At 43.0% G+C, this 72,089-nt stretch overlaps 2 protein-coding genes across 4 annotated transcripts in view; both read right to left on the minus strand.

The window, feature by feature from the left end:
* Positions 1-13,097: 13,097 nt before the first annotated feature.
* Positions 13,098-40,853, minus strand: Rab21 (RAB21, member RAS oncogene family). The gene is made up of 7 exons (XM_032912492.1): positions 40,439-40,853; positions 28,969-29,028; positions 27,833-27,940; positions 25,064-25,127; positions 21,142-21,196; positions 20,584-20,672; positions 13,098-16,817 (listed from the first exon to the last, which is right to left on the minus strand). Exons 1-7 carry the CDS (start codon positions 40,589-40,591, stop codon positions 16,675-16,677), a joined length of 672 nt encoding a protein of 223 aa, XP_032768383.1. The 5' UTR covers positions 40,592-40,853; the 3' UTR covers positions 13,098-16,674.
* A 29,246-nt stretch (positions 40,854-70,099) lies between these two features.
* The window catches only part of Tmem19 (transmembrane protein 19), a 26,122-nt gene continuing 24,132 nt past the window's right edge, over positions 70,100-72,089 (minus strand). For all 3 annotated transcript variants that reach the window (XM_032912512.1, XM_032912519.1, XM_032912504.1), the window contains one exon: positions 70,100-70,785. In XM_032912512.1, the coding sequence (XP_032768403.1) occupies positions 70,622-70,785 (164 nt within the window). In that variant the 3' untranslated portion in view covers positions 70,100-70,621. The remainder of the gene's footprint in view (positions 70,786-72,089) is intronic.

A 72,089-nucleotide genomic window follows, 5' to 3' on the forward strand; every position in this document is an offset into this window, starting at 1 on the left:
TGCCCAAGAAGCAGTAGCAGCCAGCAGAAAGGGAGGCGGGGCAGCATCGGCAGCTGAGAGGGTGAAAGCAGTCCCTCCTCCCTGACCAAGTTCTCTCCCCTTCGTCTGAACCGGAGCACCTAGCCAGACCAGAGATCTCCGTGGAAAGCCTCCAACACACAGGTCCACAGAGAGGTAGCCTTGCTATATTGCCTATGGTTTTACAAATGATAAGTCTTGTGTCATTGTTTGGTGGCTGGTGGGCCCAAGAAAGTCTGACAATAACATGTACTTCCATTTGCCTCGAATATCCTATTTAAAGTGTCAAATTATAATGTCCCATTTAGACCTGAGCACCCTGGTTTGTTATTCACTGCAATTTACCAGTTGTGCATTTTGCATCCATCGTCATCTACTGCAAAAAGAAGCTCCCCCTAATGTGAGCTGAGAGATGGTCTAATCTGTGTGTATAAAAAACATGGGGAGGCTAGACATGACGACACACACCTTTGACGTCAGCACTTGGGAGGCAAAGTCAGGAAGATCTCTGTGAGCTCAAGGTTAGAGTGAGTTCCAGGCCAGCCAGGGCTACAAAGTGGCAGATCCTATATCAAAAAAGGAAACAACGACTATGACATAGGACAGTTTATTAATGTCTACTTGGCAGAATATTAGCATAGGTTTTTCCCTAGGACCTCTGACATAGCCAGTCAACAAGTACAAAGCATCAGTGCCTCTCATGCAGCCTTAAATCTAACCAGAAGGTAACTGCTTACTCCCTTGTCGTTCTTGCCACAGTTGCACACTGGGAACATCTAGCCAGGGCACTCATTACTACGGTAATGAGTTTGCAGGGCTCACAATTGGCTAAGGCTGTGGACTGTTCTTCTCACCTGGCAGCATGCACAGAACATTCCAGCACTATGAAACTAGCAAGTAGGGTTGGGGATTTAGCTCAGTGGTAGAGCGCTTGCCTAGGAAGCGCAAGGCCCTGGGTTCGGTCCCCAGCTCCGGGGGAAAAAAAAAAAAAAGAACAACAAAAAAAAGAAACTAGCAAGTAAAGATGGTGTTTCCAGGTCCATAACCACTTTTCCATGCTCTATCACACATGTGTGTGGTCTTTACCAATAGTGACTTACCATCAAGTTCTGGAGCGTAACCAAACACAGTAACCGTAGTCTGTAATGTTTGGGTTTGGGGTCTGTGACCTCACTGACTGACAACTTGGGAAGACGTAGCTCACACCTGGCACTGGCCTTGAACATGCTATCCACCAAGGCCCAATCTAAGCAGCAGTGAGCCCCAGGCCACGTACAAAAAACAAGCAATCTAGGCTTTTGCTAGCCTAGCACCTGCAGCTAAAGCCTGTCCCAGTCCTTGAACAATCCTCTGACAGCTTTCAGCGAAGTTCCTTAAATGTCACGCCTTTACTACTGGACGCAGTCGTCTGATGAAGAATTATCACACCAGTTTTCCAGCTGAGGAACATACTGAGGTTGTAAAAGGGCAACCTGATTCAACAGAGGTGCAGTGCTGCTTTTTCCAAGATGAGACATTTCTCTGCCCGGGAGGTTGCTGAGGCCTTCTTCCTACCACTTTCCCCCTTAGAAGACTTACACATTTTGAAGGATTTAATTTAATGAGATTATTAGAAATAATTTACCGTTTTTCAATCATATGAATGAAAATGAGCGAGTTCTCAACAACTAGCTCCTAGAAGTCATTAAAAAAAACAAAATGAAATGAAATACATGGTTGCTACTGCGTTTCCTCCCCCAAAGAACAGACACTTGCATTTTTACTTGGCAAGTATTTTGCGCACTGAGCCATCTCCTCAGCCCTTAAGGGTATTTTTTTCTTTTAATATTACAGTATAATGAAGTTAAACCACAAGGTGCTGAATTGGTAAGTTATGGGTAATCAATATGTGTAAAGTGAGGAGTCATCATGGAAGAAACCCAGTATCAACCTGAGACCTCCACTGGACCCACCCATGTGTGTCAACACACATGTAAACATGCATATACACAAAATCACTTTAAGAAATGAACAGAAGAAGTCCCACACCCGCGGATCCCGGCCCGCAGCAGCTCTCTGCTCCCAGAACCCGTGGGAGAGATACCTTACCGCCTGGTCAGGTGGGCACTCCTGAGGCTGCAGAGCAGAAGAGACCACCAACACTGCCCACCCCTGCCCACATCCCTGGCCCAAGAGGAAACTGTATAAGGCCTCTGGGCTCCCGTGGGAGAGGGCCCAGGTGAGGCAGGAGCCCTGCCTGAGACACCGCCGGAACCTGAAGGAAACAGACCGGATAAACAGTTCTCTGCACCCAAATCCCGTGGGAAGGAGAGCTAAACCTTCAGAGAGGCAGACACGCCTGCGAAACCAGAAGAGACTGCTCTCTACACACATTGCTGATTCCAGAGGAAAACACCTGAGGCCATCTGGAACCCTGGTGCACGGAGGCTCCCGGAAGAGGCAGCGCAGATCTTCCGGGGTTGCTGCACCTCAGAGAGCCCGTGGGCAGCACTTTTGAACGAACAGAGCCTCGGGACCACAGGTAAGACCAACTTTTCTGCTGCAAGTGACCTGCCTGGTGAACTCAAGACACAGGCCCACAGGAACAGCTGAAGACCTGTAGAGGGACAAAACTACACACACGAAAGCAGAACACTCTGTCCCCATAACTGGCTGAAAGAAAACAGTAAAACAGGTCTACAGCACTCCTGACACACAGGCTTATAGGACAGTCTAGCCACTGTCAGAATTAGCAGAACAAAGTAACACTAGAGATAATCTGATGGTGAGAGGCAAGCGCAGGAACACAAGCAACAGAAACCAAGACTACATGGCATCATCGGAGCCCAATTCTCCCACCAAAACAAACATGGAATATCCAAACACACCAGAAAAGCAAGATCTAGTTTCAAAATCAGATTTGATCATGATGCTGGAGGACTTCAAGAAAGACGTGAAGAACTCCCTTAGAGAACAAGTAGAAGCCTACAGAGAGGAATCGCAAAAATCCCTGAAAGAATTCCAGGAAAACACAAACAAACAGTTGAAGGAATTAAAAATGGAAATAGAAGCAATCAAGAAAGAACACATGGAAATAACCCTGGATATAGAAAACCAAAAGAAGAGACAAGGAGCTGTAGATACAAGCTTCACCAACAGAATACAAGAGATGGAAAAGAGAATCTCAGGAGCAGAAGATTCCATAGAAATCATTGACTCAACTGTCAAAGATAATGTAAAGTAGAAAAAGCTACTGGTCCAAAACATACAGGAAATCCAGGACTCAATGAGAAGATCAAACCTAAGGATAATAGGTATAGAAGAGAGTGAAGACTCCCAGCTCAAAGGACCAGTAAATATCTTCAACAAAATCATAGAAGAAAACTTCCCTAACCTAAAAAAAGAGATACCCATAGGCATACAAGAAGCCTACAGAACTCCAAATAGATTGGACCAGAAAAGAAACACCTCCCGTCACATAATAGTCAAAACACTAAACGCTCAAAATAAAGAAAGAATATTAAAAGCAGTAAGGGAAAAAGGTCAAGTAACATATAAAGGCAGACCTATCAGAATCACACCAGACTTCTCTCGCCAGAAACTATGAAGGCCAGAAGATCCTGGACTGATGTCATACAGACCCTAAGAGAACACAAATGCCAGCCCAGGCTACTGTATCCTGCAAAACTCTCAATTAACATAGATGGAGAAACCAAGATATTCCATGACAAAACCAAATTTACACAATATCTTTCTACAAATCCAGCACTACAAAGGATAATAAATGGTAAAGCCCAACATAAGGAGGCAAGCTATACCCAAGAAGAGGCAAGAAACTAATCATCTTGGCAACAAAACAAAGAGAAGAAAAGCACACAAACACAACCTCACATCCAAATATGAATATAACAGGAAGCAATAATCACTATTCCTTAATATCTCTCAACATCAATGGCCTTAACTCCCTAATAAAAAGACATAGATTAACAAACTGGATACATAGCGAGGACCCTGCATTCTGCTGCCTACAGGAAACACACCTCAGAGACAAAGACAGACACTACCTCAGAGTGAAAGGCTGGGAAACAACTTTCCAAGCAAATGGTCAGAAGAAGCAAGCTGGAGTAGCCATTCTAATATCAAATAAAATCAATTTCAACTAAAAGTCATCAAAAGATAAGGAAGGACACTTTATATTCATCAAAGGAAAAATCCACCAAGATGAACTCTCAATCCTAAATATCTATGCCCCAAATACAAGGGCACCTACATACGTAAAGAAACCTTACTAAAGCTCAAAACACACATTGCACCTCACACAATAATAGTAGGAGACTTCAACACCCCACTCTCATCAATGGACAGATCATGGAAACAGAAATTAAACAGAGACGTAGACAGACTAAGAGAAGTCATGAGCCAAATGGACTTAACGGATATTTATAGAACGTTCTACCCTAAAGCAAAAGGATATACCTTCTTCTCAGCTCCTCATGGTACTTTCTCCAAAATTGACCATATAATTGGTCAAAAAACAGGCCTCAACAGGTACAGAAAGACAGAAATAATCCCATGCGTGCTATCGGACCACCACGGCCTAAAGCTGGTCTTCAATAACAATAAGGGAAGAATGCCCACATATACGTGGAAATTGAACAATGCTCTACTCAATGATAACCTGGTCAAGGAAGAAATAGAAAGAAATTAAAAACTTTTTTAGAATTTAATGAAAATGAAGGTACAACATACCCAAACTTATGGGACACAATGAAAGCTGTGCTAAGAGGAAAACTCATAGCGCTTGAGTGCCTGCAGAAAGAAACAGGAAAGAGCATATGTCAGCAGCTTGACAGCACACCTAAAAGCTCTAGAACAAAAAGAAGCAAATACACCCAGGAGGAGTAGAAGGCAGGAAATAATCAAACTCAGAGCTGAAATCAACCAAGTAGAAACAAAAGGACCATAGAAAGAATCAACAGAACCAAAAGTTGGTTCTTTGAGAAAATCAACAAGATAGATAAACCCTAGCCAGACTAACGAGAGGACAGAGAGTGTGTCCAAATTAACAAAATCAGAAATGAAAAGGGAGACATAACTACAGATTCAGAGGAAATTCAAAAAATCATCAGATCTTACTATAAAAGCCTATATTCAACAAAACTTGAAAATCTACAGGAAATGGACAATTTCCTAGACAGATACCAGGTACCGAAGTTAAATCAGGAACAGATAAACCAGTTAAACAACCCCATAACTCCTAAGGAAATAGAAGCAGTCATTAAAGGTCTCCCAACCAAAAAGAGCCCAGGTCCAGACGGGTTTAGTGCAGAATTCTATCAGACCTTCATAGAAGACCTCATACCAATATTATCCAAACTATTCCACAAAATTGAAACAGATGGAGCACTACGAATTCCTTCTATGAAGCCACAATTACTCTTATACCTAAACCACACAAAGACCCAACAAAGAAAGAGAACTTCAGACCAATTTCCCTTATGAACATTGACATGTAAAAATACTCAACAAAATTCTGGCAAACCGAATCAAGAGCACATCAAAACAATCATCCACCATGATCAAGTAGGCTTCATCCAGGCATGCAGGGATGGTTTAATATACGGAAAACCATCAACGTGATCCATTATATAAACAAACTGAAAGAACAAAACCACATGATCATTTCATTAGATGCTGAGAAAGCATTTGACAAAATTCAACACCCCTTCATGATAAAAGTCCTGGAAAGAATAGGAATACAAGGCCCATACCTAAACATAGTAAAAGCCATATACAGCAAACCAGTTGCTAACATTAAACTAAATGGAGAGAAACTTGAAGCAATCCCACTAAAATCAGGGACTAGACAAGGCTGCCCACTCTCTCCCTACTTATTCAATATAGTTCTTGAAGTTCTAGCCAGAGCAATCAGACAACAAAAGGAGATCAAGGGGATACAGATCGGAAAAGAAGAAGTCAAAATATCACTATTTGCAGATGATATGATAGTATATTTAAAGTGATGCCAAAAAAAGTTCCACCAGAGAACTACTAAAGCTGATAAACAACTTCAGCAAAGTGGCTGGTATAAATTAACTCAAATAAATCAGTAGCCTTCCTCTACACAAAAGAGAAACAAGCGAGAAAGAAATTAGGGAAACGACACCCTTCATAATAGACCCAAATAATATAAAATACCTCGGTGTGACTTTAACCAAGCAAGTAAAAGATCTGTACAATAAGAACTTCAAGACACTGAAGAAAGAAATTGAAGAAGACCTCAGAAGGTGGAAAGATCTCCCATGCTCATGGATTGGCAGGATTAATATAGTAAAATGGCCATTTTACCAAGCGATCTACAGATTCAATGCAATCCCCATCAAAATACCAATCCAATTCTTCAAAGAGTTAGACAGAACAATTTGCAAATTCATCTGGAATAACAAAAAACCCAGGATAGCTAAAACTATCCTCAACAATAAAAGGACTTCAGGGGAATCACTATCCCTGAACTCAAGCAGTATTACAGAGCAATAGTGATAAAACTGCATGGTATTGGTACAGAGACAGACAGATAGACCAATGGAACAGAATTGAAGACCCAGAAATGAATCCACACACCTATGGTCACTTGATTTTTGACAAAGGAGCCAAATCCATCCAATGGAAAAAAGATAGCATTTTCAGCAAATGGTGCTGGTTCAACTGGAGGTCAACATGTAGAAGAATGCAGATCGATCCATGCTTATCACCCTGTACAAAGCTTAAGTCCAAGTGGATCAAGGACCTCCACATCAAACCAGACACACTCAAACTAATAGAAGAAAAACTAGGGAAGCATCTGGAACACATGGGCACTGGAAAAATTTCCTGAACAAAACACCAATGGCTTATGCTCTAAGATCAGAATGGAAACAAATGGGATCTCATAAAACTGCAAAGCTTCTGTAAGGCAAAGGACACTGTGGTTAGGACAAAACGGCAACCAACAGATTGGGAAAAGATCTTTACCAATCCTACAACAGATAGAGGGCTTATATCCAAAATATACAAAGAACTGAAGAAGTTAGACAGCAAGGAGACAAATAACCCTATTAAAAATGGGGTTCAGAGCTAAACAGAGAATTCACAGCTGAGGAATGCCGAATGGCTGAGAAACACCTAAAGAAATGTTCAACATCGTTAGTCATAAGGGAAATGCAAATCAAAACAACCCTGAGATTTCACCTCACACCAGTGAGAATGGCTAAGATCAAAAACTCAGGTGACAGCAAATGCTGGCGAGGATGTGGAGAAAGAGGAACACTCCTCCATTGTTGGTGGGGTTGCAGACTGCTACAACCATTCTGGAAATCAGTCTGGAGGTTCCTCAGAAAATTGGACATTGAACTGCCTGAGGATCCAGCTATACCTCTCCTGGGCATATACCCAAAAGATGCCCCAACATATAAAAAAGACACGTGCTCCACTATGTTCATCGCAGCCTTATTTATAATAGCCAGAAGCTGGAAAGAACCCAGATGCCCTTCAACAGAGGAATGGATACAGAAAATGGTACATCTACACAATGGAATATTACTCAGCTATCAACAAAAATGACATAGTGAAATTCGTAGGCAAATGGTTGGACATGAAAAATATCAGCCTGAGTGAGCTAACCCAATCACAGAAAGACATACATGGTATGTACTCATTGATAAGTGGCTATTAGCCCAAATGCTTGAGTTACCCTAGATGCCTAGAACAAATGAAACTCAAGACGGATGATCAAAATGTGAGTGCAGATCGCTCATGAGAGACACAGCCAGAATACAGCAAATACAGAGGTGTATGCCAGCAGGAAACCACTGAACTGAGAACAGGACCCCTGTTGAAGGAATCAGAGAAAGAACTGGAAGAGCTTGAAGGAGCTCGTGACCCCCATATGTACAGCAATGCCAACCAACCAGAGCTTCCAGGGACTAAGCCACTACCCAAAGACTATACATGGACTGACCCTGGACTCTGACCTCGAGGTTGCAATGAATATCCTAGTAAGAGCACCAGTGGAGGGGAAGCCCTGGGTCCTGCTAAGACTGAACCCCTAGTGAACTAGACTGTTGGGGAGAGGGCAGCAAGGGGGGAGGGTTGGAGGGGAACACCCATAAGGAAGGGGGGGGAGGGGATGTTTGCCGGAAGCAGGAAAGGGAATAACATTGAAATGTATATAAAAATACTCAAGTTTAATAAAAAAAAAAAAAAAAAACCTTTAAATTAAAAAATCAAATTCTAATTAAAAAATAAAAAAAAAAAAAAAAGAAATGAACAGAAAAATCCAAGGATTTGTTATTTCTGAGCTATACCTTCAAGGTCAGGTAGGAAAGAGATATCCACATTTTAAATTAGAGAATAAATTTGGAAATACACAAACTCTTCTGTGTTACAATCTTCAGAAGGGCCTGCTAGACTCAAGAGTGGATTGTGCTCTGGGTTACAGTGTGGCAATAAACTCTGTATTAAAGGGTTTATATTACACACACACACACACACACACACACAGAGTTATAGACAGTTGTAAGCTGCCATATGTGTGCTGGGATTTGAACTCAGGACCTCTGAAAGAGCAGCCAGTGCTCTTACCCGCTGAGCCATCTCTCCAGCCCAAGAAACATCTCTTTTTTTTTTTTTTTTCTTTTTGGTTCTTTTTTCGAGCTGAGGACCGAACCCAGGACCTTGCGCTTCCTAGGCAAGCGCTCTACCACTGAGCTAAATCCCCAACCCCGAAACATCTCTTAAAACAGAAAAACCAAATCAAAGAAACAACCTGCCCCCTATGGCTGTTTTTGTCCTTGATCTGGGGTCTCATGCAGTTCTAGGTGATCTTGAACACTACAGAGCCAAGAGTGGCTTTGAAATTCTGCCTGGCTGGCAAGATGGCTGGGGGTGGGGGTGAGAGGGAGTGGTGATGACACAGGCTGCCAAGCCTGATGACCTGAGTTCAGTCCCCAATACTCACATGATGAAAGGCAAAGACTTGTGTAGGTCATTCTCTGACCTCCACATGGGCATTCATGTGGGTGTGCATGCACACGAATGTGTGGACACTTGTACATAATACAAAAATTCTGATCTTCTTCCTCTACCTTAAGTGTGCTGGGATTACAGACGTGTGCTACCATGCCCACTTTAAATGATACTGGGGCTCAAACCCAGGACATTGTGTGTGCTAAGCAAGCCCTTTACCACCTGGCCCACATTTTTCTCAGTCTGTATAATAGCTTCTTCTGTCTTTTGAGACAGGCTGGTCTCGGACTCAGAGCAGTCTCCTACCCTCCTGCTATGATTAGTGTACTGTTATGCCTGGCTGGACTTTTTAAGTTGTTTCTTCTAGGTTTAAAAAGAATCCACGAACTTAAAATAAAAATATTTAAACAAGCAAGATAATTGTTTCCTTACTGTAACCGCAAAATTTGGAAAAGCCATTGGAACTGAGTAGGACTACCCTCTTGAATTTAGAAAACCACTTTATTCTAATGTTTCAAAGAGTATATCTGCAGGGTTTCAAAATCCGTTTTTCCCAGAGCTGAATGCTGGGCTGTATACCCATGATCCCGGTACTCAGGCAGAGGACACAGAGACCATAATCAAAAAAAAAAAAAAAAAAAAAAATCTATCTTCTATCTATACCTCAGATTTGTGATCAGTTTTGTAGGGAGCGGCTAAAGATGGCGCCGACATCCGGTGGTCGTTGGTGATAAACACCTGCAATGCGCATGTGTTGGCATTTCTCCGGCAGTTATCAGACTGGAGTGATATTCATGCTAATAAGGTATTTCATGCTCCACCAATCCCCAGAGGACAAATTTACAGCCACAGTCTGTCTTGTTTATAAGGCAAGTGCCTTTGTTCCCCGGGGTCCCCGTATCAATAATTAGGTGTTCCTGCAATAAAGGCTGTTGAGAAGAATCTGACAGTGTTGCGTCTTCCTTGCTGGCTAAGGTGGGCGCTACACAGTTTTACTATCATTTTATTTATTTCTGTCCCCAAAACTTTGTTACATTTTTTTCACATAGAATGTGAATACAGGTGCATGGATGATCTCATATCCACAATGTGTATCTCAGACCATGAATAATGGTTTTTAATTCCTATCTAAAACAAGGAGAAAGAAAAGGAATTTGGCGGAGTCCCTTGTTGTATGTACACTACACACAGGGCGGCATTCAGGTAAAAGGGACAGGAGTTGAAAGACCCACCCCATGAGTCTTAACTCAGAGTTGCAACAGGCTTGAATGAGCCCAGGCACGCCCAGATACCTAGGGCCGAGTCACTGTTAAAACTAACAGACCATAGAAGGAAAGGAATACAGAACAGACTAGGAGTACCAGATCTGGCAGGAAGGATAAGTCCCTAGCCCCCGACATTCAGGACGCCCCAGCCCGCACGTACTCTTTTACCATATTACAACCTCATTCGAATATGATTCAAACCTGCCAATGTGTGTAGCAATACCTTATTACCTCATCTTGTGAAATAACCAATCATATGTGAACATGTAAATATGACTCGTTTAAATGCACCAATGCCCGTAACTATGCATCTGCTTAAGTACGACCGCTTCTGCATCCCCAAACACTATAAAAGACCAATGATGGAGCTGCTGGGCGCGCAAGTCCTCCGAAGAGACTGTGTGCCCCAGGTACCTGTGTTTTCAATAAACCCTCTTGCTGATTGCATCCAGTGGACTGGTTCGGTCATTAGGCACTTGGGGGTCTCCTCCTGAGAAAGGTCCTCTCCGGGGTCTTTTCAGAGTCAGGTAGTTGGGTCTTTAAACATCTTTAGCAGGATACAAGGAAAGAGCCATTGTCACACACCTGCTCTCGGAGTTTCCACTAAACAATACATTTGCTTATTCTCGAGCACATGCATTGTGTCTAACGCTCACGTACATGGCGTACGTGACCCACGTGACCCACGGCCTTGTCAACTGCGGTGCTCCAGAGGAAGGAAAGGCAAGCCTAGCCCAGGCTGACGCAGGTTGACAGTTCACAGGTACACTCTTCTTATCCTACAGTTTCCACGGGGAATGACGCCAACTCTGATTTTGTTTTCCCAGAATACTTCTTTTAAAACTTGGCTTACATCAAACATCCTGAGAGTCAGGTAAATAAATCTTGAATTCCTGAGGTACCACTGATATCTTTTACAAAAGCAAAGATCCCGTTTGCTCTCAGGAAGCTGGTAGGGTGACAGTGAACTGGACATAGAGTAGAAACCACACTCAGGAAACCAACTTTATAAAGGTTAAGTAAAGAAGACTAAATGCAGGGCAAACCAACCTAACCGTCCTTTACTTCTTGGAGGTAAGGTGGTGGGAAAGAGAAGTCTTCCGAGGTGGCTTTAGCCTTTTACTTTGTATTAAAGGCATGGTTCAAACAGAAGTAGAAAAGGGGGTAGGGGGTGGGAGGTAGCATAAAGCCCTATTTCAGGAGCACTAAGAGTCATACACTTGTCCTTGCTTATCCTCTACTCTTCCCCCATCAAGTATACTTTCCCTTGAAATAAAACCATATTCCAAGGAAACCCTAGCCCACAGTCATGAGCTAGAATTGAATGGTAGGCTGTTTCCTGATTCACACACTTAGAGGAAACACTGGAGTAGTCACTTGCATTCAAATTCTATGTTAATGAGATTCCTTTGGGGAGGGTTTCCTGGAGTCAGAAGCTATTGAAAAACAAACAAGAGATGTGGGAGAAAATGAGGGTTGGAGAGAAGGCTCAGAGGTTAAAGGAATGCCCAGCCAAGGGTCTAGGTTCAGTTCCCAGCACCCACATAGTGGTTCATAAGCACCTGTAACTCCAGTACCGGGGAATTCAAAGCCCTCCTCTGGCATCTGCAGACCCAGTGCAAGCAAAATACCCATACACACAAAAATAAGTCTAAAAAATGAAAACACTACTTACTGAAGATTACTGGGGGCATACTGGTAAGAGGAAAAACGAATTGCAAAATAAATGTATAATAAATAAATATGTATGTAAACGCGTAGCTAAATGGTATCTGAGTGTATACTAACCCATGGCAGTTACATTTGGGAGCGGGCATCAGCAGCACGTCCACATTAGTTTGTCTGTTTTTTCCTTAAAATGTACCACTTACATAACTACCAAACAAGGAATTCTTTATATATATAAAATCAATTTTGTAGTTCCATCCCGCTCTTTACTATTCATTGCCTTTCCCCATTGAAATGGAAGCAGGCGCATGAGCTTGAGTATTTCATAATGAAGAGAACACACAGTTGCCAGAAATATCAAAATTAAAAGAACTGGTACACTAGAAATAAAGGCCATTTAAAGTCAACCACCATCATGTAGCATCCAGGGAATGGAGGTCTGAGGAAGGTCATCACGCAGCCCAGGTTAGCCGCTCTAGTGAAGGACCCCGGTCCGATTCCCAGCACCCACACGGTGGCTCATACCATCTGTAACTCAAGTTGCAGATCTGACATTCTCTTTTGACCTGCATGGGCACCAGGCATGCATGTGGTACATGGACATACATGCAGGCAAAACACTCATACAAGTTTGAAAACGAACTTCAAAAGAGAGTGAGTCATGTGCTAAGACTGCTCACCAAGTGAGGCCTGGCTGCATGGGTTTGTTCTCCAGACCCCTGTGTGGAAGGAGACAACTGACTCCTACATACGTGCTTTGGCACACAGGTGCCCACAAAACTGTAAACTAAGCAAATAAATGCCAAAATACTGAGAGAAGAGCTGTACAGGTGGATCACATGGCTTTGCCACGAAGATGGTGCACACGCACTGGCTATGCACAAGTAGTGTTCTGGGTCTGTCAAACTCAAAACCTATCTCTTTGATAAGCATTTCTGCTTGACAGGGAACTCTTGAAAGAAATCATAATTTGGGGTTTAGGGATGCTCAGTTGAAGTGTTGGTGTAGCATGTAAAAAAACAAACAAACAAACAAGCAAAAACAAAAACCCTCCATGTTTGATTCCTTAGTGCCACACTAACTAAGTGTGTGGTGCATAACATTCCAGAGGTTCAGGCAGGAAGATCCAGAGGAATTCAAGGTCATCCTCAGCTACACAGAAAGTTTAGGGCAATTTTTTTTACTTTAATATTATAATGCTAAAATGCAATCAGAAAGATTATGCTCAAAATTGTAAGTAACCGGCTTTCTTAAAAAGAGAAAGGCCATCAAATCCAAGACATAAATGTAGCATGTGTGGCCCATAACACCAAGTGTGTTACTCTATTACAGGTGTTAATGAACAATAGCAACATTGTAGCATATGCTGAAACCAAGAACAAGAAACTCAGTGAATTATCGCTTTAATTATGGAAACCTGGGGCAATGCATTTTGTAACTTAGCAAAATCTGTAAAGATCTATTCAGGCAGTCTCTTTAGTCTCTTTGTGAGTCTCTCTGCAATCTTCCTATTGCTCACTACTATCTACAGCCTTTCCTTGACAACCTCTAGATTCCAAATGGCCACAAAGAAGTCAAAAGAAAAGAACAAATCAAACTACATCAAGTGATAATTTACCTTTGCAAATGCCACCTACATTGTCTACAAATAAATATTGAAGACTCGTGCTGTAGATGCCCACAGCATTTATGAAACAGAAAATGATAAACGATATACTAAAAGAAACAGTATCACATCTACTTTTTAAATGCTCTAATTATTTGGCACATAATATTTGTCAATGTGATTATAAACATTGTTGGGTTATAGAGTTCTGCTTCCTCAACTTTATCTTTTATTACTGGAAACCAAAGTAGAAAGAGTAGTGAGAGGAGGAGGAGGGGAGAGGGAGGGAAGGAAGGAGAGAGGAAGGGAGAGACACATGCATAGAGAGAGAGAGAGAGAGAGAGAGAGAGAGAGATAGAGAGAGAGAGAGAGAGATGAAACACTATTGTTCTCTAACACCAAAAAAGAAAATTAAACCAAAAAAAAAAAAAAAAAAGATAACAATACAGTAACAATCATAATTTTAGGGTATTCTTAGGAGATACTACAAACACAAGCATGTATTTCATATAACATGATACCTTTTCTTTTCAGATCAGTTTAACCTGAAACTGTTGAATACATTTTCAAAAGCATTCTTCTTCTTCCATATTCATACAGCAAACCGAGCAGCAGGCTACTCAGTACAGAACTGCGTACTGTAACACAACAGTGACGGCGATGACTGTCCTAAGCCAGCTTTAGGTTACGGGACAGATATGTACACTTGTGCAGAGTCTCCCCAGCACGTCCTGTGCCTTTTCCCAGGAGCGAGGCTGTTAGGAACAGAGAGCTGTATCAGAAGGAAGACAGTACCGGGGAAAACCCTGCCACTCAATCTGCCATGACTCCCTTAGACCTGCTGGCAGCGAACTGGTCCTGGCCAGTTTCCTTCCGCCTCATTGGACTTAAAATCTTCCATGCTTCATAGCACAGCAGGTACACTGCATTACTTATCTTTGTTACTGAATTAGCATGGATCACAGAATTGAGAGAGAGGGTGAGGGAGAGGAGTGTGAGGGGACAGAGGACAACATGGAAGATAGTTTCTACCTCAGCAGTGACTACCTGCGACCGCACAGCAGAGGCTCCTATGAGAAACGGATACAACTGAGTATGAAAAACTCCAGTCCGGCTCTCCAATGATCAAGTTTAACTTATTTTAATTTCATTTCTAGATTAAAAATAGCATTCTATTCCAATGAGGAAAGTATGTTTCCTATCTACAGCAGTAGGGCTGGCAGCAGTCTTCACTCCTGAAAAGGACAGAGGGTAGGAACAAAGTTTCTAGTGACTCATGCTTTCTGCTGCCCCTTATGGCCCTGCATGGACACTGCCTTCACAAGAAACCCAGCACAGTCATCTCGTAATGGAAACAACTGTAGCTCATTCCCTGACTCCTTCCGCTCTGACCGTCATTAGGCGCACAGCAAAGAGGTCAGTCTTTTGAATTTGGCAAGGTCAGTCAGTCAGTAAACAAGTAAATCTAAAGGGAGGGCTCAGGGAACACAGGGCATAGTCGGATTGCCATTATTTAGATAGTAAGGTGGGAGCCGTTCACCCGTCAGCCTATTTGGAAGCTACTCCTAAGAATCCGGTAGCATTGGCTCAGTGACGTCACCTCCTCGCATCTTCAGAAATGCTTACTACTGCACTACTAAATCTATTCCTAGAAGAAGGAAATCCAGGGACCATTCCATCTTACCTTATACACAACATTTACTAGTTTTCCAAGCATGACAGAAATGGGGGGAAAATATATATAGATAAATATTAGAACAAGAACAATTTATGTTAATTATTTCCACAATCTGTTTTTTCTGTGAGCAGTGCCTGATTCTTTTCTAAATGAACAAATTTCAGTTCAATGCTAAGGAAAAAAAAAATCTAATGTGGGACTAAATACAAAATAAACAAGATTATGATTCCAGTGTTTGCTGTAACTGCATTACAAAATCCTTCTTCCCATAGAAACTCAGGAAAACTCCTATAAAATTAAATACAATTTTCTATGTTCATTCCTGACAAGCAATAACCAATAAAATGTCCTCACAAGGGACCCAGGAATGCTGCCTCGGGAGCACATTACCATTCACGGTCTGTCTCCATAAGCCTTGGCTACTACGGGAGTGCTCTTCTCAGGCCAGCGGACCCGTCTCCTGAAAGCCCTACATAAAACCTGAGTTGTTGCAGAAGTGAAACTTGCCAAGCGCCACTCAAATTCTTCTAAGGTAACCATTCTAAAACAACATTGGCAGAAGGAATCTTGTTTAATAATAATAAGGCAGCAAATGTTGCTTTTGCATCACTGGGACAGAGGCACAGAAAAAAAAAAGAAAGAAAGAAACAGAAGAAGAAGAAGAAAAAAAGAAAAAGAAACAAGAAAAGGGGAAAGTGACACCAGCGACAAGTCAGGTAAAGTACGTGGACATTTAAACAGGCCACTTTCACAGGACACAAGGGAAGGGCATGAGCAGCGCTGTAACAGAGTCAGGAAGCTTAGGTGTCACCACCAACGCTCAATTCACCTTACAGTCATCAATAAGACAATTGTATATATTTTTGCACCTTGCGCTTGTAAAAGCAGATAAAATATTTAATATGTAATTTACAATGTATTTTATCAGCTCAGCATACAGGATGTTTATAGATTATATCAAAGTAGTAGACAGTTAGGGGCCTGTGCAAACCCTGCAAAAATAGAACTTCACGTATCTGCTAATCAAAAAACAAAAACAAAAACAGTATGCTGTTTAGAAGTGATACAATTCAAACTACCACAAAATACAAAGGACTGCAAAAATGTATACCATTCCAACATCATATATAAGTTATTAAATAAAGATCTGATTTAAAAGAATAGAAATGAAGCCTTTAAGTAGGTCTTTTCTACATGCATATTATTCCTCATTAAAGAAAAAATATGTAAAAAGGCCATTGGTAATTGCTTTGTTAACATTTGTAGAAAATGCCAATCCTCTGGTCACAAACTCCACTAAGTTTAGCACTTAAGGTCTCTGCAGTGTTATAAACGTAATTGAAAATACTGTTAATTCTCTAACTCCATTGGTAAAATGACGTGACTTGGAATATGGCAGTCTTCATGTTGAGGGATGATCCACAGTTCCGTTTTGTTTAGTTCGCAGGCGTGAGCCGTTACCCAGAAGAACAGCACCCTCCACTGCCGCTCTGGGCTTGAGGTTCGTCGTCGATGATCTGCACGCCGCGCCTCGCAGCCCCTGCTTGACTCGAGCCATTGCCCTTCGCCCTCTCATCCACCTGGGCCGTTTCTATCATCCCTGAAACAGAAAGCCACGGTGAGCAGACCCGCCCCGGGGTCTCTGCACTTCAACGTTTGCCTGGACAGCCGCCCTCCCATCAACAGTCTTTCACGCGCACACACTCAATGGTGTGACAACTGAGAAAGCAGCTTTAAAAACTAGAACATACAAAGTATGACACACAGCGGTTTAAGAGCCACAAAGAGAGTAACACAGGAGTCGTTTATGTTTGAATAAACACACTGTGTACACTAATATAATCCTTGATATTTTCCAAAACTATCAGAAATAGGTAAATTCAACTTATTCCTGGTGCAAGGAGATTAAATTTAGGGCACAGACATACTTAAGAAAGTGGTGTTTGGGGACTAGAGAGATGGCTCAGTGGTTAAAACCACAGACTATTCTTTCAGATATCCCGGGTTCAACCACACGGTGGCTCACAACCATCTGTAATGGGATCGGATGTTCTCTCTGGTGTGTCTGAGGACAGCTACCATGTACTCATATACAATCAACCAATCAATCAATTGGAAAATATGGTATTTGAGGGGCTGGAGAGATGGTTCAGGGTTCACAGTATATATTGCTGCACCCACATCTGAAAGCTAACTGCCTTGGCTTCCTCCAACATGTACAGTCAACATGTAACTCATGAGCACATTCCCACGCAGACGCGCACACAAACGTGTAATTAAAGTAATGTGTGTATTATTTTATAAAGCCAATGGTATCTGAAAGAGTAAAAAGAGCTTAAGGGGCGGAGAAACAGTTCAGCAGTGACAGTGCAGGACTGGAGTTTGGACCCCATGTGAAGAGGTAGTGTCCCAACAGAGGTCCTACTGGCTTCAAAGAGGACGGAGGCAGGAGGATGACTCAGGCTTGCTGGTGTGTAGCCTAGCCAAGAAAATGCAGCTTCAGACTCAGAGACTCCAGACTCTGAAGAAAGGGTGGAAAATGACAGGAGAGTTCACCACTGGCCTCCTTTGGCTGCCTTGTACACACTCATGCTCACACACGCAAATCTTAAAAAAAAAAAAAAACATAAAAAGGAGAGAACTATCCATGTGTGGTACATAGTATCAAATTAAATGAATTGGGTAGAGTGGTCTAAGCACTCAGGAATCAAAGGCAGGAGGATTTCTGTGAGTCCCGGGCTGGCCAGAAAACCAAACAAAATGAAACAACACATGAAGCCCACGTGAATCACGACAGTGGGAAGCTGGGTGCTGGTGGCAGGCGCCTGTAATCCCACTGCCTCGGGAGGTGGAAGCAGTAGGATGGAGTTCAAAGACAGCCTCTGCTACATAGGCTTCAAGGCTAATCTCGACTAAAGTAAGATTCTATCTCACATAACTGGGACAGAGGAAGATGGGGAGCAAATTTTGTAATTTTGGCTTAAAGATTTTTTTTTTTCTGTCGCTATCTCTTTGGTTTTTCCAGACAGAGCTGTCCTGGACTTCACTCTGTAGACCAGACTAGCGTGGAACTCACAGCCATTGGCGTCTGCCTTCTAAATACTGGGATTAAAGGTTTGTGCCACCACCACCAGGCAAGAGTTCTTATATAAGATAAAAGTCACAGATTCATTAATAAATAAATGTATAAAAAATAAAAACAGAAAACCTGCCAGGTAGTCCTATGGCCTTTGATCCCAGCACACAGGAGGCATAGGCAGGCAGATCTCTGAGTTCCAGACTACTAGACCAGCTTGGTCTACAGTGTGAGTTCCAAGATAGCCAAGGCTATTGTTATACAGAGAAACTCTGTCTCAAAAAACAAAACAAAAACCCAACCAACCAATTAAACAAAAACAACACCCCCCCCAATCATATTGAAATGTAAAACATCTCTTTTTTTGAGAAACAATTTACAACAATGAAAATTCAAGAAAAGACTGGGAGAAAACTTTTGCACACTAGTCAGTCAACAAGACCGAGGAAGAAGGAGAGGGGACCTTTAAACCAGTAAGAGTTCTGCAGTCTGCGTCCGGTCTGTAGCTCAGGGAGACCAGTTTTCCAGCTGGGGCGTGCCAGGCAGCACAGTGAGATGAGATAAGGAGCCTTACAGAATCGTTTCGTCTTACTTATTACGCCTTCTCAAGTTTTCCATTTCTGGGTATGTTTTAGTATATATGAAATGGATTTATATTAGTATTTGTATGTTACAGGACTTTTAAATGAATATATGGAGAATACTGTAAATATTCTTAGGGCATGAGACTTAGCACACTGGTTAGTAGTCGATCTACCGTCTTCGATTTGAAGCATGTCTGAGAACTGGAAACCTGACACTTGGGTACTTGGAGAAATTCCAACTTCAGGACATAACACACCTACATCCGAGTGTGTGCACCTAGATCCTCAGGCGGTTGGCACAGCACTGGTTCTCAGCTCCCACACATCGACATCACTCGATGGCTTCCACAGAACCTGCCCTCCCCAGACCTCCTGATTCAGTAGGGTTGGGACCGGCCCAAGAAGCTGCATCTCTGATAACCTCGAGTAATGGTAATGCTGACTAGCAGAAGACCTCGTTTTCCTAAAGGAATTATGAATAACTTTGGAGTCTTACAGTAAAATTTACCTCAATTTAGTGTACACATATTTTTTTCCTAGAAGCAGAGCCAGTTCCAAGGAACGAGGTCCTTAAGTTTAAAGGCTACAGTTTGACAACCACTCACTCTTACTCCACGGACTAGCACTCTCCTAAGTATAAAAATTGTATTGGCAACATGAGAAATGCACTTCTTAGTAAGACCATACTTATTAAGAAACTTGCTTTTCTTTCTCCTAGAAAACCTTTTATCATGAAACTTCAAACTTGTAGAGAAAAAGAGCCTAATAAAACCAACCCCTCATTTTACCCACATGTGTCCTACAATTATTTGGAATCAAGTACTAGACACATTTTATTCATGGAGTACTTTAATGTGCATCTGTGAAAGCCATGCCTTTTAAAGCTTAAGCACATCATCCTGACGCTGGAAAGACTTAGTGACCAAGCCTTCTGTGCTTTCAGGCACTGATTGTTTGCACAGTGTTTTCTTCACTAATCTGTCAATCAAGATGAAATTAGATCAACTCATTGCAACACACTGCTATGGCTGTTAAATATGTGTTCTTCTTTCATTTAAACAGTGTATGTGTGGGCCCGGTCACCCTCGGATGCCACCCACCTTATTCTTTGAAAAGGGTTTTTCACTAGGATTGAGATTTCACCTATTGAGTTAGGTTAGGCTAGCCCCAGGGATCCAACGCCACAGCCTGGGGGTGGGGGAGGGGCATATGAACTTGCGTCACCATGTCAGTGGGTTTTGGGAGTCAGGCTTATGTCCATACATAGCACTTTACCAATGCAACATCAGCCCCCTGCATGTAGTTTAATTCACAAAATTTTCTTGTTTTTTTTACAGATGGCTGTGAGCTACCATGTGGTTGCTGGGAATTGAACTCAGGACCTCTGAAAGAGCAGTCAGTGCTCTTAACCACTAAGCCATCTCTCCAGTCTCCTTGCAGAGACATTTTAAATACATCAGTACATATGAAACAAGTGACTTCCAAACCATCAGTTATTGCTTATGAAAGGCAAAAGTCCCAAGACATTAAAACAATACTTTCTTTTGAGGCAGGGTCTGGATCTCACTATGTAGGCCAGGCTAACCTCAAACTCTGAGATCCTCCTGCCTCTGCCTTCTGATTGCTGGGATAAAGGTATGTGCTAGAAACATTAATAACAGTTTTTTAAAAGCCATTTTTAAATGTACTGATGTGGGTATACGTACTTTTACAAAGGTCAAGAAAGAGTTCCTCAATGCCTTTGTTTTGTTTAGCAGAAGTATGGTAATGCTTTGCTCCCACAGACTCTGCATACCTTAACAAAGGGAAAACAAAAGTTATTGACATAAAGCTTTCTACAATAACAATCTTATGGCTAAATTTACCTTTACTGACTTACTAACTTATCCAATTTTAGTTACACTAAGGTTATTTAGCTCTTTAATTTCTCTCTATAATAAATCAAATTTAGAAAGGAAAAAAACATAACAGCATAGAACTTTTTATACACTAATTTGGAAAGCAAATACCTTAAAAGTCTTTGTGGTCCCTAGCATTTAATCTTGACAGCTCTCCTCCACATACTTCTCTCGTTTTTAGAGAAATCAAGAAAAATTGCAAGAGAAATACCTTACTTTCTTGCAGCTACCCACCACTGTGCAGTGCAAACACGCTTCCTGAGAACAAGTGTCCGGACCTCCCTGAGGTCTGTGTAAACTAACCATCAGAGTGCACAGCAAGTGCTCCCACTGTGGAGCACTACCACTGGGGAGCGTGACACTTACGATTCTGCTTCTTGAATGGAGACGTGCCTCTCCTTTTCCAAGTCTATTTTATTACCTAGTGTGAAAATAGAAGAAACACTATCCTTAATATTGATTTATTTTAAATAAAATTAGACAATCCTAAATATATTGTGACTAATTATTTTAAAAAATAACAGTACTCCCCATCAGCCTTCTAAGTGTCACATCACTAAGATGTGAGAGCGGTTCATAATCTCACCTCCTGAACACCGATCAGTGTAGCTACTACTTCAACTTTCAGCCTGTCAGAGGCAAACAATCTCTCTTCCAAAGAGACCACACGGCCCAGCAAGGGCTAAGAGTCACTAGAAAGTATAGTTTGTCTTTTAATTAAAGTATATACACATGGTTTTAAAAAACAAAAAAAAATTCTTTATTTCCCAATCAACTTAAAGCTAATCAATAATTAAATATAATTATTGGTTTACTAAAATACAGCACAATTGCATCTTGGACTGTAAATTGGAACTCTTTTATTTGATAATATGAACTAGTTAAAGTAAAAATTTTAATGTGTGAATTTTTAAGTACTCTTCCACCATGGAAAGGCTTTAAGTATATTGTTTATAAAATAATTTTAGTGATCTTTTACAAGGAAATATATACATGCTATGTAGATTTAAAATTACTGAGAGTATATTTAGTTTTCATGAAACAATGGATCTAAACCAAACAAACAAAAACCCACAAAAACCAAGTAGAACCAAAATTAAGATACTGAAAAAGAAAACAATACAAAACCAAAAACAGTCTTACTACAGAGTAGTGGACAGAAGCTGAACAGAAGGTAAAGGTCAGAGAAACCACAGACAGGTAAGAATGGGAGAGAAGTAACCTAAGGAAGCGCACTGAAACAGTTTCCTTCCTTCCATGTTAACTTTCAGACAGATACACAGAATAAAGGCAGCACCCACTGAGATGAAATGTTTGCCACTGAGAAGTCCCAGTGCAGAGGTCTGTACTGAAGACCTCAGACAATCTGAGCACTTAACTCCCAGGAGCTGCACAAATGGAGAAAGAATGAAGTGTGTGCGTGGGAGATGCTAAAGTCAGTGTGCGCCAATCACGCCGGCAGAGAACGCTATTCTCTGAACCACACGCTACAAGAACCACATTAATGTCACGTTCTACACTACAGTGTGTCAGTAAAAATTCAATCTAATAAATATTATAGCCAGTATACTGGACAATAATCGGGGAGAGAGCAAGCTGTTTAATTCTATAAATATAAGGAGTACCACCTGGTGTAGATCTACAAAACTTCAGTACAGAGCTGGGGCGACGGCTCAGTGGTTAGGAGAGCATTACTGTGCTTCCAGAGGACGAGAATGCCGTTCTTGAGCCATGCTGGTCATCTCACAACTAACTGTAACTCCAGCTCCAAGAGGAAAGGGCCTTGGGCTCTTGTGGGCACTTGAACTCACATGTACATATCCCTCCATACACATATAACTAAAAATAATAAAAATAAATCTAGCCAGATGAGGTGGCACATGCCTTTTATCCCAGAACTTGGAAGGCAGAGGCAGGCTGATCTCTGGGAGTTCCAGGCTAGGCAGAGCTCATAATGACCATCTTTGCTTCTCTGTCTCTCTCTACATATGTGCTTATGCGTATATACGCATACATATATGTGCATGTATTATGTGTTGTATATGTATAATATATGTATTTAAATGATGTCATTATATTAGAACTTCTGACCAATCAACATGACTGACCAATCAAAAGGAGATAAGCTTTTGTTAACTATAATCTATATAAAAGCAATGAGCTGACACGGCTGTTATGTAACTATGTAAGCCTTGAGCTGGGCACATGAGGACAATAATCCCAAGGAGTCCAGCACTCCTGGAAGTCCAGCATTGCTCCTCATGATGACACCTCCCACAGCTGTAGATTCTGGTGAGCCAGTGATTCCTCTGAGAAGGTGGACAGCATGGAGAAGTATCTTGTTTATCACGGTGCATTACTCAGAGGGCAAGAGCTAGGCACCATTTTGAGAGAATCTGTCTGGAGATGAGCTACCCAGAGAACTTAATAATGGGGAACAACCCCAGAAGAGGGAAGCTCAATTTAATCTGCAGTAGCCCAGTGGCCAGGGAGCGCTGAAGGCAGTGCAGAAGGACCAGATGCTGACGAGTGCTCAGTGCAGGAGGAGCCATTTCCAGGAAAGAGCGACCCCACCGTCAGCTGTCAGACAGACAGAGCTCACGTTCTGAGACTAAGCTGGCAGACCCGCAGACCCCAGCCTGAGGCTGGTGCGGAAACCAACCTCTCCAGTCATCTATCTGTTCACAATGGCTGCAGAGTCTGAAAACTGGAGCTCCACTGGGTACCCGACCCCCACAGCTGCATCCTTCCGGCAGAGCAGTGGTACTTAAGTCATACTGAACAGATGAAGGTCCCCAGACTTGGCAGATCTCAGTGTTGTAGCTGCTTTCTATGATCTCTATGCACTCAGGGGACAACCCCTTCAGCTAAGACAGCCATGCTGGAAACTCCATGCTGGAGAGCCGAGAGACCTTGACCGAACTGTAGAATGCAAAGCTAAGTGTTGTTAGCTCCTGTGAGCATCAGACACTTGTCCCCTGCAGGCTCGATGCGAGCATAAACAGTAGAACAAGGAGAGAGCTTGCATGTTCAACTGAAGTCCCTCCCCTATATAAGTAGGAGTCTATAATTATTGAGAACCAAGAAAGAAGCTGTACCAACAATTTTTTTTGGCCTTTCATATCTTTTTTTCCTTTTCATTACATCTTTGGGGGAGGATTTAATTATTTACTATGTGTATATATGTATGCCTGTTATTTATGTGCACCATGTATGGAGCTGGCAGGGCAGAGGCCACTGGATTCTCTGGAACTGGAGTTACCAGTGATTTTGAGCCTCCTGACATGGGTTCTGGGAACCAAGCCTGTAACATCTGCAAAAGCAGCCAAGTGCTCTTAACTGAGCCATCTCTCCAGTTCCTCTTTTATTACACCATAAACACTATTTTCTCCTGTCATATTTCTAAAAGCTTTTCCTGTTTACTCCTTTATATGTGTTACCTATTTTGGTTCACACATTTATCGTTATTTCCTACCCCTTTCTGCTCCAACACACACAGAAGACTATTACAATTCTAGCTTCATCTGACTGGAGGTTTTATTTTGGTGTTGGGTTTTGCATTATAGAAAAACTAATGCTTTTACCTAAATAAAAAATTTGGGCTGGAGAGATGGCTCATGTTAAGAAACTGCTCTTCAAGAAAGTTCAATTCCCTCACAACCATCTGTAAAGGATATGCCCTCTTCTGGTGTATCTGAAGACAGCTACATGTACTCAATATATAATAAATAAATAAATCTTTAAAAAAAAAATTACTATCTTATATGCATGATGCATGTGTGTAAGGAGAACATGCTCTAGCAGCCATGTGGAGGCCAGAGAACAGAGTTGGGTCTCTCAAAACTTACAAGGATCCCAGGAACTGCACTTCGGTTGTGAGGACTTGTGCCCACTGATGGGTTCACTTTGGATTCCCTTCTTATGGTCACTTACATTTGTTTTCACACTTTTCACTATTGGGAACTTTTTTATGGTTTCAACTTTCCCTCATCTTTTGCTCTCTTCTCTTCCCTGACATTACATTTTTTTCTCCTTTCCTTTTGTTTACACTAGCATGCTCTTATATTAATTTTCTTATTTTCTGGTCTATGGTCACTGCTGAAATAATAGTGGAATTTTTATATACATTTTTATATCTTGCACAGTATGATGCTGCAGTTATAACTGTCTGTTTTGTCAAACAGTCATTTTGGGGACTGAACCCTTACATATAAGCTACCCAGAAAGATCTCAAAATATAACCACAAGAAACAAAGGACTTTAAAAATAAACCAGTACTAATACTTACCAACTATACACAAACAGATTTCATTTCCCAACATTTTCCGTAATTCTTTGACCCAGTTTTTTACCTGTGTACAAAACAGAGCAAACATGACAACAGATCTTATTGGAATTAGTTCCAGAACACCTAAACCCCATGAGTGTATAAAAACACACCTCTAATTACAAATTTTTATACATTTTTTCATACATTCAAGCAAAGCTATTTGCCAGAACAAAACATTGTGAAGCCCAGTATCTGGTATTAAGACATTTATAGCAGTCACTTTGGACTCAGGAGGGTCTGACCAACATCTTTTTGATCAAGCCTTAATTGATTCTTAATAGAGACTATTGTGTTATAGTCTTTAGAAGGAAAAAAGTGTGCATGGCAAAATAAGATTTCATTACTTAGTATCTGACAAGAGTTTTCCATTGGCACTACTGATACTGGGGCTTATACAACCCTCTGTGGTGATGGCGTGGGTTAGCAGAATCCCTCTACCAACTGAAGCCAGCATCACTCTCCCATGATGTCAGCTAAAGATGTCTCCAGGTTTTTGTCATCCTCTGGTGGGAACCTCTGATAGAGGACAATTACAGTAACAATGACTGTCCACTAAGGAAGCAGCTCAGCTATGGACCAGTTGGACATAAACTGGAATTAACAATATTAATCTTAAATATTACAATAATGAAATCATAATCAAACAGCCTGATAAAGAACAAACCAGGACATCTGCTCTCAGTTCTTACAGTAAAATTTAATCTATATGAAATCAAGTCTCAAAAAACATAAAAAACACACATCTGTGAGTTGGAAAAATTCCAGTACTATGTGGTAAACATTCACTGTGCATCTATACCTATGATATGGATGTTCTACGCAGTACTTTCTACAAAAATGCAGAGGAAGCGTCGTTATAAATCCTTATAAAAGCAGAGATCATTAGTTACCATCCTATAACAACACACAGTTGATTCCACATGAGAAATATCTGAGAATGGTAAGTGTACATCTTCACCACAACTCCATTTCTCCCACAGAGAGAATGCAACCGTCCACCAATCCACGTCTTAAAGAATTCACCATCACGGATCAGATCTCTCCGTGGATATCCTAATCTGTGCATTCATGCATTTCGTGATGAGGTAAAGCTGGGCCTGTACTCTTCCTTTACCAGGTGAAGTTCTGGCTGGCCCTCTAACTCATTTGATCGAGCGTATGTGACAGAGGGAACACTATGCCCGCTCCAGACCCAAGGTTAACCAGGCCTGGTGGGTTCTACTTTCATAGGAATCTAACAGTCCTAAAAAAGCTTAGACTACAGTGCAAAACGAAGCAGAAACATACGGACAGCGGGCCATATGAAGAAGAACCAGGCCTGTTGGGTATTTCAGCCTCCATCAAATTCCCACCTCAGTACAGCTCTGGGGACTCTAATGCATGACAGGAGCTGGCCAACCCACAGGACCATGAGAAGTAGTGCTCCTGTGCTTACCCAGCTTGCTTTAGGGGTTCTGCTCAGTATCAGTAACTGGCTCTTAATCAATGAGATGCGCAAGCCTCTGCTCTTTATGCAAAAAGCCAAGGAACGGTAGCAGGCAGCATGGAGCAGCAGCCTCAAAATAACTAAAAAGCAAACAAACCTTAGATCAGCATTTGTTTCATGTTTATTCCCCAGGCTGTTTTCCTGCACCATTAATAATCTAACAGAGAAACTGTATATTTGTGTTTGCCTCATTAAAATCGACAGGTATGGGGTTGGGGATTTAGCTCAGTGGTAGAGCGCTTGCCTAGGAAGCGCAAGGCCCTGGGTTCGGTCCCCAGCTCCGGGAAAAAAAAAAAAAAAAAAAAAGAACTAAAATTGACAGGTATGGGGGATGAAGAGGTAAATAGAAAAAAAAAGAAACAAAACTAAATTAGAAGCCATTTCACTAAGCATTAGCTTGTAACTCGGCACAAGAAAAGCTTCTGACTTGCAAATTACCCCTTTCCTCACACAAGCCCACACACTACTGACCAGAGGAAGGTCACATGAGAACTATCATGACTGTGGGGAAAGTTCACAGGTGACTTATTTTTGGTCCCAAATCAGCTTAAAAATTCTACATTTGGCAAAGGGCTTGCTCCTTTAATCCCAGTTCTTGGGAGGCAGAGGCAGGGGTTCTCTGTGAGAGCCTAGCCTGGTCTACATAGTAAGTTCCAGGTCAGCCAGGCCTAGATAGTGAGATCCTGTCTTGAGGAGAAATATTCTACATTTACAGTATAAATCTGAAAGGGGTTAAACAAATTATTAAAGAATTTTAAAAACCAACACTATCTTTCTAAAGTTCATTCCTCCAGGGTGTTTACTTGGGGGCTGGGGGAGGGGCACCGACTTCAGTCTGCTCTTCCTATCCCCTTTATGAGGAGGCGGTCCGTGCAGGCACTCCAAGCTTTAGGTGCCCACTATGTATGGAATCAAATGCAAGTAGTTTTTATTTAAAGGTAAATATAAAGTCTCTACATTTTTCCTAAGCTTAACTTCAATGATTTCCCTTTTTCTAATATTTGAGAAAATCATAATAAACCATTAATACTCCAATATGAACTAATTGTTTTGATAAATAATGGTCACCATGTATGCTCAAACTGTGTGCTTTACTGTTTAGAAACTAGTCATTGGCGAATGCAGACACGAAAACGAGAGATCAATCGACCGACCGACCGACCAACCAACCAACCAACCAACCAACCAACCAATCAGCATGGTCCTTCCAATTAAGTCATCTACGGAAATAAACAGAATACCTTCTGAAAAGAATCTTCATCTGTTACATCATAAACTAAAATAGCTCCATTCGAATCTCGGTAGTAAATTGGACCCAATGCATGGAATCTCTCTTGACCGGCTGTATCCTAAGGAAGAAAAAATGCTTAGCAGATCAAAAGGAAAAAGCATATGGCTACGAAACCGAGAACCCAAAAGACAGTGAAAAGAAACACAAGGCACAGAAGAGCCAGTGTGCAAGCGTCAGGTGACACTTTACTGTTCCACAGGATTATCCTTCCTCCCAGCTGTGCTCCTTGGCAACCTCCTACCCACACTAACAGACCAGACCAGGAGCTACATGGTCACTGTTAGAACACTCTCTGCCCTAAACTGAGGATCTTCAGAATGCAGAAGAGGGTGCATCAGGACCACGTGCTAAGACTTCGTGATCTCCGCTAGCTGCTTCAGGTGCATGGAGGAGAGTGAGCGCAAGCAAGGCAATGCCATCAACCCTGGCCCTTCTGCCACTGAGAAATTATAACGGCAATATTGAAGTGGTACTCCAAATAGATCTCTCTCTCTCTTTTTTTTTAAGGTTTACTATTTTATGTGTATGAATATATTGTAGCTGTCTTCAGACACACCAGAAGAGGGCATCAGATCCCATTACAGGTGGTTGTGAGCCACCATGTGGTTGCTGGGAATTGAACTCAGGACCTCTGGAAGAGCAGTCAGTGCTCTTAACCACTGAGCCATCTCTCCAGGTCCCCCCCCCCCAATAGATTTCTTAATTAGATTTTTAATTAAGGAATGGTTTTACTTAATTTATACTTTAAAAAATAAGTATGGGGTTGGGGATTTAGCTCAGTGGTGGGGGGCTTGCCGAGGAAGCGAAAGGCCCTGGGTTCGGCCCCCACCCCCAAAAAAAAAAAAAAAAAAAAAAGTATGAAATCCAAATTCCTATTCCTCAAATGAGTTAGTTATTAGAATATTGCTGAAGCCAGGCATTGTGGCCATATATCTTTAAGCCCAGCACTAGTGGGGCAGAGGCAGATTGGATCTCTGAGTTCAAGATCAGCCTGTTTTACAGAGTGAGTTCAGGACCCCAGAGCCACACAGTGAGTGAGACCCTGTCTCAAATAAACAAGCAGAAAAAAGATTTCTGAATACTTACCCATATAGCAAGGTTTACTCTCTTCCCACCAATATTTAACTTCTTTGTTAAGAAAGATGCCTAAAAAAATAAAAAGGAAAGAAATACTTGTTAAGCAATGTTTCCTATAAAATAATGAAATAATGTCCTTTCCTCTGACCATACATGAATGAACGAATCAACTCCATATCAAATTTAGATTGTCTGAAAGAGAAAAGGCAATCACTGAGTTTTTAATTTATTGCCAACTATTCACTAAAAACAAAATATTATTCATAATCTAAGAAAATCTTGTTCTATGAATACAAGTTATCAAGACTCTAAGAGAATGTGAGAAGTGCTCAGGGTTTAGTTTGGCGGTTAATGGAGGAACAGTAAAAACACTGGAGACGGCTCAGTGGGTGAAGCGCTTCTCATGTGGTGTGAGGACATGGCATGATGACCCGAATGCTTGACCTAGAACAACCCAAGTCAAGGATGACATCCAAAGTTGTCCTCTGAATCCCACACAGGCCTCGTGCAACACACACACACACACACACACACACACACACACACACACACACACACACACACACACACGACATGCATTCTAAAGAAAGAATTTGAGACCGAATCTCACTGTGTAGCCTAGTTCACTTAGAACTCACCATGTGGACCAGGCTAGCATTTAACTCATGGAGAACCTCCTGCCTCTCTCTGCCTTCCAAATGCTGAAATTTAAAGCATGTGCCACCATGCCTAGACATGTGTGTGCATGCACACACTTAAAAATTAATAAAATACCCATAAAAACACATTAAGAAAATGGTTCCTCTCCCTTTGCATATATGAAACATTTTTTTCCTAGAGCATTTAATCTAGTGAAATCTTCCTTACTTCTTATTAAAACGAATATCTAGAAGATCCCTAAGATACCCAGCATTGCTCAAAATGGTTCTGTGCCTACAATTCAGATGTTTAACATGTAACTCTGTCACAGAAATGAAAGGCCATGCACCAATCTTTCAAGGATACTAGAGACTGAGGAACAGAGAAGAATGTTCTGTGACACTGACTAAAACAGAGGATCTTGTCAAGGGAGTCACTATAAGGGGACTTGAGAAAGGAAGTTCAACGCTTGTGGCGTTGGAAGGAAGGTGATAAATGATCCCTCTGTTAGGAGTAGGTTGAGTTTCTCCTACCCACTCAACAAAGTCACTGAAGCCTACAACTCATGAAGCCACCACCACCACCACCACCACCACCCCCGCCCCCCGGGAACTCCAGTCGGCACGGTCAGTGCCAAAGTGAGACCACATAAGGAAGCTAAGGCTAAATCAGAAGGTCCTAGGATTGTGACTCAGAAAGACAGCTCAGCTAACAGTGCTCACCATTGAGTCTGCCAGCCTGATGTCAGTCCCCAAGACCCACAAGTCATTCTTTTTTAAGATCCTATGAAGGGACTGGAAAGATGGCTTAGTGGTTAAGAGCAGTTTGTTCTGACAGAGGACCTGGGTCCTATTCCCAGCACCCACATGGCACAGTATTCCAGACCTCAAGTTCACCATGTAGACACGGATGACCTTGACCTCCTGGTCATCCTGCCTCTACCTCCCACGTGCTGAGATTACACGTGTGCAACAATCAGCCTGGCTTAGACAGTGCTGATGATTAACCTCTGGCTTCAAGCACACTAGGCGGGCACTCTAACAAATGAACCACATCCTAGCCCCGCCCACCTCGTAGGTCTTAATGAAACCTGTTCCAAAAATGCCAGACCAGCAGACCAGCCCCCACACACACACACACACACACACACACACACACACACACACACACACACACACACACACACACAGAGGGAAGGTACATTTGGAAAATTGTACATACTGCTTCCTACATTTCCATAATACCCATGAACATACTACAGTCTGTCAAAGAGGAGCTGGCTAGATGCATCTACACAAGCACTCCCCTAACTCATTTACCTTCTCTCACTCTGGGGTTTCTTCTCTACAGAACTAAGCAACTTCTTCCCTGGGGAAATGTCTACATCCTAAGAAGCACCTGTCAAGACAACTTATCAAACAGAAAAGACACCCAGGGTCCAGAATCAGTTGGTATGTTTCTAAAAGAGAAGACCAGAGTTCAGAGCTGTGTCAAAGGAGTCATGGGAGAGGAAACGCAGAGGAGGCAAAAAAAGGAGAGCACAGCTAACTTCTGGTGAGGATAAGAATCATGGATCCCAAGAGCCGTGGCACACTGAGGGAAATGGAGTCGAGAACAGCCTTTGTCTGCGGTGTCCACAGATGGGATAAATGGCAGTGCTGAGACAAGCAGGGATAGCTACCTCCAAGGGACACTAAAACTAATGCAGATGGCTAAGGGAAACATAGATTGTCTTGAAAAACGACAAAAAAAAAATCTTCAATGGCAAAAAGCAAAACTTGGACAATGAGACGGCCGTAAGTTAAAACAATAAATAAACAACTTAATAAAGGATTTCTCCTACTTTGCAACACAGAAGCCAAAAATGTGATTTTCAATCTGAATGTCAGCTTTGCTCCTTACTACCTATACAATTTACTTGAATTCAATCCTTCCCAATATGGTTTAAATATCAACGTCTTGTAGAAGAAATGCAAATTCTGTGATTCTTTTTCAAATATATCTAAAACTAAATTAATTGCTCTTCCCTGGAAACCTTGCTTTCCAACTTTAGTATTTTGATCACATTCTCCAAGTCACTAAGGTTTAATCCCCCCAACCTGGTGTGTGCGGTCATGTGCTCATGTTTAAGGATAAGGCCTTACCTTAGTCTCCTCAGAGGCCAAGACACCACTATGTCTAGCTTTCTCGAAGGTTTAGAGTCTTAGAATTATCTCCCTGCCAGCCAATATTCATCCCCAAAAAACTCCCTAAGTCTTCATATTTTCTATAGGATTCTATGATAGCCTTGCCTCAGAGTCAGCCCTTGGTCTCCCTTTACAACCTGACATTGCCCTGAATGTACTGTGTATCTTCCCCATGTCTCCCTATATGATGCACACATTCTATACTGAATTTCTCTATTCTATACTTTCTGAAAACCTCACTTGCAACATATGAAATATACTGTCTTCCACTATAACATATCTTTTCAGGATATAAGAATTCTATACGCTAGATTACATTTTTTATTATTCAATCTTTTTAGACTAACATAAAATAGGCAATATTTAATAGCTTTCAAAATATTATTATTCCAAATAAATTCTCAGAACACTCTGTGAGTCGGAGATAATTATCACCCAAATAACTTAGTCATGGAAACTGAGACTCAAGGAAAGTGTCTTGACCAAGGTCACACAACACGTTCCAAAGAAACAAAACAAGGGTTTTTAAATTAATCTTTACTTGTATATCCATGTGTGTGTAGGCACACATGCTATGGCTTGAGTACCTTTATATGGTCCTCATTCAAAGTTTCCTACCTTTACTTGGGTTCTTGAGACCAAATTCAGGGTGGAGGGCTTGTGTAGTGAGAGCTTTTAGCTGCTGGGTTACTCACTGACCCATGGACTAAATTATCTGAATTCAAATAAGAGATGCACTTCTAAAGCATGTACCAAAGAGACCTGTTTTCCTTTCAGTCAGCCCTCATGAGTGGAAAGATCCTCTCTGTAATGTAAGTCATTTCACTTCACCACACTGTTTTCAATAACTGGGTTTTTTTTTTTTAAAGATTTATTTATTATATATGAGTACCCTGTCGCTCTCTTCAGACACACCAGAAGAGGACATCAGATCTCATTACAGATGGTTGTGAGCTACCATGTGGTTGCTGGGATTTAAACTCAGGACCTCTGGAAGAGCAGTTAGTGCTCTTAACCACTGAGCCATTTCTCCAGCCCTGTTATAAATATTTTTATGAGCAAACACTGCTTTTAAAATATAATTTTGGTTTAATATACATCAGAATAGTAGCAAATAATCATAATCCTGATATTTTTCTGCTTAAATCAGCTCTATAAAACTATGCCCCTAAATTGGCCAGATTAAATTACCCTTTGTGGTTGTAAAATACCAGGCGAGTGTATTTCTTAATTCTGTTATATGGTAGCAAAGGTAAGAGGAAATAATCACAGATTTAAGAACCATAATTTCAGCATTTGCAGGGAATTATACACTGCTGGTAACTCCTAAATAAACCACCAGTACCATCTGTCAGGAGGAGGAGAAGTGACATATTCAACAGTAGTAATCTGGAAGGTTCTAGGCCTGGGAGTGGGGCTTATAGACTCTGTCAAGCTCTGTGCTCTCCAGTTCTCACTTAATGCTTGTATCAACCTGGTGAGGTAGATAATGAACCCTATTTTACAGCTATAAATTTGAGATTTACAGAAATACAGTGACTCAACCAAGGTCAGATAATTAGGGTAGGTGTGGTGGGCAGAATCCTGTCTGACTCCATAACACCTTTCCCATTGCACAGAGCTGTCTAGCCAAGAAAGCACACGTTTCTTAACTTGGCAATTCTCCATTTAGACAGTAAGTGTTCCTTGACACCAAGTCACCTCCCTAAATCTTCTCACGGTAGGAAGAACACAGCAAAGATCAAAGTAATGGCGTTTTTTCTACCCTCTTCCTCCACACGCCATGAAATCCCAAGTATTTCATCTTCCAAACTTCAGATATATTAAAAACTAGAGATCTCTAGCTGGGTGGTGGTGACATACAACTTTAATCCCAGCACTTGGGAGGCAGAGGCAGGCGGATCTGAGTTTAAGGCCAGCTTGGTGTACAGAGGGAGTTTCAGGACAGCCCGGGCTACACAGAGGAACCCTGTCTCAACAAACAAACAAACAAACAAACAAACAAACAAACAAACAAAAAACAAAACCAAGTGATCTCATTCTTAGTTCAGGTTGTTACTTTTTCCTGGTGCCTATTACCCCACATCTTACCCGAAACCTAGTGGATGAAGGGTAAAAACATGAACTGTGGGCAGGAAGACACAGGATCTTTCCATATCTTGTCACTCACTGATCAGTTCTTTATTGTCTGCTAACTTCTGGAGGTGTTTCCAATAAGCATGAATAGGTTTCCGAAAGCATGGTACTGAATTAAGAACAAATATGATTCTGTTTCTATTTGCTGACTATGCTATACACAGAACTAATCACATTATTTTGCTATCCCTAATATTGTTGTAGACCTCAGTGTGATCATTCCCAATCAGAACTCAAACAAGTAAATTATATAATTACCTTTCTGTAGCAAGAGAATAAAAATGACCAGAAAAGAGACCTGGGTTCTTCGGTATTTGTACATTCTTTATTTTCTTTCTTAAAAAGGAAGGACAGGAAGGTAGCTAGATAGGAGAGATAGGTAATAGATATTGGTACCTATTAGGTCTCAGACACCCAGGACAAATCACATATAGCAAATGAAGAGTACTGAGTGGAGTTTCACAGAAGGCTAGCCTTCTCTGTAGCCTCCAACTTTTTTTATTAAAAACAAAACAAACAAACACCAACGGACTTGGTTTAATCACCCCAGCATTCAGGAGGCAGAATCAGGACAACCATGAGTCACAGGCCTGTATGGGCTACTAGGTAAAATACCATCTCACTAATAATAAATAAGTAAGTTAATTCCCCATCTTCTATCGCCTTCAGACAGCTAGTAAAATAGTAAAGAGGTAGTAACTTTAAATATTGTAACTATTGTGTAGATGCTATAATGGATTAGCTAGAAAATAGCCACATGATATTCAGAGCTATCTAAAAAAAAATTCACACATTGTAAACAATCTGAGAAACAAGAAAAACAAGATTCCTAGACAAGCAGCTGTGATACAAGCATAAAGCTGCAGAGTCCTGGAGGGGAAGGGACCACTAAGACATAAACCTTGACATAACGAAAGTGGCACACCTTGTGTTTGTGGGATGTTAAGTCTCGGTTGTCTCACTTGCTAAACTGTCACAATCAGTATCTCAACAGCCAGTCTAAGAGCATTGCTCTGCTCGTCAAAAGCCAGGAACCTACTCTAGACTTTGGAAGGTAGACGGTGGCATTTCAGTTACAACCCAAAAGGGAAGATGATGGTTCGGGTTATAAACAGAAACATTGCTCCTTTTTAGGGAGATTAGTTAAAAGTGAGAGACATCACTTAAGGTGCATAATCTTCCATAAGTACCCTCAGTACGCACACACAGGGCACAACTAAAAAGGAGAATGGTCACCCGAGAGTGCAGCTGCAAGGACCACACACAGGGCAGAAGTAATCACCATTGGACCAGGCGAGTACGTGGAAATGACACAGTCCTTTAAAAGAAGAGAAAGCTGGCTGCTAGTACAGCGCCTTCTCATCTTTACTTCCCCAGCTAACACACAGTAGGTACAAAATAAGAACATTTCCTGAGCTGATAAGACGGCTCAGGATGTGAAGGCTGCCAAGTCTGACAACCTGAGTTTGACTCCCAAAATCCACACTGTGGAAAAGTTGTACTCTCCAGAAGGGCACAGGCATGTACACACACATGTGCTCGAACACACACAGACCTTTTAAATCCGAGAATTTAATTCCTTAGCATCAACACATTATCTTAACATAGTCCATAGGGAAAAATTTCCTCTCTCACCCAATGTCTATGTCAACTTTACTGAAGACTTAAATCATTTACACACACACACACACACACACACACACACACACACACACACACCCAAAGCTTGGCGACTCCATAAATTCAAGTGCTCCACAGAACTTACCTATACAATTACTCTACAATTTTAAAGCAAGGAGCAGCTCTGGAAACAGCAACACTAAGACACGAAAGCATGGCTCATACTGTGACTAAAACAGAACAAAATCCCGGAATTCTAGATATGCCAATCCCAGTCAATATTTAGAATGAAAATAATCTTAAAATTTAAAACATATATTACTTTAGAATCCAGCTATTATTGTTGAGAAACAGTCTGTAGTCTGGATTGGCCTCAATCTTCCTGTGTAGTTGAAGGTGGCCTTGAACTTCTGATCTCCACCTTCCCAGTGTTGGGATTACAGGCATGTGATACCATGCCTGGTTTATGTGGGAATGAAAGCCAGGACGTGATGTAAAAAGCAAGTAGTTTACACAAACTGAGCTCTATTCCTAACCTCTGTGTGTGTGTGTGTGAGGGAGAGAGAAAGAGAGGGGTGGGGGGAAAGACAGAGAGAGACAGACAGACAGACACAGAGACAGATGGGGGTGGGGCAGAGAGAGAAGCGGAGTCAGATGTTGACTGATTCTCATTTTATGCCAGGCTGGCTTTGAACTCATAATCTTCCTGCCTCAGTCTCTAGAAGCTGAGATCCAGATGTGTGCCACCATAATCAGTTATGCTGGAGAAGGTGCCCATGGAGGCCTGGGAGCTGGGCTGCAGGGACTGTGAGACACCTGACATGGGGGCTGAGGACTGAACTTTCATCTCTCACAAAGGCAGAAAGTGCTCTTAACACCAGAGCTACCTCCTTTGCCCCCCTTTCCTTACTTTTTGAGGCACTGAGCCTGGAGATTACTCGTTCGATAGACTAGCTGTGCAGCAGCCCCAAAGGTGCTCTAGTGTCTGGGTCCCTAGCACTGGGATTATAGGCGTGTGCCATCAAAGTGTTAGGATCCAAACTCAGGATCTCATGCTCCACTAAAGCCCCTTCCCAGAGCCTATGAATAGTGACTCCTCAGAGACTTCTCAACATGATCCAAGTCTGATCAATCCCACTCACTTCTCTGAGTTATCGCTGAAGAAACATGTAATCCACATTGAGAGACCTGTGAAGAAAGCCTTCCCATTTTATAGGTGGGCCAGTTTACCACCATGACTGTTCATAACTCAGTCTAATTTCGGAGTCCCACTACTCCTTTCCACTGCTGTCATGAGACTTCCTGATAGAACTGGGGGCTGCTCACGTGGTGTATTTTGTTATCTGCATCTGACCAACCATCCTGTGACAGTCCTTATGTGCAAGGCTAATGAGATAGGAGAGCATCAGGTTGGAATAACTGGCCAAGCTTTACTAAAGGATTTGTGTCTACTGTATGTAGCAGCCCCAAAAGCTCCATTAGCAACTGTTTTCACTCAGGGGGAGAAGGGGATCGTGGATGTTCTGAAACAACCCAATCCTGAAACAGTAAACAGCTGAAGAAAACCTAGTCTCTGGCCATGCATCACAGGAGTACACTGGAGCTTGCTACTAAGCTCTATATTTGCTCCCCCAAACCCCATCCCTTTGGAAGTCTTTGTGAACAGAAGAGAACATCGAAGGCCTTTTAACTAATCAAGTAAGGAAATTAAGGTGCAGCCATTCTATACAATATGTTCCATATCTTTCTTCTTTGCAGAACTCAGCACAGATGAACACTGGCCTAAATGGGTCCAATGTTTGGGGTGGGGAGTGCCAAATCAAGACTTAAAAGATATTAAAGATTCATTTGTGTCTGCTTCCTGGCTGCAGATGTGATGTGACCAGTTGCTTCCCCAGGTTCCTGTCACCATGTCCCCTGCCATGACTGTACCACCAAAATATCAACTAAAACTTTTTCCATCCTTAAAAAATAGTAAAATAAAATAAAATTGGCAAGCTTTAAACACTGGTACAAATCAAGTCAACTTTAACAGATCAAGCACATTGAGAAAAAAAAATACTTTATTACAAATTCAAAGAACTGAGAACCTGAAGGAGACACGAGTTTCTTGAAGCATTTAAGATTAATACTTAGTTGACAACAAACCCAGTAGTAACCAATGCCACAACTTCCCCAGAAACTCACAGGAACTTTACTACTTCAGTGTCAGAAGAAGGGGAAGTGACTACCTGCACCTCTCTGCTCAGTCCAAGCAGGCCTGGGCTCAGTCATCCCTACAGCTCAAAGCACCCGCTTAAGTAAAGGAGGCCGCCAGCCGGGCAGAGGGTGGTACCTGTAATTCCAGTCACTCTGGAGACTGAAGCAGGAGGATCATGAGTCTCAGGCCAGCTTATGCAACAACGGAAACAAAGAAGGGAAAAGAAGGAAGGACGGGGGCTGGAGCCCTGACACCAGAGGAGTGCAGAGGACGTTAAATGCCACTAGAGATCAATTAAAGAACCAGAGCTGTTTACCTAAGACAAAGACTCAGGAGGTCACTAGAGCCATCTCAAGGAATGTCATATGAGACCAAAGTTCCAGAGGGCAGAATTGAGACTCAAACAGATTCTGGCTCTACAAAGAGAGAAACTTGTTTGACACTAGACATAAAAGGACATGGAAACCTCCGGGCATAGTCAGTCTTCTGTTTTCAGTGATAGCAATTCATTTCACCTCCAAATGAACCCAGGGCCTTTGGCAGGTTAAGCAAGCTCTCTACCACTCAGCTGTATTTCCAGTCTGTGACCTCCAAGATGTCTAAAATGTTTTGAAAACAGAGTATTCTAAAGAATACTTTAAACACAAAGCCCTTTAAAAGAATATGGAGTTTGTGAAGGATTCCTCTCCCATCTCTGATGCATAATCTCCTCCTCTTGGAAATTAAAGCAACACGAGGTTGTGTCTTACAGATGACACAAATCAAACTTCTCTGGGAAGAGTGTTGAGAACGAGGTGGTGGACAGCTACCCACAAGGAAGGAATCAGAGTGTCGTTTCCATGTGTTAGTAAACAAAACCTTCACTTCTGTCAAGTAACCCACATACTGTTTACGATGAAAACAGTTTACGCAAAAATCTAAGCTGTGATGCTATTAGTACTGAGATCCACCATAGCTCGTCTTCCCTGTGTGGTTCACACTGGCTTCTTTCCACAGACTTAAAAATCTTTCATCACTTTTAGCACTGAGGGCGTCTTAAGAAATATATAACCTAAACACAGTTCCTTGGTTTGTTCTTTTGGGAAAGGGTCTCACTGAGTAGCACTAGCTGGTCTGGAACTTGCTGTGCAGATCGAGTTTGCCTCCAACTCAGAGATCTGCTTGCTCTGTCTCCTGAGTCCCGGGATTAAGGACGTGTGCCACCATCGCTGGACTCGATAGTGCAGATTCTTAGGTTGAAGAGCTACTAAATTAACTTTCCAGCAAGCTTTCCAACTGTAATACCTTTTTCTTGTCTCTTCCAGCGTAGAACAGAGGGAAGTGTAAAATGGGTTGTTTATTATAATCTCCAGAGGCAGTGAACCATAACCACTCAAAATCTAACCAGGGCTGAGCACCGGCTCTGCCATACCATTCACTTGGGCGTTACCACCTGACATTTACTTCTCTAGGTGCCATGCTTTATATGGAATTGAAAACAGAGGAGTAAAAATAAAGTATGGAATCAGAACCCGAGCATCCTGGTAAACTCTACACTCAGTCGTTTAATAATAGCACCCGACATCAAATGTCACACCCATTAGGTTACACATTCCAGTCGCATCTGTGTTAATTAAGATCAATTGCACACGATGGAGCGGTAATAATAGTGTTTACCCCATTTCCGGTGCTAAGTGCCGTTTCCATATTCACCTGGACAACTCTGTGTACTCGATATAATCATTATGGATACAGTGGCAGCAGAAACCCGGGGATGCACAGGTTAAGCAATTTACCTAAGATCACAGGGCTAGAGAAATAAATGGGGGTAGGATATGACTCTAGACGGCCGAACTCAAGCCCACTAGCCTTTTTAGCCTCTGAACGGTCTGATCAAGACACATTAATAGATAATTTTCTTCTAACACATGCAAACATGAATTTTTTTTAGGAGAACCGGGAGATCGCAGAGCCTTCAATGGCCTGGTTTCACTTTCAATTACATTGTAACACTTCCAGACTCTTCCGCTGTAACTGTAGAAGAAAGCCCGCGTTTCATGACATGACAGTAAAGAAAATGTGTAGCAGCAGCGCCCAGATTTTTAGTTTGATGACCAATTGCTGGCTACTGTGCCATATGATGTTTCAACGTGGATAGACCAAACCTCAAAGAATACGTGAGCCGCCACGTCCGACTCAAGAAGGCTGCAATGAAAACTGCGTAACCCGCAAGCAGCAAGCAAGCGGTCGTTTCAAAAAACCTCCAACGACGGGTGTTTTAAACCACTCCATTTACTTTGAAAGCAGGACAAAATGGAACTTGCATAAACACTTAGTCATCAGCACGCTCTGAAGTTACAAACCACCTCGTTCGCAAATTCTAATCTGCATCTAAGTTCCTACTTCGCCAGGAAAGAAGGGCTGACCAGAGACCAGAGAGTGAAAACACCTGGTGCCCCAGCAGAAGCCCATCAAAGGGGAAAACCAGCCCACAGACTGGGGACTCCCCAACCTGCGCAGCCTCCACCAGAACTGGGGACTTTTCCGGGTCCTTTCCCTCCCCTCCGTGGGTCTTGACATCTACAGGCTGCCGGGGCCCGCGTGTCCCCAAAGCAACAGCAAAAGGCAATGGGTAGGCGGGGGGTTGGGGGGGTTGACAGGCCAGAGGCAGAGGAGCGATCGGGCGCGGGTCCCTAGCCCGGTTCCCCGGGGTCTGCACCTGCAGGGTGGTGATGTGCTTGTCGTTGAACTTGTTCTCGCAGTAGCGCAGCACCAGCGACGTCTTCCCCACGCAGCCTTCTCCGAGCAGCACCACCTTAAAGGAGTAGGCTCGGCCCGCCGCCGCCGCCGCCCCGCCGCCGGCCGCAGCCATCCGCCGCTGCCCCGCCGCCTGAGCCCAGCGCGCGCCGAGCCCCGCACCACCGCCGCCGCGGCGCCCGCTCCTCCCGGGCCCGGCTCTCTCACGCCCCGCCGAGCCCGGTGCCCGCCGCGTCCTCCCGCGGGCGAGGCCTGCGAGGGCCGAGAGAAAGTCCCAGAATGAAGGGCCCCGGCTACCACGTCAGGGACCCGAGGCTAGGAGAGAGCTACCTCTCCTCCCTCTAATGGCGTCTCCTTCCTCCTACGTCACACTCCGCGTCACGTGACCGCGGCGGGCGGAGTCTGCGGCGGGCGAGCCTGGGCCTGTTCCGGTGTCCGCACCGACCAGCTCAGCGCTCCGGGAATCCCGCGGTGGGAAGGGGTTGATCTTTGCGGCCAGACCCCACTCTGATGGGATAGAATACAGGACGCGATCGCCTGGCCGGAGGAATGGTCCCAAAGCCGACAGCCATCACGCCAGGGGGTCATCCCAGGCCAAGTCCGGCCAAGGTGCCCTTGAGTCTTTTTTCTCTGGGCTCTCAAATCCGGGCTCTTGAACTTTCCAGTTTGTCCACAGGGCCAGGTCTTCTAGTCATCATCCAGGTCTCTTCTGAAACCGGAAAGGCTTCCCTGACCACTCAGGCCTTCCATCCTTCCATCCCTCCTACTCACTTCCTCACTAAGATATTTCCTAACAATGGTGTGCCTTCTTTATCACTGCTTACCACACTCGGTCGAATTCCGATTCGGTTGTATGTTTAAGGGCAAGGATTGCGGAAGACTTATCCTCCCTCGGTTCCCAGCCCTTAAAGCCAAGCTAAGAATGAATACTGCTGCATCAGTCATTAAGCCTTGCTTCCCTGGGATTTCTGTCTTTCTATACTGAGTCCACTTTGATGGGTCTGGTTTATATGACGATTTCTTGTTTTTCTTCCTGTGCTTCCACCTTTATTTCATGAAATACACTTTCCCAAGAAAGCAACCTGATATTTCTGAAATTTTGTAAGTTGGTGCCATTTAAAATAAACTTTCGTCTCTTACACTTCAACTTAAAGGCAGCCCATTCATTCTTCAAGGACCCTGTGAATGTAGCCACTACTTGCCATGTTCTGCATCGCATTAGATACAATGTCTCTGTCCTCAGAGAGCTTACATTTTTTTATTAACCAGGGAAACAACGCATGGGCAATTCACAGTGAATAGTTTTAACGGGAAGCAGTTCAGAATGTTTTACAAAGATACATGGGAAGCCAGCTGAGTTAGCGTCCTAGAAGAGCTTCCTGGAGAAAGTTGCCTTTTGTGAGGAGTCTCTTAGGCAAAACAGAGAGGCATGAAATAGGAAAAAGCATCTGGCATTGAGCAACTGATATGTGTGACAAGAGGTCAGACAAGAAATCAGAGTCAAGAACATCACCTTTAAGTCAAGGCCAGCTTGTTTTGAATTGTGAGTTCTTAGCTAGTTGGAGCTTTGTAGCAAGACACTTTCAATAATAATAATAGTAGTAGTAATAATACAATGATGATAATATTTACAATAATAATGCAAATAGGAAAAGAACTTATGATGTAACTTGCAAGGAATCGAGTCAACTCAAAAACAGCCTTTAATCTGGTACAGAATGTTATCGGGTCCTTTTATAAAATTATCTATTATTAGAAAATTGGACAAGGATAAAATTACTTGTGTCTATCTAGAATCAATCATTTATAGATTGTCTTGTAAATTATTTTCATAGTGAGATTATACCTTACTCCTTATGCTGGCTAGTCTACTGTCAACTTGACATACAAACTAGAGATATCTGAAGGAGGGAAACACAGATGAGAAAATGTCTCCATAACATCAGGCAGTAAGGCATCTTCTCAATTAGTGGTCAAGGGGTGAGGACCCAGACCATGGTGGGTGGTGCCGTCCCTGGGCTGGTCTTCCTGGGTTCTATAGAAGGCAGGCTGAACAAGCCATGAGAAGCAAGCAAATAAGCAGCACCCTCCATGGCCTCTGCATCAGCTCCTGCCTCCAGGATCCTGCTGTGTCTGAATTCTTTTTTTTTTTTTCCATTTTCCCAAGATTAAATGATTATTAAAAAAGCATGCCACTGTATGGAAATCAACATTCTCTCCCATAATTCTGTGCATTGGGACTATAGAAATGTCACTCTCCCTGCCCCGCTTCTTGTCCTGACTTCTTTCAGTGATGTGGGAATGTAAGTCAGATAAATCTTTTCCTCCTCAACTCACTTTTTGCTCACGGTGTTTCATCGATGCAATGAAATCCTAACAGACACTCCTTTATATACTTCCCACGAGGACTTTACACGATCATTTCTAGAATTAGAAAGGACCTTCCTTTGGAATGAGATTCTTCTGTTGACCATTCTAAAATATTCTTCACAATAGACTGAAATTTGTATTTTTCAGCCTACATTTAGTTGTTCTAGAGAACAAAGTTATGAAGTCTTAATTTAATTTAATTCCTACTCTCTTTAAAACCATTCTCTTCCCTCTTCCTTTGGATAGCCATTCAAATGACAGGTACTTTTTTTTTTTTTTAAGATTTATTTATTTATTATATATAAGTACACTGTAGCTGTCTTCAGACACACCAGAAGAGGGCATCGGATCCCATTACAGATGGTTGTGAGCCACCAGGTGGTTGCTGGGATTTGAACTCAGGGCCTCTAGAAGAACAGTCAATGCTCTTAACCACTGAGCCATCTCTCCAGCCCCCCACAGGTTACTTAACAGTGTGGACTTCTTAAAATGTTCTAAGTAAGTCAGGTAGTGGAGGTACATTCCTTTAATCCCAGCACTTGGGATGCAGAGTCCAGTGGATCCCTGAGTTTGAGCCTGCCCTGGTCTACAGATCAACTTCTAGGACAGCCATGACCACACAGAGAAATCTTGTCCCAAAACAAAACAAACCAACAAAAAAAACCACCCAACCTTATATGTAGCCCTTCTTCGCACTCTCCTAATCAAAATTATTTAAACACTATTGTAAAATGAAATAAAATTGAATGTCAAGACCATTGTTCCAGTTTAGCTTATGTAGTAATTTAAGGAGTTTATATAAATTTTTACAGACTTCAGTGAATAGGTCATCATTTTTGAATTCATGTTGGCAAATATGAATATAAATTGTTGTTGTTTGGTACTGACCCCAAAGTTAATACACCTTAGTTCCTAGGGCCTACGAATGCCTTTTTAGGTATAATTAATTTAATGCGATTGAGGTGGGAAGATGATCTGGTATTTGGGGCAGGCCTAAAACAATCACAAATATAAGAGAGGGAGATTCTACACACCCAGAAGGAAAGGTAAGGTGACCCCAGAGACAATATCACCTCAACCCGAAAGTTCTGACAGTCACAAGCAGGAAAACACATGGAACCCTAGGTCCTGTACCGAGAGTGCAGCCCTGACAACGTACTGATGTGGGACTCCTGAGTTTTAGATTGGGAGAGAATGAATGTATATTGCTCCAAGCTATCAAGTTTATAATTGGTTACAGAGCCATAGCACTAATATATAATTTGTATTGGAGAAAACCAGTCGCAACCCCCATTAGTCTAAGCAACGAAAGGAATTCAAGACGATTCTGTATGGGATTTAAGTCATTCTTGGTATTGGCAATGACTGGTCTACATAAACATGGGAAGGAATGCCATAAAGAAGTGGGGCTCTAGCCCTTCCAAAAATACGAAACGATGCAAAAATGTGAGGGTTCCTCCCTGAGCAGAAAACTGGGAATAGATTAATGTAGATCAGGGCAGTAATGTACAAATGCAGTCTCCTCTGCACCCAAGGATGCTCTCCCCACACACAGAAACAAAAATGGAGGAAGGAGGGGAGAGGAGGGGAGGGAGTTTAGACAAGCATAGTGTATCAAATGGAGACTATTGCCACAGAAGGATAATAGATTGACGTCGTCTCCAATAGCTTCTGTCTCGGGAGAAGAACTGATAATAGTAAGTTTGAGGTTATAATGTGTGTGAGCCCTGCTTTTTAAAAAGCGTCTTTTTTTAAAATCTTGTCCATACACTAGTCTCATGTACTAAGACCAAACTTGTCTCTAGCGTGACCATCCAAGGATCTTGGCTGTTGAAATTTGAGGGAATGCCTAGAGCTGAGAAGTCAGATAGCTATTGTTTTGTTTTGTTTTGTTTTGTTTAAGAAGGGGGATTGTCGATGATTTTTGTACATCTTTGGCTTATTCATTTCCCATTAAAATTCTTTATCTAGCTGTTACTATCTGTCAATAACTGCACTGCGCATGTCGCTCAAGTGGATATGGTCTCTGTCTGAATGTAGCTCAATAAACAGGAGCCACCGATTATCCGTTAATAAGGTTGTGTTAAATGAGAGCATAGACTATACACGCAGACGTCTAAAACGTCATAGGAGCCATTCCAGGAGAATGTACCTCAGAGAACATGAACGTACTGTTTTTCATTATTTATTCAGTTTACGTTCTGATCACTGCCCTCCATCTCTCCCTCACACAGCCCCTCCCCACTCCCCCTTCTCCCCTGAGAAGGTGGAACCCCGTCCCCCGCCCCCAGCATCCCTCCACCCTGGCATATCATATCTTCGCAGAGCTAAGTGTATCCTCTCCCACCGAAGCCAGACAAGGTAGCTCAATTAGGGGGACGGGATCCACAGACAGGCGACAGCTTCAGGGACAGTCCCTGCTCCAGTTCTTGGGGACCCGCATGGAGATGGGGCTGCATATCTGCAGGTATTGGGCAGAATGCTTATCTCCAGGTTTCTAAAAGCTGTTCTTCCCATGATTTTTCCTGCCTTAGCATCCGTCCATGAGTGCATTTACTACAGATAGAATGTAGTTCTTTTTGTTCAGGGATCAAACCAAGGCTTGCACACGCTAAGAAACTCCCATCGGACTGTGCTTAAGTGCCAGCCCCTATGACAGACACTATGTGTTGCCCAAATATGTCAACCTCTTCTGCCTTACCTTTCTCCGTTATGGAAATTAAACAAGAAACACTCGAAATCATATTCTTGGAGTAAGGTGTAATGCAGATGGTTTGGGGAGAGAAACAGGCCCTACAAGAAGAGGCGAGACAGGCCTGGAGAGGCGGCTTAATCGTTTAAGTATGTGCTTTCCAAGTGTGAGGACTGGGGTTTTGATTCCCAGAATCCTCTGTAAATGCTCAACAGGTATGGTAGCCTGCTTGTAACTCCAGCATAGGAAGACAGAGAGGAGATTCCTCAGAACAAGCTGGCTAGCAAAACTAACCATATCTATAAATTCTACAGTTGACTGAAAGACCTCGCCTCAATGAGTAAGGAGTAACTGACGATGGTTGCTGACATCGATGTAGAACACGCAGGAGCATGGTAAAGGAAAGAAGAAGTAGTCATACAGGATGGTATGTGAGGGGTTCACAGGGGCCTAGGAAACACTGACCTTTTAGCAATAGGCACAGGACGAGGAACTGCAGAGAACCACCCAAAAAAGTGGTCAATGGAAAACTTGAAGTTAATGTCAAGGAACTTTTAAAAAGGCTTTAAGAAGAAGAAACGTCAGACGGTCGCACATCCCTGCACTCAGGAGGCAAAAGCAGGTAGATCTCTGCGAGGAGCTCAATCTAGTCTGTATAGTGAGTTCCTTCCAACATAGTGACGCTCTGCCACCCCTCACCCCCACCCTCCCACCCCCCAACTGCTACCAATTCAGCATAAATCAAAATGTCGGTGACAAGATTAAGAAACCCTGCTTTCAGGCTGGAGAGATCTCTGCATGGCTAAGAAGGGACACGGCTCTCTCAGAGGACCTGAGTTCAGTTCCCAGCACCCAAGCGGGCAGCTCATAGCCTCCATCCATCCCTTCTCCTGGTCTACCGTGGCTCCCGTACTCACAAGCACACAAACCCCCATAATTAAGAATTAAAAAGAAATTTTAAAAAAAAGAAACTTTGCTTCTATCCAAGGAAATATGTATGCTTTCCAGCTCACAACAGTTATAAACCCCACAGAAGTATTATAGAAGTTGAAGAAAGAATGGCGTGGGCAGTGGTGGTGGGGCATAGCCTTTAACCCCAGCGCTCAGGAGGGAGAGGCAGGCAGAGGCAGGCAGATCTCTGTGAGTTCAAAGCCAGCCTAGTCTACACAGTAAGTTCCAGGCCAGCCAGTAGAGAGAATGAAAAATTGGAGAATTTAAAAAACTGGTTCCAGGCTGGAGAGACCGCTCGGAAGTTAAGAGCACTGACTGCTCTTCCAGAGGTTCTGAGTTCATATTCCCAGCAACCACATGGTGGCCCACAACCATCTGTAATGAGATCCTCTTCTGATGTGTCTGAAAACAGCTACAGTGTACTCACACAAAATAAATAAATAAATCTTTAAAAAAACCAACTAGTTTCAACTTTGGCATTAATGAATACGCATGTAGTCTGTGCTTTCTCAGTTCTGTTTTCCTCTGTAGAAGCATCTTGTACTCTCAAGGCATTCTTTAATTGAAAATTAATTCTCTCACACAATATCCCTACCACAGTTTTTCCTCCTCCTAGATCCCTACCCCCACCTCCCCTATCCTCCAGATCTACGCCACCCCCTTCATTTCCTCTTCAGGAAAGAGCAGGCCTCCAAGGGATGACAACCAAAAAGGACAAAACAAGGTGCAGTAAGACTAGGCAAAAGCCTTTATAAGGATGCTGGACAAGGCAACCCAATAGGAGGAAAAGAGTCCCCAGAGCAGGACAAAGAGTCAGAGAAACACCTATTCCCACTGTTCGAGTCCCACAAAAGCACCAAGCTAGCTAACAGCAGTAACACACGCGGAGGACCTGGTGCAGACCCATGCAAGCCCACGCTTGCCTCCAGTCCCCACTCAAGACATGTTTTAATCCTCATTGAACACTAGTTCCTTGGGTTCAGTCCCCAGCTCCGAAAAATAGAAAAGAACACTAGTTCCTTACAGCAAGTGTTACAATACATTTTTATCCTAACTCGGCTTTTTCTCAGGGAGAACAGGAGAATTCAAAACATTTCCATAATTCCTTAGAGAGATAGTACTTACAGATGTTTTGTTTCTGTTAGGTTCTTCGAATTCAAAAAGTTTGGGCTAACGAACTTTCATATGCAATCATTTGGAAAATAAAATCAAATATTAGGAGATACGGTGGGATTTAAAACAGGAGTACACTAAGAGAAAAAGGAACCTGAATGAAGCCAAAACCAAAAGAAAACGAAATGCCTACAGCTGCCCATTTCGACAACTTCGGGGGCCGGGGCAGCTAGGGAGGGGCATACCGAAGTGAGTGGTTACAGGTAAGATAAGGACTTGGACAAAAAACCAATGCATTTTCCTTTAGGAGCTTCTGACTTCTAGGAAGCCAAGAAAAATGTCTTTTCATCCCATCTAGGAAGCTGATAACAGAACAAAGAAACGATTCTACCAAAGTCTAGCTTGTTGAGCGGATGACTTCTGACGTTACCTATAGCTGAGGGTTACCGGCAGGAGGGTGGTGACATAACCGAAGACGGATCTCTGAAAAGCCCAGCCCAGCGTAGGCTGAGGATGCGTGGATGCTGTCCTCCATGAATTATTCACTGCTATACGACCTTGGGAGAGGCTTCATGACTCTTGTAACTTTCTGGATGTTCTGTGTCTTGTAAATTTCCTAAGCTTCATAACTTTCGTTAATCCCCTAGTCTTTTGAGCCTCCACTTACCTCCAAGCAGAATTCTCTCTCTCTCTCTCTCTCTCTCTCTCTCTCTCTCTCTCTCTCTCTCTTCCTTCCTTCCTTCCTTCCTTTTTTTTCCTGAACAGGTTCTCACTGTGTAGTCCTGGCTACTGCCCTGGAATTAACTGTGTCGACCAGACAGACTGGCTTCAAACTCATACAGAGCCACCAGCCTCTGCCTCTTCAGTGCTGGGACTAAAAGCATGGGCCACCATGACCAGTGAGGATTTTTCATTTGGAGAAAATAGCTACATATGAGGGTGTACTGGACAATTTTGCCGACCTGACACAAGCTGGAATCACCAGAGAGGAAGGAAGCCCAAGTTGAGGAAACGCCTCCATGAGAACCAGCTGTAGGGCATTTTCTCAATGAGTGATCAATGATCAATGGGGGAGAGTCCATTCTAGTGTGGGTGGTGCCATCCCTGGGCTGGTGATTCTGGGTTCTATAAGAAGGCAGATTGAACAAGCCGTGAGGAGCAAGCCAGTAAGCAGCACCCCTCCATGGCCTCTGCGTCAGCTCCTACCCTGACTTCCTCCCATGAAGGACTATGGTCTGGAAGTGTAAGTTGAACAAACCCTTTCCTCCCCAACTTGCTTTTCCATCATGGTGTTTCATTGCATGGCTAGAAGCCTGAACCAAGACACCCGTCTAACAGATGTTTGCATCTGTGAGTTCTGGGATGTAGTGCTTCATTCCTACGGACTCACTGAAGACAATGAGTGACAGACCAGTCTATAAAAGGCCTCATGTCGGACATGAGATTTCAGAAACTCTCTTGGGCATATGGGGTTTTGACAGATAAGATTTTCTCAAAGCATTCTCCACTAGAAGCACCTGGTAAGAGTGATTAACAATAGACAGTAGCAGCTGTGGATGAACATGAACTCCCCATAGGAATCAATATTTTTCCTTTTTTGTGCAGCTACTCAGCAACTTGTGTTGACCGTAAGACTATGTTTCTGTGTGAGGTCACACTCTGGTGTGGGAGGTAACAGGTAAAGAATTAGAATAAGGTGTAGTATTGGAATAAGGTGTTTAATGTCAACCAAGAATTCACATCCCTTCGTCTTCCAAAAGAATCAATCTGTATCTTTCCTTTCTGGAGCAGCTCAAAACCTACAGCTTCTCTTGTCTATTTGAATCTTCTCCGGGCTCTTCCTGACTGACAGCTTCATCTCCCAAGCAAAAAATAATAAAGCTGCAAGTGCGGGCAGTGACCACTAGAGGGCATTAACAACTCAATGAAATTTACCAAGTAAGGGCAAAGCCTTCCAAGACTACTTGAGGGCTGTTGGCGATTCTTCAATAAAAATAAGGTAGCCAGCAAAATTTTCCCCCTAAGTTTTAGAAAACAAAATGTTCTAAGAGACATGGGGAATGTAAGAAAGAAGAAACTACAGTTCATAAGGTGACAGATGTTCACTACGAATGTTCCAAGAAACTTCTTCTTCTCAAAGAAATACTGAAATACTTCTCAAAGAATTTTACTCAACATTAGAATTCTTAGATCTTACCAATTTCTACTAAAATATCTCAGGAACTAAAAAGAGAGGACAAAGAAAGCTATTGAAATGTTTGTTTTAAGGGGCTTGGAGAGATGGTTCCATGATTAAAGGCTGAGTCCCTTGATTCTTCTTCTTCTTTTTTTTTTTAAAGATTTATTTATCATATTTATATATGTACACTGTAGCTGTCTTCAGACACACCAGAAGAAGGCATTCGATTTCATTACCACTATGTGATTGCTGGGAATTGAACTCAGGGTCTCTGGAAAAGCAGTCAGTGCCCTTAACCCCTAAGCCATCTCTCCAGCCCCCTTGATTATTCTTTTTTTTTTTTTTTTTTTTAGATTTTTTAATGAGAGTACACTTGTCATTATCTTCAGACACAGCAGAAGAGGGCATCAGATCTCACTACAGATGGTTGTGAACCATCATGTAGTTGCTGGGAATTGAACGCAGGACCTTTGGAAGAGCAGTCAGTGCTCTTAACAGCTGAGCCATCTCTCCAGCCCCATGAATCCTTTGATTCTTGGTATCTCATATAAGGTGGCTAATAACTGCTTGTAACTCCAGCTACAAAACAAAACATCCACTGACCATGGCCTCCTTGTACACCAGCACCTATACACACACACACACACACACACACACACACACACACACACACACACACACACACACACACAGAGAGAGAGAGGCATGCATGCACAGGCAAACACAGAATAAAATAAATTATAAATTGATTTTTAAATAACCAGGGTATCAAAACTATTTGGTTTATCAGATAGAAACATTGTATTGCCTATTCTGAGGTCAAATGGTCAAATTATTGGTAACACTGTTGCAAATTGGCTGTTTCTAAATGACTAAAGTCAGTTCAGAACTCAGTCTCTTTGAGTCAGTCTGAAGTCTGTAGTGTGGCCATTTCCTGTAGTTATAATACACTATAAATTCTCAAGCGATCTACGTAACTAGACCTAGATGACTATTATAATGATTAATATTGATTGGCAACCTGACTGGTCTAGCCTCACTTCTGAGCAATCTCTGGACACATCTGTGAGGGGTTTCTAGAGTGGATTTATAGGGGTAGGAAGAGCCATCCTAAATGCTAAATGCCAGGGTCCTAGTCTGGCTGAAAAGAACAAAAGGGGCTGAGTTTTTCATTTGCTCTGCTTCCTGACAGTGGATACAATGGACCAGACCTGGGCTTGGCTCATCCTCACAGCCTATATATATCCAGAATGGCTGGAATATTATACGTACAGAATAAATGACCAAACTTTCCAAGTTCCAGCTTCCTCATGACTTAATTTTCAATGTCTATGCACTTAAACCTTTGTACAAACTTTCCTTAAACCATGGAGCAGGACCTGTGTCCATTTATCACCCCTCTCTCTCCCCCTCCCCCGTCCCTACCCCACCCCTACTTCCAGCTCCCTCATGTTCCCACATTTCTCTACTAGTAGCTGGAGAAGCTTTTTGAATAACCAAAAAGTCTTTTCCAGCATCTGTTTTTTTTTCAAAATACGAATATGTGTACTTATAAACATTCAAGTGTGCATGTATATGTCCATTTATGCAGAGGCTAGAGGTTGACACTGGATGGCTTCTTCAATTACTTTCCTATTTTTGAAGCTGTGTTTCTGACTGAACTTGAAGCTCCTCATGAGTCCTGGGGGGTCCTCCTGTCCCTGGCTTCCCATGCTGGAATTGTGGGTACACGCTACCACTCGGGATTGTTGGTTTCTGTTTGGTTTTTCAAGACAGGGCTTCTCGGAGTAGCCCTGGTGTCCTGGAAATCAATCTGTAGACCAGGTTGCCTTGAACTCACAGATCTGCTTGCCTCTACCTCCTGAGTGCCTGACCCGCTCTGGTGTCTAGTGTGGGTGCTGGAGATTGAATTCCAGTCTCCAAACTTGTGTAGCGAGTGTTTTACTCACTGACTCATCTCCTTAGCTTTCTGTGATCGATGTATCTCTCCTTGTAATTTCCACTGTTGTCATCATAAAACCCCTTCCTTCAGGTGAACTTTTAGAAAAGTTCTCTGAGTCACTTGGATTTTGTGCAACAGTACACATCGGTGGCCATCCACATCTCAGGGTTAGCCCTCATGGTCAACTCTGTGGGACTGGGAATCACTATCAACAAACCTCTGAGCTTCCTCTAGATTCATTCAGTGGTTAGACTCAACTTGACCGTGGGTGGCACCATTCAGGCCTGAGGACCCTGACTGACTGACAAGGAGAAGGGTCACCAGGCAAGAGTGACGTTTCATCTCCTGACTGCAGACTTGAGGTAACAGCCGCTCAGGCCCCTGCTGCAAGATCTTCTGCATGATGGACTCCCCTCCCAGTTTAAGACAAAAATAAGTCCTTCCTCCGGTGAGTTGTTGTCATCGAAAAATTTGTTGGGGCAACCAAGGATAGTAATTAAGATGGGGCTACCTCTCAGGGCTTTTCTCAGTAGACTTTAGGTCCCAATTAGATGAGCCTACAATATTCCTTTATTAGCCTATCCTGTTTGTAGTGATTTCTTAATCTTTTTGTACTGATATTAATTTCTGTCTTAGGATCTCTATTGCTGTGATGAAACACCATGACCAAGAAGCAAGCTGGGGAGGAAAGAGTTTATTCAGCTTACACTTCCACATTGCTGTTCATCACCAAAGGAAGTCAGGACTGGAACTCACACAGGGCAGGAACTGGGAGGAGCTGATGCAGAGGCCATGGAGGGATGCTACTCACTGGCTTGCTTCCCCTGGCTTGCTCAGCTTGCTTTCTTATAGAACCCAGGACCACCAGCCCAGGGATGACACCACCCACAAGGGGCTGGGTCCTTCCCCCTTGATCACTAGTTGAGAAAATGCCTTATAGCTGGGTCTCATGGAGGCATTACCCCAAGGGAGGCTCCTTTCTCTGTGACAACTCCAGCTTGTGTCAAGTTGATAGACAAAAACCAGCCAGCACAATTTCCTTTTGCATTCTCTTGTTTTTGGTTAGTCTGGTTGGAGAGTCTAGTTAAAATTTTTCTAGGAATCCTTTTTATTTAATTCATTGATTTTTCCTCTATTATTTTTCAGTTCTTTATTAATTGTCAGTACGTGTTACTTCTTGTAACTTTTTTTTTCTTTTTTGGTTCTTTTTTTCAGAGCTGGGGACCGAACCCAGGGCCTTGCGCTTCCTAGGCAAGCACTCTACCACTGAGCTAAATCCCCAACCCCCTTCTTGTAACTTTTGCTTGTCTGGGGTTTCATTAGGTCTCCTTTCTCCGATTTCTTAAGGAAAAAGGCCTAAGCAACTGCTTTAAGATCTCCACTTTTTGTTGTTGGTAGTGGTTATATGTGTTTGCTCGTACATCGTCCCTTCTAAGAACTCATAATTTTGGAATCCTATATTTTCATTTCCACTCAGCTTGGCGAGATGCCTTTTACATTTCCCTTGAGACTCCGTCTTTGACCTTCAAGTTGTTGACAAAAGCAGCTTCCTGTCTCCCTCCAAAGATTCGAATCCTAATTCCAGAAACCTGTGAGTTCCGGATTACATGGTATCAGGGAACTAGAAAGCCGCAAGGGGAACTAAGGCTACCGACGGCTGGGTCAGAAAATAGAGATACTGTCCAGTGGAGCCCAGTCTAAGCATGAGGATCCTTAGAGGAGGCACTGAGAACCAGAGAAGTCAGGGATGCAAGCAAGGGAAGGGCAGTGTGTGGTCCCCGGCAGCAGGTATGGATGATAGAGGGAAGGAACCGTGAAGCAAGGCAGGCGATAGTCCCTCGGAGCTAGAAAAAGATGCTTCTGTGGGTCTTCCGGATTAGCATGCTGTTGCGGTATAATTAAAAATGGGCACGACGGGTTCCCGCGCGCCACCGTCCCACGCTGGGCCCCTGGTACTCTCGGACCCGGGCGGTCGCTCTCTGGCGTTAGTGTACTGCAACTTCGGCAGCTGTAAGACAGAAAAACTGTACGCTAGGCCATAAAAATAGTTACTTATTATAGCAGCAGAAATGGAACCAAGGTCAGAGGTATGCTTGCCTGCTGTGTCCTAAACGGCACCAAGAGATGGATTCTTTTTTTTAAATTTTATTTTTCTTGGATATTTTATGTATTTGCATTTCAAATGTTATCCCCTTTCCCCCCTCTCCCATACCCCCTCTCTCATACTCCCTCTCCCTACTTCTATGTGGATGCTTTCGCTCCCACCCATCCACTCCAACCTCAACGCCCTGGCATTTCCCTACACTGGGGAAACGAGCCTTCACAGGACCAAGGGCTTTTCCTCCTATTGATGCTGGACAATGCCGTCCTCTGCCACATATGTGACTGGAGTCATGGGTCCCTCCATGTGTACTCATTGGTTGGTGAAATGGATTCTTCTTTATTCTTGATATGTAGTTTGCATAATGTAGGCATCAAAAATAGTTTGTTAAGCCAATAAATAATTGAAAGCCATTTACTGATAATGGCTATATTATTGGTTTCTTCAGACAAATACGCTCTTAAAGACACTGGATTTTATGTGCTATGTTATTTAATGTGGCTGAATAAAAAAGAAATTAAACTTGGCTAAAACTACACCATTCTTTTCTTCTCCAGTGGAACCCCTCGGGATACTCTGTGTTTGGGAGTCAGGGGAGGAAATTAGCGAATTTGTCTTCTTTATGGCCTTATAAAAACATCCCCAGTGTGGGTTCCATTAGGAATGCATCATTCAGCTGTGGGCCTGACATTAGGGGTCGTCTTTACTGCCTTCGTGCTCCCGGAGGGAGCGTTCATCACCCGTTTTCAGGGACTACTGCCCCAAACCAATTTGATAAGATAAGCCTGAAGCTGCCGGTTTTACACATGAAGGATATTAACCCCCACTCCACCCCTGTATTCTGCCCTTAGATCTTAAGTCTCCCTTTCTGTGCAGGCTCATGTCTACCTCTGCTTCTCTCATAGATGCCCAGTCCCCACTTGAGAATCTCTTTCTTCATCTGTGCCGTACATTCCACTTAAATGGCCCCTTCTTGAGCTCTCTACCCAAGCGAGGGAGTGGTCCGTGTACCTTCCCAGCAAAGAGGACTGTACACCCCATTCCACATTTCACTCTTGCTGCTCCCGTCTGTGTAATCAGAAGACGCGAGTCTGCAGCAGGTCATGGGTGTGTTAACTGTGGTCCACTTACCACTCTTTCTTCCCCATCAAATAAATCTCTCTCCAGGACTCGTGTCCCTGATGTCTCTACCCTGCAATAATCCTGCCTTCCTGCTTCATGAATGTACCAGGGTTCTCTCAGATTACATCCTGTTCTTTGTACCAGCTTTAAGAAACATATGCACTAATAACTAGTCCAAAGCAGGGCTCCTACTGACTACGAATAACCAAGATCGTGACTATGTAACCCCTTCAAACAGCGCTCAGAAAACCTCCGAGTACCGCGCCCTTGGCTGCACTTTATCAACGACCTTAGCCTGGTGAAAGAGCACATTAAGGGTGGTTCTTTTCTTTTTTTTTTTTTTTTTTTGAGTCTTTTTTCTAAGAAGCAGATTTACTGCTTACGCGGTAGGCAGCCTGAGAGTAAGCCTACTTACTGTAAAATAGTTCCCTGTGGCTCAGAAAGGCTGCCCCGGGGCAAGCCGAGTCTCACTTCTGTGTGTCCCAGCTGGGCTACCGCTGGAGAACCCTGAAAGGAAGCCAGCTCTGTGTCTGTGGTACACATTTCTGACAAACATGACTCACTGAGTAACATTTTGAGGGACATCGTGTTTTCAGAGAAAGGAGGAACCAAAAAAAAAAAAAAAAAAAAAAAAAAGCAGGCTGTTCTGGAAAGTTCTTCTGAAGCCACAACAGTTATCAATGTCTTTTCCAATTGGGCTATCACCACATTTAGCTGAGGAGTGTCTTTAACATTTCTAGCAATTGTCTTGAGTTTTAATAAAATCTTAATTGAAGATCTTCAAGTTATTCTTCTTGGGGAAGGGTTATTTTGTTTAAAATTTTCTTTTTGCTCTTACTATACAGAATGTCTTCAATTATTGGAATCTTTTTATCCTCTTCCTCTTCCTCCTCCTTCTCCTCCTTTATAAAATTAGGATTCTGGTTTTTTGTTTTGTTTTTTTTGTTTGTTTGTTTGTTTGGTTGGTTGGGTTTTTTTGAAGACCCGGGGCTTATTTTGTTTTTTGTTGTTTACCATTGTGCTGGCAGTAGACAAAGTGTGAAGGTTGTTACTTCCCTCCTGACAGCACAAGCAGAGGGTTTGCACTGAAACATGTGAGAAGGGGGACTTTGGAGCCTGATCCCCAGAGTTCAAGTACCAGCTCTTCTGTTCAGTAGTGATGTGGCCTTGAGCAAACCAGTCACATTCCCTTATCAGTTTCCTTGCTTCCTACTTTCCAACCATCCTTGCAGGGTTATAAAGTAGTGTAGATACGCCTGGGAGGCCCTGAAAACCCTCCTGAGGAATGGTATTTGCTTCTTAAAATTCCCTCTTAAAAAGGGAAGTCTATGTAGTGGATTAGTATCTGTTGCACCTTGAGTTTAGCTTTCCTCTGCACTCTACCACAGCTGTACACACACACACACACACACACACACACACACACACACACACACACACACACCTGCCCTTTATATTCAACCAATGAAATCAAACTTCTCCATGAGAAGAACAGGCAGTAAGAGCTCAAAACTCCCTTGGCAGTCCTTCAGGCCATTGCTTCAGCCCCACGTGAGCATGACTGCTGGTAGGTTGGTCTAGCGCTACATTGGCCACTGCCCTTAGACCTCCTCAGGCAGAACAGATACTAAAGGGAATACTTCAGAGGGGAGCTACCTCGTAGGTTCACTGAAATTGATAAAAGCTTCCTGTAAACTCCTGTTGCTCCGAGATAGACCTGGAAGTCCTGATAGTCATGTAAGGCTCACCGAGGACCTGGTCCTTGCCTCCTGGGACTCTGGCCTCTGTGCCCCACCTTCTCTCCTGCTCCGTGGGCTCTCTGTTTCCCTAATAAGGCAGGGATCTTGGCTTCTGGGTTTTTAACCCTCATTTGGCTGTTTCCTACCCTCTCTCAGGAGAACATTCATAACCTTCAAATAGAATCAGGCCCCTTGATCAAAGCAACTCATGTGATAAGGAGTTCATTTGGCTTTGGGTTCCAGATGACTCAGAGTCTGTCATGGTGTGGGGCACGGCCCAGACCAGCAAGTGTTGCTTTAGAAACTGGTTCACACCTTGAGCCAGAACACAAAGCAGAGAGCACATCTCAGAGCCCAGACTCAGACACACTTCCTCCGGAGCCTAACCCTCCTCAACAGCACCACCGACTGGGGGGCGGGGCACTCAAATCCTGGAGCCTATGGGAGGGGCTCCATTCCCATTCAAAAACCATCACAACCGACTTCAGGGTTTCTGTCACAACAGGTAGTTATTCAATTGTTTGTAGCTCCGAGGAATTTACAAACTTCATTTTTTTCTTTTCCCTTGTCTCAAGGCCTTATGTCCTACACCCAGTTTACAAAAGTATTAATTTTGATTAGAGATTAAGAGAGCACACACCTCTAGTCTCAGCACTCAGAAGGCAGAGGGAATTCTAGTCTAGCCTGGGCTACATAGTGAAATGGTTACAAAAACAAAACAAATACATACATACATAATACACACACACACATATATGTAATATATATATATGTATGTATATTAAGTTTTTGATATTTGGTCCAGATTGTTGTGCTATTGATAAGGAAACTGTTAGCTTGTAGGTTGATGTCATTATGGAGGTGAAGGCAGGTACAGGACAGGACAAGGCCTGTTATTGGACGAGAAGGAAAGATGGGTGGGAGAAAAGTTTTAGAGGAGGAGGAGACTAGACCGACAAGAGAGAGCAGCAGGAGAAGCAACATAGAAGCAGATGTGAACGATCCTTGCCGTGGGTCCTTACATAGATACAGGTTGTTATGAATGTTCTTAAGGGATGGATGTGTACAGGATTTTGTGTGTCTAGATGAGCAAATTGTATCTTATCTAGTTGGGCAATTATATCTTATCAATTGGATCAGAGGTTATCGTGTGGTGTGTTCTTTCATGTGGCAATTTAATTGAGTTCAAGAGAGTGTGTGGTGGCTGGACACACTGGGCCATTGGGATGTGTATGTCTGGCATGGTGGCAACCTGCCTTGGGAACTGGATGGGTAGAGACATTGTTGCCAGGCTCAGAGAGTAGCCTTCGGCTGTGTGATATGGGATGGAGCCCAGCAGGTGAGACGCTTTGCTGAGTGAGATGAAGATATCTAACAGATGCCTTGTGGCTGTATGGTGCCGGCACTAGTGCGGGATAAAACAATCTTTTTTTTTCTTAATATACCACAACAGTAGCTGACTGCTTAAAATTATCCAGGTAATTAAGAATGGGGTGAGAAAGAGCTTAGGCTAATTTCTTCTATTTCCCAGCCCAGCGAACTTTCTAGTAATAAATTATTTGCTACTATAGATATAAAACAAGAAGGTCAAAAAGATAATGCAGATATATAAAACAAACAAAGGTTTAATGCAATTATCCCGGGCGCCAATGCCCTTTACTGCATAGTAATGCAAAATGGACATCAGGGATTCCATTAGCAATGGAAGCTTTGGCTATAGTTAGGGTTTGTCAGTCGGGACTTTATCAGGTAAATATAATCCCCCTTGTGGGTACCAGGAAACTTAGTCCGACCAGGCTGTTGAGAAAGAGCGCCCTTTGGGAGGCGAGGAAGGTGGAGAACAGATGAATCCGGTGGCTGATAAAACAGGAGAGACAGAGAGACACATACATACATACACGGTGCGCTCAGACTCTCTCCACATCAGCCTCTTTCTTGCCTCAGGACTCGGCCAGCAAGAAGGCAGATGTGAGCGACCCAGAACAATGAACTGTGAGCATGGACCAAACTCCTCCTGTTCAGAACCTAACCAGCGGGTTGCTGTGTTCTTAGTCACAGGAGGTGGCTGAGTGCTGAAGGCGTTGGAAACCAAACCGAGTTAGCAGCCTCAGGACCGAGGAGGCAGAGGTTTGGGTTAACTTTTTTTTGTGAAGGGTTTGCTCATCTTGGTTTGGAACATGCCCAGCTCCTCACCAAAGAAAGGCAGCCGCCTCCACCCTGAATTCCTAAGCCAGACTAAGAGTTTGACTCACACAAACCCCGAGGCGCACTACCGCCAAGTTCATAAATGGTAACATCAGCATTAAAACCACCGTGATGACTCCCTGTCCCACATGTGACTTAGAAGTCGTCACTTCCATCCTTGGAAGGAGAATGAAGCCAGGCAAACTGAAACTTGATCTGGGCCTGTGGCCCAGGCCTGTAACCCCGGAATTCGGGGATTGGATCAGAGCTCAAGGTCACCCACCCCGTGCTGCATTAAGTAGCCTGAGACCAGATAGAATGACATGAGAACCTGTCTCATAAAAGCAAACCCAAGCCAATGTAAACTGCACAGAGAGTTTAAGCTGAAGGCTCTCATTTAGACTCATCAGAAAACTGATGTCATGGGGCAAATTACTGCCTGGAAAACTGGCACAAAATGTGATAGAATTATAGTTTTCAGGGAGAAACTCTGGGCAGAAGTCACTGTAACTGACCCATTATCAGAGGCTGAGTGTAGACTAGCTGGAGAATTACCCTCCCGAGGGGACCCATGATTAAGAGAACACAAACATTTCCCAAAAATTCACCTCCATGCGCCATATCACGTACTCTCTGTGAGGTCAGAGAAAAGCCCCTCTATGGGACTTTTGGAAACAAACGCTGAACCTTTTGTTTTCCTTAGCAAGGCTTTCTCTTTCAAAAGAAATTATTTTCCTAATGCCTAAGCACTTGGAGTTTTACCAAATTGTACCTGACCAGGGGAAAGGGAATTACCTGGTTTGGCTACCTCCAGTCATTGTGGAAATACCCAACCGAGTTTCACTTCAAGCTGGAGAGCTGATGACAGACTCGCAGAACACCTCTCTCATAGCTTGCAACCAGATCGCCCGGCACCTGCCTACCAACAGAAGACTATGGTGGAAATGACCAGCAATCCCTTAGTTTTTATTCTTCAATTCCTACTTTAGGAAAATGCGGAGTGGTAGGGAAGGTGGAAACGAACACGTGGAGGGTGGGAAAGTCAAGCCTCTCACGTAACAGCAGAGCAAATACATAGACAGTTTAAGTCTCAGTTAGAGAAACGTAAAGCACAGAAGCTTATCTACCTAAGTTCCCAGAGGCCTGATGCTGTCAGGATAGGCTACACAAAAAACCAGTCTAACCAGACCCAAAAAAAAAAAAAGAAAAAAGAAAAAAAAAGGAGACATAGAGAGGCGTGGTGGTAAATCTTGACGGTCTTAGCTACTTGGGAAGTGTTGGCAGGAAGGTGAAGAGCTCTGGGCCGGCTTGGGAACTGGGACAATGTAGCATGGTTCTGTGCCCAGTGAGCCCACATACATACCAAAACCCCAAAGCAAACCAAAGCAACTGAACTGAAGTTATTATTCAGACCTGGCTGTACAATAGAGATTCTGGAACTCTTGTAATTAGAAGACTGGAGCAGAGTCTGGAATGGAGTCTTTTTTCTTTAATTAGATATTTTCTTTATTTACATTTCAAATGTTACCCCTTTCCCAGTTTCCCCTCCAGAAACTTGCTATCCCATCCCTATCCCCCTGCTTCTATGAGGGTGCTCCCCAACCCACCTACTCACTCACTCCTGCCTCCCCGCCCTGGCATTCCCCTACACTGGGGCATCGAGCCTTCACAGGATGAAGGGCCTCTCCTCCCATTGATGCCCAACGAGGCCACCCAGGCATGGAGTCTTTAAAGCATGCTCTCTTTAGAGAGTGGCTGAGCTGAGAAAACTGTACCCATCACTCCGAGACATCATTCATCTCATCTCCAGCTGGCGGGCTATTGAAGGAAGGGAAACGAAGGTTGTTCACCATTCCAAAGTCCAGGCAATGCCATGCCTCTGAGACCCGTGGTATCTGTGTTTCTCCTGTCATCCCTACACCCTTCTCTTGGTCTCTGCACATCTGAGCCCAGGCTGGACTTGGAATGCTGAGTCCGATTGCTGTCTGCTGACACTAACGTACTAATGCTACTCCAGGCAGTGGGCTGGAGAGCTAACTCAGAGCAAGCAAACAGTGAGAATGGGGCCATCCAGATGGCACAGTGTCTGGGGAAGGACGGGTCATCCTTTGATGAGTGTATGGCCACCGACAGGATTCCCCTGTTCCAGTGCCCCGTACCCATGCACTTATATATGCCCCGTATTAGCTGGACTGGTGGCTCATAAAACAAGAGGTGGGGGCTCAGAGGATAATGACAGATGTAAATGACAGCGGAAAAGAGAAGGCCTGAAGAATGGCACTCCCCTCACTACTAAGCCAAGGAGTAAAGGGAGCAAGGGACTTGGGGGTTAGCATTTAAAACCTGTCCTCAATCAGTGCACCTCCATTCTAGGCTGATGCCCAACTTTGCAAGCTTGTGAAACTGCACTGCCTTGGCTATTCTGAGTCTCCTTGTTCTTACTATGAAATGAAGGTCCATCCATGTCTCTCCGGAAGATCATACATACTCCCTTGCAGAGTGAGTCAGATGTGTTTCCTCCTCTACCACTAGGGGGAAGGGACAACCCAAGTGGCTAGGCCATCTTCCTTTCCTAGAACACTAATAATAAATACAAAACAAGCAGAGGCATCTCAAGGTTTCATAGACTTGGCTGTTAAATGCCATCAAATTCTAACCTCCCGGTGGCTTACATTAAAGACGACACTATCAATATGTTCGATTCTTTAAGAGATAGGTGCTATTCACAGCCCTAGTTTATGAGTGAACCGCTCGAACCACAGTGAAGCTAAGTAAACAGGGCCAGAAAACTGGAGTGGCAGGACTAGGGTTTAAAACTGTAGTCTGGGATGACACTGCGTCTCAAATGTGCCTTGGTGGATTAGCTCACTTTCAGTTGCTGCTATGACAAAGTCACACAAACTCAAGTGGCTTAGAATAACACAAACTAAGTACCTTGAAGATCTGTAAGCCAAAAAGTCCTCAACTCAGTGTGTGGGCGTGGCTGTTTTCGTACATTTCTAGGGACTACAGACAGGAATCTGTCTGACCTTTCCAGCTTCTAGAGGCCACCCTCCCTCCCTCCTTCAACTTCACAGTCAGCATCTTATGGCTCTTCTGTTGCTACAGGTCTTTCTTTGACCATAGCAAGGGATAAATTAACGGATTCATTTACTAAGTTCAATTTTGGTTAAAATTCATAAAATTTACCATTTATATTTTAGCAACATTTAACACATTCACACTCCCTGGGGCAAGTCTGCAGTACTTTTTGCCCCCTTACGGATCCGAAGTCTACACCCAATAAACATTTCCTCCCCACTGGTCTTCAGACACACCAGAAGAAGGCATCGGATTCCATTATAGATGGTTGTAAGTCACTATGTGGTTGCTGGGATTTGAACTCAGGACCTCTGGAAGAGCTCTTAACCACTGAGCCATCTCTCCAGCCCCTCAAAAGGTGTTATTTTATTTTGTGTGTTTGAGTGTTTTACCTGCGTGTATGCATACCAAAGACCAGACCATAGTGCCAGATCCCCTGGAACTGGAGTTACAGGCAGCCGTGAGCTGATTTGTGGGTACTCGGAATGGAACCTGGACTCTGCAAGGGCAGTAAGTAATTTTAACAACTGACCATGTCTCTAGCTCTCTGGTATCTGCCGTTTCGATTCTCTGTTTCTTTGGCTTTTATTTCAGATATTATTAACATAGAGTCTTACAGTCCAGTTTGGCCTTAAACTTGCTAAGCAGCCAAGGATGATTTTGAACTTGTAATTCCTTTTGTTTCTGTCTCCTGAGTGCTGGGGTTACAGGTATGCACCACCATGCCTGGCACATGGGATACTAGGATCAACTCCAACAGGTCACACACATGAGGCAAGCAGTCTACCGACTGAACCACACCCCCAGATCCTATTCTAGTTGTTTGGAGACAAGTGAGACAGGGTTTTGGGGCACAGCAGCGTTCCTACGCAGTTTCTGCTTCAGTTCCTGATTCCAGATTCTTGCTTTGGCTTTTATCAGTGATGGACTGATAAAAGTGTAAGTTTAAACCAAATAAACCTGTTCCTCCCCTGTGTTGCTTCTTGGTCATGGTATTTACATAGTGTCTTAGTCAGGGGTTTACTGCTATGAACAGACACCATGACCAAGACTACTCTTATAAGGACAACATTTAATTGGGGCTGGCTTACAGGTTCAGAGGTTCGGTCCATTATCATCAAGGCTTCCAGGCAGCTAGGATGAGGGTCCTAAAGTCCATACCCACAGTGACACACCTACTCCAACAGGACCACGCCTTCTAATAGTGCCACTCCCTGGGTGGAGCATATAAAACCCATCGCACATAGCAACAGAAGGAAAACTTGCTGTATGCAGAAGCTACCTTTGGTTGTAGTGTTATTTAAGGAACCATTGTAGATCTAATTTTCATTAAAAGTATGAATTTCACTTCTCTTAGTTTTTGTAAATGATGGGAATCTAGGGTCCAATTTCATTGTTATCTATGCTAATGCCCATTTCCCCAACACCATTTGTTGAGAGCCTATCTTGTGTATCTTGTGTATCTTGTGTATCTATCTTGTGCGTTCTCCGCAGTTTTCCTGAGGCTTCGTGTGACCACAAGTGAGAGTTTGTCTCTGCCCTCCGTTCTAGTTCTCGGATTCACTTGTCGCTTTATACCAGAGCAGCCCTGGCTTCATTACTGAGCTTTGTAATGTGTTCCAAAAAAAGAAGCACCAAGTTCTTTGAGTTTGAGCATTTTAAAAACATGCTTTAACTATTTGGAGTCTGTTGAGATTCCATATAATGTTACTGTTCAGGTAAGAAAAGAAAAGTGTCATTGACGTTTTAAATGTTTTAAAATATCATTATTATATGAGTCTGTGTATGCTGTATGAGAGAGTATGTGCTTATGTGTGAGTGTGTGTGTGTGTATGTGTGTGTGTATGTGTGCGCGCATGAGACAGAGAGACAGAGTGGGTGATCTGCATGTATGAGGTCAGAGAACAACTTGTGGAGTTGGTTCTCTCCTTCCACTTTTACACTGATGCCAGGCTCAAACCCAGGTTACCATGCAGGTGAACCAAGCATTTTTATCTGCTGAGCCATCTTACTGACCTCCCAAATGTAATTGAAGTATGTTTTAAGCATATTTAATCTTCTTATCCATGAGCACAAGAAGTCTTGTCTTCTTTAAATATATATGTACATTTTTAATAATTTATACACACACATGTGTACATGCGTATCGGTCAGAAGACACCCCCCCCCCGAGGGACTATCCCTCTCCTTCCACCATCTGAGTGCCAGGGATCAAACTCAGGCTATTAGACTTGGTGGCAAGCTCCTTAACCCACCGAGCCCTCTATCTCATTGGCTTGGGTTAATTTCTTTGTATTTTTGATTTGTTGAATGTCCTATTATCGTAGTGCTACTTTCTCTGAGGCAATTGAGATAATCCCGTGGGTGTTTCTTTTCATTTTTAATGTGATGTGCATCACTGACAGATTTTCGTATATTAACTCACCCTGGTAGCATTCCAAGAGGGATGCTACTTGATCGTACTCACTAGTCCTCTTACTGTATTGTTGAATTTGTTTGCTAGTGGTTTTGAAGTTTTTTGTTTTGTTTTGTTTTGCATGAACATTAATCAGGAATATGGATGCATAGCTTTTCGGGTTTTGTTGTTGTTGTTGTTTTTTCTGCATCTCTTTCTTATTTGCTATTAGGATGATGAAGTTCTTAGAAATTGAGCTTGGAAGAATTGCCTTTTTTTTTTTTTGTCTTTTGATAGAGTGTGAGAAAACACTATGTTAAACTGTAAGCATCAGATAGATATCTTTAGGGAAACCATGTGGTCTTGGGTTGTGGAGAGAAGCTGTGATTAGTGATTCAGTCTTCTCCCTGCTAATATTTACATTTACCACTTCGTAATTCTAATCTTGGTCTGTTGCATGCTCCTAGGAATCTTTCGATTTTTTTTATTTCTCTAACTTACTGCTATTAAATTTAGATTTCATTTTTAATTTGTGTGTATATGTGCACATGAGGGTGGTGCCCATGGATGAGGGAGGTGTTAGACCCCCTGAAGCTGGAGTTACATGTGGTTGTGGGCCCCCCAATTCAGGTGTGTGTGGAGCAGGGGGAAATGAACCTGGCTCCTCCGGAAGAGCAGTGCTCACTCTTAACCACCAAACCATCTCTCCAACCCGGCTTTCTTTATCACGAGTTGCCTTTCACTGTGATTTTAGTTACTTGTATTTTCTCCATTTTTTTTCTTTAACTAGAGGCTTCGTAGATTTTGCTGATATCCTCAAAGACGAGTTCTGTTGTCTTCTTTTGCTTTAGGCTTCTTTTGTTTTTTCCTACTTTGTACAAAGGTTGTTGTTTTTTGCAACCTCTGGTTCTGTATCCACTTGTGTACATTTTGGAGCTATTTGGCAGTGTTTCCCTAGTGCTACATTTGTTGCCTTCTATACATTTTGTTACATTTTTCTTTTTTCATTTGTTCATAGTTACTTCCTACTATTTTGTTACCTCTTTACCCTCTTGGTTATTTTTAAGATGTGTTGCTTAGTTTCTACATATTGATGTGCTCCCAGGTTTATGGTTTTGAGACAGCATCTCACTATGTAGACCAAGTGCTGAGACTAAAGGTATGACCCCAGCTATTTCCTCCTTTCTTTGTGACCTTGCCAATAGTTTATCCCACTGTAATTGGTAAAGACACTGAACTATTTCAAAATTGTGTACCTTTCAACACTTATTTTGTGACCTAACTTGGTTTGTCCCCAGGAAAGTATCGGAGAAAAGTGTATTTTGCTCTTGTTGGCCTGGAGTACTCAGTGTGGCTGTTAGGTTTCACTAGTCCACAGTGGTGTTCAACCCCCTTTTTGAGTTCCCATTTTATTAAAAGTGCACTTGGGACCTGCTATTGTGTTGTCTGTTCCCTTCCTGAATTTAGGAGCTCTCCTGATCACTACATGTACATGATGTTCTTTTTCTGGGAAGTTCACACAGGTGCAGACAGACAGACAGACAGACACACACACACACACACATTTTATTTTGCCTGCTACAGCCATTCCTTTGTATTATCTTCCATTTTTTCACTTTCAGCTCATGTGAGTCCTTAGATAAACCAAGTACCTTATGGAAATACATGATTACTTAAGGCAAGAATTGGTAGGAGAATAATGTCACTTAGTTATTTCCAAAGTCTCAAAAATACTGATTTTACATTTAGTGTGTACACATATGGTGTGTATGTATATGCTCGTATGTGTGAACATCATAAAAGTCAGAATACAACCTACCAGAGTCTGTTCTCTCCTACCATCCATGTGGATGTCTGAGGGGACAGTCCACTATGGTGGGACAGGCATGACAGCCAAAGCTTAAAAGAGCTGTTCTCATTGTATCCACATCAGGACACGGAGATGAAAGCCAAATGTGTCAGAGCTTCTGCAGTTAAAGCACAGAATGTATGTATGAGGCAGTGATTCTACATGGGGGATCTGATGAGGCCTCTTCAGCTACAGAAGTGTCATTGAGATGGTTTCTGTAAGATAAGAAAAGAGGAAGAAAGAATCTAGGCATAGTGAGCAGTGCAGCAAAGGAAAGAGCCAAAGGTTAGACTCACTGGTCAGCGATGATGCATGTGTGTCTTAGCTACATATCTGGGCAATGGGCGGATGAACTTCCTTAAAAGTCTGTGTACCAGAATTGCATGACAGTATACTGAAAATGTTGACATGTTACAAGGTGTTTGAATGTAAAATTTCAAGCGCATATCTTGCACATATTGTGTGCACACAACTAAAAGAATATGACATTTAAAGAAGAATCTTTGGGGGATTGTTTTGTTTTGTTTTGTTTTGAGTCAGGGTCTCACCATGCAGCCCTGGCTGTCCTAACATTTCCTATGTAGACCAGGCTGGCCTAGAACTTGAGAACTCCACACACCTCTGCCTCCAGAGTGCTGATATTAAAGGTGTGCACTGCCATGCCTGGCCTTTTAGTTTTAAGACCAATATTTTAAAAGTATGTAAAAGACACCAGGGATCTGAGAAATGGGTCAGTGATTAAGGGCATTTGTTAATGTTCCAGAGGACTCAAGTTCAGTTCCCAGCGCCACACAGGGCATTTCTCCTCATGCCTGTAACTCCAGCTCCAGAGACTCAGGCCTCCTCTTCTGCCATCTGTACCCATGTGCACAGAAACACACACACAGGTAGAGAAAAACAAAACAAGTCTTTTCAAAAGAAGTGTCAGGGCTGGAGAGATGGCTCAGTGGTTAAGAGTACTGACTGCTCTTCCAGAGGTCCTGAGTTCAAATCCCAGCAACCACATGGTGGCTCACAACCATCTGTAATGGGAAACAATGCACTCTTCTAGTGTGTCTGAAGACAGCGACAGTGTACTCATATAAATAAAAATAAGGGGTTGGGGATTTGGCTCAGTGGTAAGTGCTTGCCTAGCAAGCGCAAGGCCTGGGTTGGTCCCCTGCTCCAAAAAAAGAATAGAAAAAAAAATAAATCTTTTTTTTTTTTTCTTTTTTTTTTTGGAGCTGGGGACTGAACCTAGGCCTTTGCGCCTAGGCAAGCGCTTACCACAGAGCTAAATCCCCAACCCCATAAATAAATCTTTAAAAAATTAAGTACAAAATGCTTAAAAAAAGAGAGAGAAGTGTCCACATTTATGAAATTTGGGAGAGCAACTAGGGTTCTGCACTGGAAAGGGGAACAGAGCCGGGGCCCTGCCTGGCCAGCCTGTCACTCCTCCTACAGCAAGTACCTGACTCATTAGTTTCAAAGTCATTAATACTGTTTCACACCATTGAGAAATGTTGGGATCATTACAGTACTCAGAAATTCAGGCAGCCAACTGGCATCTTTAACCCCTCCCCCGGAATATACCCCCAGGTCAATCAGACTGATTCAACAATTACTTTGAATTTTTAAAATACGCAGACCTGGCAGGAGTTAAGGTAACAGATACTCTGTAAGCCGAGGAGACAGTTAAGCTGTACATTGTGTTTTGTTTTTGTGGCGTGCTGTTATTTGTCTGGGGAAGACAGTTCATTCTCATGGTGATGACACCCGTGCATGAGTTCAAACATAAGGAAGACAAATGTACTGGCCCTAGAATCTGCATGGACAGAAGGCAGCAGCAGGCCAGACTGCGGGCACAGGACAGTCCCAGACACTTCATTTCTCACGACTTTTCACATCAGTAGACTGGGATGTAACTGAGGTGGGGCTGCCATTTCTCTAGCCAGGACCCTACACATACAGATGACTACTGGAAGCAAGAAACACGCGAGGTGCTAAGTAAAGAACTGAGAGAGGCTGAAAACGGTAAGACTTGCTCTTCCGATCATCTGCTGTTCCATGGTTGCAGCTGCTGTGCTTTCACAACGCTACCCTTGAGGGATCCTTCAGGAGCTGGGCCGCCATGCTCTATGCATTGCTTCCTCTCTGCTCATAGAATCGTAAGAGCAGGCAGGTAGCAGCCTGACCAGGCCTCTTACGAAGAAGCCCTCCCGGGATACAACTGCCAACTCAGCAAAGAGGAACAATGGGCAGAGTGGTGCCTGCTTACGATTCCAGCGCTTGGGAGGTAGAGACAAGAAACCATTGGGCCACAGTTTCATGTTTGCAAATGTTATTTTCAAAATCTCTGAAATCAGAATTCCTTTTCAAGTTTGAATTGATCTGAAGCTCTTTATATCCTTGGATCTAATTATTAAAATTGGTTAACAGAATGAATGCAGGCTATTCATAATTCACAACGAAACCAGTAGTATATTTAATAACGAGGCTTCGCAAACTGACAGTCATGGTCTGGTAAATGATGTAGCTGTGTGATATTGTACAGTGTTTAAGCTATAATCCAGAGTGTACAGCACTGTGTGAGGCTAGCAGTCATTCTGACAAACTAGGCCCCACTCTCCGGAAGGTTCTTTCAGCAGCACTTTAAGGTACTCTTCCTCAGTGGCTCTTAACCTCGAGAGACAACAGAGGTCTCCAAAAAGACTCAAGTGCGGAGGACACCACATACAATAAGAGCACAGGGCTGTCTGATCTATGTGGTCTACAAAGGCACCCTGGTAACAGTGTCCGAGAGTCTGGACCCTCCTCTCATGTGAAGAGCATTGGACGTCAGGACCACAGAGGTAAGTAGGTTTTCTGCATCATTTCCAGGTGCTTCTGAAGTACGCCTGAAGTTAGTGCTGGCGACCAGCCGAGTGGATGGTTTCAGGACTAAGTGTCAACAGCTTCATTCTGTCTCCAGATCTACGACAGGAGACAGTGCTAGAACCAGTAAGCGGTAGCACTCTGGTAGCATTTTATTCAGGGAGTTCTTCCTTGGCTTTGTCAAGGATGGACATGGGGTAGAGAAGAAAGGTAGGGTGATCAGACAAGGGACATATTAGGGTACATTTAATAAAACAACCCACTCTTTCAAAACCTCTTTTGTACACGGTAAGACAGGGAAGTGCAGTTACTGTGGAATTCACTTAGTCCGAGGCTACAAAGGAAAGGACCACAGGACCTAGAAGGCTCACGATGGGAAATCACAGCACTTCCTGGCATTTACAAAATTAAGGTCAAAGGTTGGTGAAAGTAGATTTAAAAAGATTACACTATTTTTCCAGTGACTCACTAGCTTCCACAACAGAGGTACAAAAATCCAGATTCTTTGACTCTTTTTTTTTCTTTTTTCTTTTTTTTTTTCCGGAGCTGAGGACCGAACCCAGGGCCTTCTGCTTGCTAGGCAAGCACTCTACCACTGAGCTAAATCCCCAACCCCCAAAATCCAGATTCTTACATGTATTTCAAAGGCATAAATGCACGAGGCGACTTTTCTTTCAGTGCTGGGCATCTGAACCAGGGGACTGTGCACCGGAGGCAAGTGCCAGCACCGAGCTACACCTTCATCCTAATGGTGCAAATTTATATGATTTCTCTTGGCAGAAATAATTTTTCCATACTTTCTAATGTGATGAAAAAGAAATGTACCCAAGCAATGACATTATTAACTGGGAGAAAGGATGAAACGTGTGGAGAAGCAATGTCTGCACCTCTCACAGTTGGGACTAAGGAGATAATGAGAGATGTCCAGGATAGTTAGTTACTTCTTTGGGCTTCCATGTGCATGGTTTAAGTTGTTAAAGCAGATCTAACTTTGGAGCAACTGTCATGGTGGTTAAGTCTCTCTACAAGTGAGGACCATTTTGTCAACAGACTGCTTTTAAAGATTTATTTATTTATTTTATGTACAGCATTCTGCCTGCATATGTGACTGCAAGCCAGAAGAGGGCACCAGATCTCATCACAGATGGTTGTGAGCCACCATGTGGTTGCTGGGAATTGAACTCAGGACCTCTGGGAGAGCAGTCGGTGCTTTTAACCACTGAGCCATCTCTCCAGCCCAACAGACTGCTTTTAGAAGCTGAACAAAATAACATTTTACAGAGAACATTTGATGTTTCAGTTCAGCCACTGAGGGCAAGAGCAGCTCCATTGTTCGTGAATCTTTACCCACAGAGGATGAATGTGGACAACTTGTATGCACTTTCCCCTTCCACCAGAAAGACATCAGCTGCTAAGGGAGCTGAAGGGAGCCCATGGTATGCGGCCACAGCAGAACATGGGAGAAGCCAGCATTCCCAAGTTCCCCGAATTTATTATTCACTGAAAAAAAACTTTCCCATTGCAAGTCTAGCTGGACTCACCAAGTTTCAACTGGTTGGGAAGGAAAAAAAACTTCACACTGTGGGCCAAAATCCCGAAGCAGCTGTTGGGAGCAAGAGGGCCACCAAAACTGAGGAAAACAGATTCACAGCATTGTTATCCAGAATGGGCTTCCCTGATATGTGCTTGGTCTCCTGTGTTGGGCTACTGACCACCAGGCCAGTGCTTTCGTCCAGCCCTGGAACAGAAAAGAAACACATGAGGTACAAGATACAAATAACTGTTAACACACTTTTCTCCAGAGGAGACGATCTCTGAGAGATTCTCAGTGCCTTGTTAGAAGACTTGGGGGATAACTGATGTGGTGTTATATTTAAAAGTTTTCAATATAACATCCCCCCACCCCCCACCCCCCCACCCCGCTGCTGCAGCATAGGTAGGCTTTACAACACCTCAATAGTGATCATTCCTATCTCTAGGGTTCCTTTAGAAATGGAAGGGCTGCTTCCCACTGGGTCCTCTCTGAGACAACCATGTGAGGGCTGACAGCGGGGATCACATCTGGCCTCAGAATTGGATGTCAGGGTCCAGGATGGTGTTGCTGCAGGAGGCTCTTAGGACTCCTTTTCTGTCTGCTGCAATGGAAGGCTCGGTATTCCGTATTGAGAGGTGGGGTTTCGGAAAGTGATAAGCCTGAGAGCTGCTCTCTAGTGAATAGGGCTGATGACCTTCTAAAATGAGGTCTCAGGGAGCTGCTGGGCTCTTTGCCCACAGGCGGACATGTGTTGGCATGTAAGCCAACAGTAAGCCATCGATGGATCCTACCTCTATTAAGGGCTTCGCCTTAGTTTTGCCCATGATAAACTACCTACTCCTGGAATACAATAGAGTAAAATGTAGGCATGTTAAAACGTGCACATATTTTTTTCTTTTCTTTTTTTCTTTTAGGATTGTGCATGTGTGCACTGGCCTGTCTGTATGAGCATACATGTGTGGTTGCACATGGAAGCAGGAAAAAGGAGAAGGAGGAGGAGGAGGGGAAGGAGGGGGAGGGGAGGGGGGGAGGAGGGGGAGGAGGGGGAGGAGGAGGAGTTGTTGTTTTACTACAAGCCTTTGCTCTTACAACGAGCTTTAAAATTTTAGAGTAGTTGTTGCTCAAAGACAGTATCCTTTTCAATGTTTGGGACATCAATTATATCCTAAACAAATTGTGGCACAGAAAATTCCAGTAGGAAAAGATAATGTACTTACTTTAAATTATTTTCAAAAGCTGTTAGGAGATGTTAACTGGCTTAAGACCTCCCTTTAAGCTTACCACAGGAGAACTTAAACCTCCGATATTCTTAAGGGGATGCAAATCCTAATTTCCCTAAACAATTAACTGATGAGGGAAGAATAGCTTTACAGAAAGTAGAGGAAGCTATTAGTCAACAACAGATACATTACAGACTATGATCAATTGTTGGTTATTTATACCCACAACAGTCCTTTGGCAAAAGGGACCATTAATGTGGACTCATCTTTCTTCATTTCCAAGTTAAG

The sequence above is a fragment of the Rattus rattus genome, chromosome 1 (genome assembly GCF_011064425.1).
Source record: "Rattus rattus isolate New Zealand chromosome 1, Rrattus_CSIRO_v1, whole genome shotgun sequence".
In the NCBI taxonomy this organism is placed as follows: Eukaryota; Metazoa; Chordata; class Mammalia; order Rodentia; family Muridae; genus Rattus; species Rattus rattus.

What these genes read in the sequence shown, in the direction of transcription:
- Rab21 (XM_032912492.1), bottom strand. Translation starts at nt 40,591, where the DNA reads ATGGCTGCGGCCGGCGGCGGGGCGGCGGCGGCGGCGGGCCGAGCCTAC. An exon ending in ATGAAGATTCTTTTCAGAAG is followed by an intron (nt 25,128 to 27,832) that starts GTATTCTGTTTA and finishes TTTTGTACACAG; the next exon opens with GTAAAAAACTGGGTCAAAGA. An exon ending in CTTTCTTGACCTTTGTAAAA is followed by an intron (nt 16,818 to 20,583) that starts GTACGTATACCC and finishes TTTCTGTTTCAG; the next exon opens with GGATGATAGAAACGGCCCAG.